Raw genomic sequence first — 59,160 nt, forward strand, 5'->3', positions numbered from 1 at the left:
GGCACGGGCACCCAGAACTCTAGGCTTTGCCCCCAGATTTGAAGTGTATTCAATGTAAACACGTCATCTTACCCCGCCTTCAACCTTTATACGCATAGTGTGAATGTCGCGGAGAAAACCAAATAAGCGAAATTGGGTGTATGGCGATTCTGTCGAAGGCACACCTACTCAGCAAGGCCTGGCCCGGGGCCCAGGCTCGCAGCTGCCCTGGACTCACACGCTCTCCCTGGGCGGCGGCAGCTTAGTGCCCCTGCTGTGTGGCTGGCATGCCGCGAACTCCTTTGCCAGGGACTCCTCCACTCTTCGTACCAACACACGTGAATCTCCGGCTTCCCAAACAAGCAGAGCCGCGCGGAGTCCCTCCGGCACTGGTGCACGGACTAGCGCCACGGCTCTCCACGATCTGCGTGAACAGCAGAAAGAGCCTGGCCTCTGCAAAACCAGCGCACATTCCACCACTCTGGACACAGCCCATCCTGGCACCACACGCCGAAACCTCCCAACATTTTCCGCGGCACTTATATTCCAGTCCGAATGTTTTCCGAGAGTCCCTAAGCCCCCATCCGTGTTGACCCTGTTGCTATGAACTGACTTGTGGCCCCCCAAATTCTCATCTTGTAGCCCTAACCACCCTCCCCCAGCCTCACTGTGGAGATGGAGCCTCTGGGGAAAGTGGAGTAATGAGGCAGGGCCACTGTGGGAGCTCACAGCAAGACGGCAGCCTCCTACAAGCCCAGAGAGAGGCCTGAGAATGAACCCTACCCTGTTGGCACCTTGATCTGGGGACCTGTAGCCCCCGGAACTGTGAGGAAAGAAGCTTCTGCTGTGTAAGCCACCCCTGTCTGGTATTTCGTAATGGCGGCCCAAGCAGACTACTACCCCTGCCTTTCTTTTTAATTTCATTGCCATGACTCTTGCTTCAGCCATACTGGTCTTTCAGGTACTCCAGAACCAGCCCCAGGACATTGTGATCTCTATTCTCTCTGTACACCTTGCCCCCTAACCCCTACTCTCACGCTTGGAGGGCTGGCACCTACTCATGTTAATGCTCGACTTACATATCACTTCCAGAGGTGGCTGTCACAATTTTTGGTGTTCACCCATCTTATTTCAAACTTTTCTTCGGAAAATTTGTTAAGGTTTATTTGCATTTTTTAAAAGATTATTTATTTGAGAGAGTGAGCAAGCACAAGCAGGGCGGAAGGGCGGAGGAGAAGGACAAGCAGAATCCCTGTTGAGTGGGGAACCCAACGCAGGACTCGATTCCAGGACCCTGGGATCATGACCTGAGCCGAAGGCAGACGCTTAACTGACTGAGCCACCCAGGTGCCCTGACAGTTTATCTAAAGTAATCTCTACACCCTACGTGGGCTTGAACTCAAGACAGCGGGATCAAGAGCCACACGCTCTACTGACTGAGCCAGCCAGACGCCCCCTCTTCTCCCGAATTCTTAGGCCCATTTTTTTTCCTTAAGTCTATCACTTCTCTTTGTTACATGTACTTTCTCTAAAGCACTTGTAGTGATCAGGCCCTTGGGTGGCAAACTTTTTCATAAGCTAGCTAAGTTATTACACAACTCTGCCAAACTTTTACTTGTTTGAGGCCACTGGATGGAAGGACAGCCACGAGGAACGGAGGTGTGTGCTCACGGCGGGTTGCTTCTGACAGCCACGGCTTCAGTGTCCACGTCCCACTCACTCACGAATCGGCATAAAAGTTTAATACATGTGATAGTCAGTTGAAAAGTGTTAGTGAAGTAGGACTGGGCTGGGGCACCTGGGTAGCTCAGTTGTTAAGCGTCTGCCTTCGGCTCAGGTCATGGTCCCAGCGTCCTGGGGTCGAGCCCCGCATCGGGCTCCCTGCTCCGCGGGGAACGTGCTTCTCCCTCTCCCACTCCCCCTGCTTGTGTTCCCTCTCTCGCTGTCTCTCTCTGTCAGATAAATAAAATCTTGAAAAAAAAAAAAGAAAGAAAGAAATAGGACTGGGCTTTGTTTTTCCAAACATGTTTCCAAAAGACCGTTTTATTTTAACACACACACAGTTGGACACGAAAGCCTTTGTAACTGTTGTGGTGGAGGGTTACCCTGACTACGTACACTGGTCACCTCCTCCTCTCTGCCGAGCCCACGACTCTCCTGTCGTACGAAGCACGAGCAGGTGGCTCTCTTCCTTCATGGCCCTGTTTGTTGGAGTAAGAGTTCTTGGATGACAGCAATTATGTGACCAAATTTCCTGTAACTGTTCAGCAATATTAAAGTTTTGCAGTCGCTGGCTTTCCTACTGGTGTCTTACAACCTAAGAAAAAAAAAGACAGCCCATGAAATGACCTTGAGTCATCTCCTCAAGCAGTTGTTTAAGCCTTGTGTGGTTTCACAGGCTGACAGAGCACTGATGGAGATACCTGCCCCTCTGCAGGGGAAGCAGCAGCGGCCCCCACCCCCTGCACCCCTTACAGCCCAGGGCAGAGCCAGGATCAGAACCCAGTCTGCTGTCGGGACTTCCGGTCCAGTATGTTCTAGTACGTTCACACCCATGTTATATTGGCCACCCGCAAACTGATTAAGAAAGCAATTCCACCATCCTCACAGAACGAGGGCTTTAGGGGTTGTTTCAACTATATGCCCCTCTTACCAAACTCAAAATCGAGTTTCAATGGTACATATTCTGAGATTTCAGACAGAAGACTGGGATTTCAACCCTCATATTTTCTTCAACAAGAAACTAGTATTCCACCTTCCCTACGGAAGGTCAACCATTCCTTTGCCTTCTACCCTTTCTCTTCAACCATTCTCCTTTACCGTATGGTTTCTCCTCATCCCACCAGATACCTACCTGAAGCTCTTCCATGCAGGTTTGACAAATGTGCTGAATTAGGGTTAGGTACGAGAATACTACTTATAAGAATATCCACTCAACAATGCAGTGCTTGTTCAATATCATCAGCAGATAACTTTTTTTTCCCCAAACACTGACCCCCTCCCCTTCTAAAACTACCCCATCATTCCTAAGAGAAATACTTGCTACTTCCTCTGCCCTCTTAGATCTCTTTCCCTATATCCACACTCTTGACTCTCTCTTCATACTGCAAACAAATGACCTGCCTTTCTGGGCTAGACTATCTGTTGATAAGCTGATGGCGTCTGGAGAAGAGTAAGGGTTGGATTATTCTCCCAAGGAATGCTATTACCCCCAATTCTGAGTTCAGAAAGTATATGCTGTGAACACTGATCCCAACCCTTTGCCAGGGATCCAACAGTAGAGAGGAAGAGAATAAATCCGAGGACTCAGATAAGAGGTATTTTCTCCATGTCCACCAAGACTGTATGTGAAGGGTCCAGATCTCAGACCCTAATTAGTTATGCTAGACGCTGGTAATTATCTTGTAGAAGACCATGTTCTGCTTGTTGTGTTTTCTCTGCACTTTCTCCTTACTTTCCTTGAGAAAAACCTAGATATATAAATAGTTCTGTTTATATTAAAACTCTGTTGTTCATTTTGATCAAGTATTTGGTGCCATAGTATACTTTCTTGTTTTACTGTATGGTGATAAATACAATGTAAAAACCCCATCACGTGTCACTAAACTGTACTTACCAAGCATTTCTTCTAATTTTGTCATGGCAGGTTCGTTCACATTAAATGCACTGTCACTATTTCTAGGAAAAAAAGCAAAAAGTTCTTATTACATAAACTTGGGTAGGGGAAGTCAATGTTCGTTATTTATACAGTAAGACAACTTTTCTTTTCTTTTTTTAAAAAGATTTAATTTATTTGACAGAAAGAGGGAGACAGAGAGAGAGAGAGCACAAGCAGGGGGAGTGGCAGAGGCAGAGGGAAAAGCACGCTCTCCACTGAGCAGGGAGCCTGATGCGGGACTTGATCCCAGGACTCTGGTATCATGACCTGAGCTGAAGGCAGACGCTTCACAGACGGAGCCACCCAGGCGTCCCAAGACTACTTTTCTTTTCACGTTTGTTTGTTTGTTTATTTATTTGCAATCTCGAGTTGCAGGTTCTACCAACTGAGCCAGCCAGGTGCTCCAAGACTACTTCTCAATAGTGTTCGTCAAGGCCAAGTCTTTAAGTAGTTGACAAGCCCATTGCTCCTGCCCTACTTGCTGGCTTCATGCTTCATCCTTCTGATGACATGAGACACATACTACAAGACTCTCCCCATGAAGCCTGGTCACTCTTACATTCATTCATTCAGAAGAGGAAACAGCGATCTGCACATACACAGATGTGTGTCTTTATGTATCGTACGCGTATGTTTGTGTGTATATATAAGTGTACACACACACACACTCTCTTACACTCCCCAAAAATCTTTCTTGTAAGTCACCTATACATTTCAATATTAGGTCAAGGCCAAAATGCTAGCCTAAAATTCTTTCTTTCTTTGCTTCAATACCATTTTCATTCGTAACTACATAAAATTTGCACAGTAACTCCTGCTGACATAACTCATCAGGAGGTGGATGAATGAAGCACGATATCCTGTTTCGGGGGCCTTGTCTGCATTCGGTGCTCAGCGACCCTTAGCGGTCACTGCCCTTCCAGCCCCGTGCACAGTACTTACACTTTCTTCTTCTCTACCACACCTAGCCTCACAAAAGCTGCTAAGGCATTTTTCTGTATGTCGCAAGACAAGACATCGTAACACTGCGAGGTACCTACGACACAGGGAGAAAGAGTCAGAGGACTCCTTTTTGTTCCCAACTACAAAAAGTCACCACACGCAGAGGTATGACTAACCTTGATCAAGAAGCTGACTGGTGAATTTTCGAACTCCAGCCAAGTACTGTTTCTCAGTGAAGTCGTCTTCTTCTTCATTCAAGAGGTATTTGCAAATTATCTGATTTTAACAGAAAGGGTGAGGGGAACAGAAAGAGAAAAAGGCAGCCAAATACACTGCAGCAGCGACTGATGTGACCTGGCCCCCCCTTGACAGAAAGCTACATGATGTCAGAGCAGAATAAAGACTCTCCAAGGTTTGTACAGAAAAGCTACAGAATTCTTAGGAGGTCCCTCTGGACCTTGTATCACTGCTTATAATCAGAAAAAAAACAGTCTGAAGTAGTATCGACATTTATTAAAATACATTTTCTCACTTGAACGGGTTGCAAGTTGAGTGAATTACCATCAGCTTAACAGATCTTACGCTGCTTAGGAAGAGAGGGGCCAGATTTTGTGTAACTGCTTTCTCCCTAAAAACACCTGAGAGTTTGTTAGGCCCCCAGATGCTTGATGACTTGTACCACAGAAAGGTGCTTATGGGCAGAAGGAGCATTTCTCAGATATCCACTCAGTGCTGGACTTGGCACAGGGGCTCTGTCATTGGTCAGAGCACCCCTGCCAGGACATCGGTCCCGGGGGGCCGCTAACCCACACTCAGAGCCAGAGCCAGAGTCCTCTTCTGGCAAATATGTACGGCCCCTCTGAGGGGTTCCACTGCAGACTCCCCTGTCCCTTTGAATCCTGGCACCATTCCTGCTGGGCATCTTTACTGTCCCCTCTGTTTAACCACTTCTTAGAGCTCTGACAAACTCGGATACTTGCACTTGAACCTTTTCTTCCCCTTCCATTAGCCTTTAGTGATACATATCACTGACATGACATATCATTCCAATCTTGCATTCACCGAGTGCCCGCAATGTATCAAACGCCGAGCTATGAGAAGAGCCGTAAGGTACAGCATGACGGCGCTCGGGTCTAAGTGTGGTTCTGGGCATCCTGAAGCTGTTACCCTCTCGGGTCTGTAAGGAACCCCTCTAGGGGAGCAAGGTCTCCACCTGAGAGGTGAATCTTTCATCCTATTGAGCAATCTCTCTAGTTGCACCATTCACCTGGGGAAGACACTTGCCCTTCGGACCAGAAGCAAGCACAGGGTGGGAGGTCTTAGTTATACTGGATACGGGAGGATGAAGGAGAACTTGCAAAAGAGTTACATACCTGATAACATTCCACAAAAGGTTTAAAGAGACCTATTAAAAATTCTACCACGGTATTTCCTTTCTCCGTAACTAGGATATCCCTTGTCGTCACTTGTATTGTCTCATTTTTACAAAGCAGGTAACAGCCTTCTTCAAAGTCCTGGGAAGGGAGGGGAGAAGACAGGGAGCATCCACTAATTTAGGTTAATGGGTACGCTGCTGGTCTCAGTAAACGCAACCATGTGCCCTCAGAACGAGAGAACACCAGCTAATTCCACAATCCTTCCAGAAGGTTCTGGTTGTTAGCAGCCAGAGAAGCACGTGTTCCAATCCTCAAAATGTTGAACCCCAAACACAGCAAACACACAAAAGACTCATGAGCCTTAGAAATCATGACCCGGGTGGCGGATTTTCTCACTTTGCACAGCCACATTCCTTAAATTTAAATAGGAAGTGCATATAGCAGGTCCTAAAAATATGTGGAATTATGCTTATGCTCAGAAAACTGCTGACCTCATTCTCAACGGAGTAAAACCTGGGCTCCTTGGCACAGCGTACAGAAACCTGACCACCTTCTGTCTATCCTGGTGCACCCCCCGCCCCAGCTAACCGGCGGTCCAGCTCTGGGGGCTCTATCCCTCACAAACTGTCTATGCCATCAGGCAAGACCATTGCTCTCTAATCTCAAAGCAAACGGTCTGACACATTCCAACAAGTTGTTAACAAGAAAATGTGTACCGGTTGCTAAATTTTTAACAAAACAGTGTTGATTTATTTACAAGGGCTGCACTCAAGGTTTAAAGAATGACTCTCTTCTTGCCAAGTAATCCCTACCTTATTGATTAAACTTGACCAAGAATCAAAATAGAGCTCATAGAACTGTGAGTGTTCAAGAGTCTCATTATTTCTGCTGCGTGTAGCCTTGGAGAAAGGGAAGTCACAGGCGTGAATCCAAGCCTACCACATCCAGAACTCACACTGTGAACACACTTGTGCTCTTTGGCTGTAAAGATTTACCTTTAGTGCGTTTCCCGGAAGGAAGATGAACTCATCTGAAAAAACACTGAGCAGGAAGTGAAAGCAACTGTAGACATCCTCTGGAAATAAATTAATTACATCCAATTACAATGCTGGTTTTTAAACTTTCAGGAAGTACCAAGAAGTCCACGACTCTCCAAAATGCACTTAACTCCAAAGGCATATTATTCAATGCCAGGACGAGAATTCAGGCCCCCAAAGGAAGCTATTTGGCATTCCAAATTTTATAGTTTAGCAGTGCCAACAGCTGAATCTGAATCACAAGCAGGCCTCTACCCAGTCAGTGTGCTGATGAGCGAGAGGCTACATTTCTTAAAAGCTAGGGTGCTTCATGTTCCCCTGCCCAGGGCTCCCTAGTAGAGAAGGAATGAATTACTTCAATCCCTTCTCTAGTCCTACTTCCTGTTGTCTTTACCGTATCTTTAGCACTACGATACACCAGCACACAACAGAAAATACTGTCTCATTCTCCAGACACATAGGTCTCCCTTGCCCATTAACTATAGAGGTTTCTTCATTTTTCTGTCACATGCTATGAACTTTCTCATTAGAAGATACACAGATGTGAGGACATGAAGTGTTGCCTCCAATTTCAGGGCGGTCCCAACACTCTAGAAGACCACGCACGTACCCCTTAGTTGTGAATGAACTCTGATGTAAGAAACCTCAGAACTAAGACCGAGATTTGAGTGTTCGGTGTCTTGAACTAAACTGACTTCTCCAGGCCCGTTTCCTCATTCACAAATGAGGACATGGACACAGACGTAAGGTTCCTTTCAAGGCTAAAGGTCTAAGTCTGACTTTTCCTTAGAATTGCCTATGGAGCTTTGAAAAACAAAAACAAGAGCATCAGTGTCCGGCCCACACTCCGGACCAGTTGAATCAGCACCTTTGGGGGTGGGGGTCACCCTCCAGTAACTCCAGCAGAGCCCGGGTAGAACACCCCTGACTTTGACGACAGGTTCCTGGGAACAAAATGGTGTTGTTCATTGTTCCGCTCCTCACTGCCACTAGAACACGACTGACTGTGGATCTAGAAGGCACTCCTGCACTGCTGGACTGTTTACCCACCCCGCCTGGTGCTGTCAGACGAGGGAGAAAGGGCCTCAGGCCAGGAGATGGAGAGCTGTGCTCTAGGCCCAGACCCCTGCTTAGGGAATTACGTAACTTGCCAGGCCTTACTTCCCTTATTTATAAAAGGAGAGGTTTAGGGTAATTTCTTAGGTCCCTTTCCATTCCCAAATTTGAAGCAGAAGGCCATGTATCGGGGGCACCAACCTAACTTCTTCAGAGTGTGCAGGCCCCCTTCTTGGCTGCTGTCTGGGGTGCACACATGTGGCTGAGCATTATACAGCTTCAAGTGTTGCTCCCTATACGGAACTGAATGTCCGGGTCTCTTCCAAAGTTCAAGACCACCTTCCCGAAAGTTACCTTTCCGGAACCCGGGGGTCATCTGTAGTGCCATAGCTACCAAGGAAGGGCGGACGAAAATGTTGAGCAACTGGTTCTTATAAGCCGAGCACATGAGGAGGGTGATATGCTGGAAAATAAGTCCATTGACCACTTCAGAGTCTCCGGAGTCCATATTTAGAACCACCTGGTCTTTGACGAGGCTGGCGATGTTGGAATGCAGGAGAATGTTGGACTGGATAACTTCTTCAGCGGGTTCATTATCTACACACAGAGACAACTCACTCAGCGGGCAGCACAGAAATGGTCCGGGTCTCCGCTGGGTGTCCTAGGCCTGGTGCCCAGCAATGCTAGTGACTGGGCAGACTCACTTTCAAGTGCCAGGTTCTAGCTCTGAAGGAATGATACCCTATGCGAAAGATACATCTTGTTCTGGGTTTTGTTTGTTTGTTTGTTTTTAGGTAATCTCCGTGCCCAATGTGGGGCTCAAACTGATGACCCTGAGATCTAGAGTCACAGGCTCTTCCAACTGAGCCTGCCAGGCACCCCTTGAAAGAGACTTTTATAAAATACTATAAACTCTCTCTTTAAAGACATTTAATACACTTTTTTATCTACCCCCAATTTGTCAGCCATTCTGAAATACATATCAGTTCCTGCTCTGGAAACCAACACTTCCTCAGGAACCAAGTGCATCCGAAGAATTGTCAGAGCAAGTTGCAGGACAAGAAAATCATATCCATGTGAATTTAACAATATAAGACAAGAAGGCTCACGGTTAACACATGCTTCATTCACTTACACACACACACTCTCCTTGCTTAGCACCATTAATTCCAAGACTGCAAGAATACTGCTTTGCAACTTTGCTGGTGAACCAAAGGGCAACTCAAGAGGCGCTCCCCTAGCACCAGGCTTCCCTGAGCACAGAGGGATGCTGAGGAGATTTTCTGGTTTTCCCACATCAGAGAACACTAAACGATTGGGCCCAGGATCCTGGAAACTCACTGCACTGACACTACACTGGCCTGGAGATAGCCAAGGAGTTACTACTACAGAAGCATAATGAAGAGATGGTGGTAGTTACCATTCTTGGGGAGGGAGATCGTTTTACTGTTTCCCTGGGCCAGAGAGCTGGCTGCCGGGCTACGTAACCAGGCGTGCTGCTCCAGGTGGGCAACAAGGTCAGCTGATGCTTCAGGGAGGGGGCGGCTGAGGGGTGTGGTCTTCCTTCCGGACTCCATCACATCCTCCCGGACTCACACGCCTTGTGTCAGCTTGCTCGAGGTAATGATGTAACCTACGATACCGCTATATACATAACGGATCATGCTATCGCATGATGACATAGGTCTCATAAAGAGCTCTAGCTGTGAGAATGCTTGGGAGTATGGGATGAGCCAAGTAAAGAAGAAAAAAGGAACTGAAATTAGGAAATGTACTGGATCATCTCCACGATTCTGTTACTTAGATACCAACATGATAACGAGTTATTTTAGTTGCTGCACAGGGACTCTTAGCCGTGGACTGGTCACCTATTTATCCCACCTCGAAAAAGTAAACCGCTTGGAAAGAGATGCCTGTGTTCTCACATGCTCTTGGGGGCCAACAGGAGTTAGCACTTTACCTATTCTTTTCTCAGGGTTTTCCACCTGAATCACCCTCAACATGTCCTTCGCCTCCCACGAGACCGTGAAAATACCGGGACACGTGTCTGAGTCATCTTCATTTCCCTCTTGATGACCACCGTCCTATTCGATGGCCCCTTCTGCTAGCAGTTCTGCCTAAACGCCTCGTAGCTCCTCCCTGGCTCTGTCACGGCCTCGGTGGAGGCTCCTGCCCTTCTCACTGAGGCCCAAGCAGCCTTCCGGCCCGTCTCCCTGCCTCTGGTCTTCCCCTCCACCCCCTGACAGTGGCCCACCTTTAAGACTGACATGGGCTGTTTTCTACAGCTGTTTTCAGTCATGCTCCCCTGCTTAAAATCTGCTCCTCCATTAGCAATCCCTCGCCCACTCATCTTCCTGAACGGCTCTTAGTTTTCCATCAAGATGGAACCTGACATCAAAAGTCCTTCCCAGAGCAGGGGCCCTTCTCTACACAGAACTCTCAGCAACCCTCTGCAGTCTGTCCATAGCTCTTTTTTTTTTTAACGATTGTATTTATTTATTTGAGAGAGAGTGGGGGTGGCGGTGCGCCTAGGTGGCTCAGTCGGTTAAGCGTCTGCCTTCGGCTCAGGTCATGATCTCAGGGTCCTGGGATTAAGCCCCATGTCGGGCTCCCTGCTCAGCGGGGAGTCTGATTCTCTCTCTCTCCCCCTCTACCCCTCCCCCCTGCTTATTCTCGCTCTCTCTCAAATAAATAAAATCTTAAAATAAAAAGAGAGAGAGAGAAAGCATGAGTAGGGGGAGCGGCAGAGGGAGAGGGACAAGCAGACTCCCCACTGATCATGACCTGCGCTGAAGGCAGACACTTAACCGACAACCGACTGAGCCACCCAGGCACCCCTGTCCATAGCTCTCTGTGTTTACTTCACTGGACATCCCCCCTCCCACAAGCCAGGAGAACCTCCAGCACAGGGGCTGCAGCCTGTTCATCTCTGCATCCCTGGCAGTTACCAGCATCGACTAGACTCAGGAGGTTTAATGAGTGAACAGCAGGTAGCTGGGTATAAATGGATTCCATTTCCAACGGTGGTCTCTGCAATTTTAACTCAAAGACATTGAAAACGACTAAAGCTAACACTTGTCATATAACATCCCAAACTCCCAGCATAGTATTTACAACTCTAATGAGGTTTTTCCAAAGTTGTTGTTTTTAGAGAATCGTATAAAATTCTATAAGACCAGCCCTTTAGTCCTTACGATGCAGTGAGGCAAATGGATTGCGAATATAAGGTCGTTTATTTATTTATTTTTTAAAGATTTTATTTATTTATTTGAGAGAGAGAGAGACACAGCGAGAGAGGGAACACAAGCAGGGGGAGTGGGAGAGGGAGGAGACTCCCCACTGAGCAGGGAGCCCAATGCGGGGCTTGATCCCAGGACCCTGGGATCATGACCTGAGCCAAAGGCAGACGATTAATGACTGAGTCACCCAGGTGCCCCTATAAGGTGTACTTATAAAAGTACACCCCTATAAAAGGAGGTGGGTGTACTACCCTGATCATGGTGAGCACTGAGGCATGTACGGAACTGTCGAATTAACGCTGCACACCAGAAACAAACAGAACATGCTATGCCAACTGTATTTCGATAAAAAAATTTTGAAAAAATGAAAATAAAGAGGTGGTATGGAGGAAGGAATACGTGGAGGACAAGAATATTCATTTACTCTCCACTCCGCTGGATGCCAAGGAGACCGTGTTCTCATTCTCCAGATACTCAGAGTCTCACAAGAAGAAGTGACGCGTAAACAACTATTCTCGAGTAATCACCATGCTGTACAATGTCCCAGAGTGACCGAAACAAATAAAGTTTTCTTTCTCTCTGAGCAAAGCTTTGCTCCATGTCCTGCATAGGGTTTTTCATTTTTAGGCTAGAATTCTTCCAGAGTAAGAAATAAAAAGCAAGCACTCTCATCATGTACGTCCCACATACATACCGGGCCAAGTGAGAAAGCCCCCGAAGGCCTGGGTTAAGCCTTTGAGCCATAAAGTCTTCTCCACCAGAGCATCGAAGTCCATGGATGGCCGGTTCTGAAGCAGAACAGCAACCGTTAGGGCCCAGGGGCTCAGAACCAGGTTTTGAATCTGCAGAAGCTGCATTTTGTAGGCAACTTCAGTGACAAAGGCATGCATGTCCTCTGACTGTTTCTGAGGAATATACCTACAAGGAAGAACAGAGAAGAACAAATTACAGCTCTGCTACCTACACTAATGTGAATGGAGGGGTGGGGGGTGGGAGAAGACAGACCCTTGAGAAAGCTTCTCGTACTTTCTGCCAACCGAATTCTCTCAGGTCACAGTGCAAGAATATACCTTTACTTGACTATAGCATAGCCTGTCCAAGGGGACAGAGTCCTATTCTTCCTGGTTCCAGGCAAAAAAAAACTTCTGCTGCTTTATAAATAGATCTATCACTTCCTCTGTGAAAACAGAGGCCTCCCCCAGTAGACAGAACTGCTCGGTCCTCTCAGAATCCACTGTGCTTTGAACACCTGTCTCCCAGAACATGCGTACCAGGTCACATGGTAACCACTCATGTCTGCGCTGGATAGGCTATCCAGTTTGCCTGGCGGCTACACTGCCCTTCTGAGCAGCTCAAGGTCACCTGCCAAGTACTGCCACGATCCTCACCTGACAGACTCTTCAGGCATGGATCAGCAAACTGGGAGTCAGATGGTGTCAGGAGGCTGTATGGAGCAGGATGACGCAGGGACATGCACAGGACCCAAAGCAGCCACAAGGTAAGGTGGCTTCACGTGAAAGCTAGGGCCGATGAGAGAACAACTGGCCAACCCAATATGAGATCTAGAGAGGGAAAGCCTGTGGCAGCAAAAAGCTAACGTCTGCTTGAGAGCTAATGAAGCTGCTAGTGATGCACACCGGCAGCCATGGGCCCGCTGGCGCAATAAATTATGAATGATGTTGTAATCACGGGAAGCCTGGCTGAGCAGACGGTTTGTCTCCCTTACTTCCCCAGGTGTATTTCTCCAAATCAAGAAAACCCAAGTGTGTATCTATACCTGCGCATCCTGAAAGAACCTAATACATTTCTGTGCCCATAAAACTACAACCTTCTGGGGGCGCCTGGGTGGCCCAGCGGGTTAAGCATCTGACTCTTGGTTTCGGCTCAGGTCATGATCTCAGGGCCGTGGGATGGAGCCCCGGAGTCGGGCTCTGTGCTCAGCACAGAGTCTGCTTGTCCCTCTTCCTTTCCTGCCCTCCCCCACCCTCCCACTTTCTCTCTTTCTCAAATAAATAAATAAATAAATAAATAAACTCTTAAAAAGCAAAACAAAACAAAACTGTAACCCTGAGGATAGGGACCCACTCCCATTCACTGTTATCATATAATCCCTTCTAGGATCAAAATAATACTGAGCACACACTGGCTACCCTACCAATAGTGCTCAGCAACTCTCCCCCACACAGAGTGGGTAGGGTACTAGGCAGTGGAGTATAGTACGGGTAGGAGAGTACTGGTTCCCCCGAGCAGAATGAGCAGCACTGTCTGACTTTGGGTATTTGACATATATACCCTGCAGCTAACCGTTTTCTTTGGCAAACATAATTCTTCTCTTAAAAAAAAATTTTTTTTTTTTAAACTTTTAAGCAATCTCCACACCCAGCATGGGGCTCAAACTCATCATCCTGAGATCAAGAGTCGAATGCTACATCGACTGAGCGAGCCACGTGCCCTGCAAACGTCATTCTTTAACTGAAGCTTTCTGCTTCCCCTGATACGTGGTCTCAGATAACCAAATTTCAGTCCTAGAAGGGGTCAACTCAAGAATCACAACCACACCTCCAGATTTTCATCCTTATTTCTATGTCAGTTATGAAAACACAGGCCTTGCACCTTGGAACCAAGTTATACGGGCTCCGACTCATCCTCCCAGCCGCCAGGGATCGAAGTGACACAGGGTCTCCAAAGTATACATGGATAGTTCCAAAATTTTCAGAGAGAACCTTCCTGGCTTTCAACAATCCCTAATAACGGAGGAAATGAAACAAAGAAGAGTAAGTTCAGAAAGGAGTTGGTGTATAAACCAGCATTTTCTCTAAATTCAAGTAAAATCAAGTTGGCTATCCTTTACGTACAGTTGTAGACTCTTTCGGCTTAGGAACCCCTAGAAGCTCATACACGTAAAGCGTTTCTTCCAATATCTTATCGTAACTGATGCTAATTGGAACAAGGTAGGTATCAAAAACTTCTCTTTTAAAAAATGGTTCCATCACAATATTCAGAAGACCTGTCAACAGAGAGAAATGGTTTTCTGCATGAAGTGACACGTGGAGCTAACAAGGATACATAAACAGGAAGATACCGAAGTGTTAAATCCTAAGCCCGTAAATATAAACAGTTACAACTTAAAGAAACAGTTACACTTATAAAGAAAAAATATCTTGCAAAAAAAAAAAAAGTGTCAAGCTGTATTTAGCAGCTACAATGACACCACACCTTCTGGGTTTGTATTCTTCTTTCAATCTCTAAAGGACCTACCAAATTTCGGAGTCAATGTCTTGGCAGAGCGACTTCTTGTCCCTTCGAGGAAAAATTCAACAGGAGCATAACCATTCTTTAAAGAGAAAACACAAACAAACAAAACAAAACACAAAACCCATTGCCTACTCTCAAAGTGAGAAATGCTTCTTTTGATTCCTTTCCCCAAGCTGCCCCCGCACCCTGCCCCGGCCTCCTGAGCAAACGCCGCACACAGCGCACCCAGGCGAGAGGGCCGCATGGGGCCAACAGACCGAGGAGGTCATGCGCATTCCTTCACGGGGACAAGAAGCCGAGCGGGCCATTCAGGAGCGAAGAATTTAAGTCCGATCCTACGGCAAGCTCAAGCCCAAGCAAAAAGGAATGCAGCCTGAAAGTACTCGGAAATTCTCTGCCTTTACCCGCAACATGGTTTTCACGTATTCAGAGAACACCGCCCAGTAGAGTTTGTTGCCACCGAAGGTACGCCGCATGAAGAAGGCGCCCGACATCCGCAGCAGCTCCCCGACCATCTTCATTCCCAGGAAGTCTAAACAATAAACAGAGAAGGGGTTCATCTTTATTTGCAGATCTTGAAACTTTCTATAAATACCTAAACTCACATTCTGTGATGAAAGAGTTCACGTATGGAAGCCGCCGCTATGATATCACTAATCGTACTTCCCGAGCTGAAAATCCGTAAGAAGAAACATCAGACAGAATTATGGGAGAGAAGAGACAGTGTGGGCAGGCCCACCGGGGGGCTACCACGTGTGTCCCCCACACCGCCGCGTTTATAACCACGGCCGGCAAGGTGACAAGCTCAGTAACGTGATCATGCCGAGTTCTTTAGCTAGCACTGCTGCTTGACGACAGACCGGCACGTGGCCTCCATGCTGGCCACCTGGCCAGACCAGCTCTCACCTTTCTTTTTGACCCATGAGGTAAAAATATCAGCCTTCTTTTACTAGCACAGATGAAATAAAGCAAGTCTGGGATGCTCTAGTCTGCCATCGGTTTTAAAACCCTCCTTTTTTCCATTTTCCTTAATTTTCAACGCTCACATGTCTGGACAGATGAAAATGCTTTTGAAGTACTTAAGTCCCTGGCAATTTTTACCTCACTCTTTACTGCATTTATTAACCAAGGTGTATGCCTGAATCCCAACTTTCCTGGCTCCCTCCAAAGGGAGAAGATGAACAATGATTTGTGTTAGCAATCCTGCTTCTAGGAATCAGTCCTCCAGAAATAAAAGCACCAATATGAGAATATATTGTAAAACTGCAACCACAAAACTACCAAATTACGGTGGACCTACCCTGCTGAATATTATAATGTCAGACATGAAGTTGGGCCTTCATCTTACACTGTATCCAAATTAACCTGAAATGGATCAAAGGCCTAAATGTAAGATGTAAAACTATAAAATTCTTAGAAGAAAACATAGAGGTAAAACTTCATGATATTAAATGTGGCAATGATTTCTTGGATAGGACACCGAAAGCAGAGAGAACAAAAGAAACTGACAAAGAAATCGGGCTACATCACAATGACAAGCTTCTGTGCATCAAAGGATCCATTGATAGAGTGCAAAGTCAACTTTGGGAGAAATCTGATGGGAGAAGGGAAAAAATATTTGCAGATCATGTATCTGATAAGGGGTTATTATCCAGAATATATAAAGAACTCCTACAACTCAAGAACAGCAACAAAAAACAACCCAATTCAAAAACAGGCAAAAGACTGGAATAGATACTCTTCCAAAAAAGATACAGAAATGGCCAACAAGTCCATGAAAAGATGATCAACAATGTTAGTCACCAGGAAAATGCAAATCAAAATCATACTGAGATACCACGTTCTACCCATTAGGATGGCTATTATTAAAAAACAAAAAAGTAAAACAAGAAAACCCCAGGATGCCTGGGTGACTCAGTTGGTTAGGTGTCTGCCTTCGGCTCAGGTCATGATCCCAGGGTCCTGGGATCGAGTCCTGTGTTGGGCTCCTTGCTCAGTGGGGAGCCTGCTTCGCCCTCTGCCTGCCACTCCCCCTGCTTGTGCTCTCTCTCTCTCTCCCTCTCTGACAAATAAAATCTTAAAAAAAACAAAAACTACAAGAAAATAAATGTTGGATGCAGAGAAACTGGACCCTTGTGTACTGTGCTGATGGGATGTAAAATGGTGCTGCCACTATGGAAGACAATATGGTCTTCAAAAAAATTTTTAAAGGGGCGCCTGGGTGGCTCAGTTGGTTAAACGACTGCCTTCGGCTCAGGTCATGATCCTGGAGTCCCGGGATCAAGTCCCGCATCGGGCTCCCTGCTCGGCAGGGAGTCTGCTTCTCCCTCTGACCCTCCCCCATCTCATGTGCTCTCTCTCTCTCTCTCTGTCATTCTCTCTCTCAAATAAATAAATAAATAAAATCTAAAAAAAATTTTTTTTTTTTAAAAATTAGCATATAATCCAGCAATTCTACTTCTGGATATATACCCGGAAGGCTCAAATATCTGCAGAGACTCAAGCAGATGTTTGTACACCTATGTTCATAGCAGCATTATTCATAATAGCCAAAAGGTGGAAGCAACCCAAGCGTCCATGGACAGAACAATGGATAAACAACATGTGCTCTATACATCTAATCAAATAGGATTCGGCCTTTAGGAAGAAAATTCTGAAACATGGTGCAACATGAATGGACCCTGAGGACATGATGCTGAGTGAAAGAAACCAGTCATGAAAGGACAAATCCTGTAGGATTCCACGCATATGAGGTATCTAGAGGAGCCAAATTCCTAGAGACAGAAAGTAGAATGGTGGTGGCCACCAGCCGGCGGGAGACCAGAATGAGGAGTTAGTTAAGTGTTGAATGGGGACAGAATTTCAGGTCTGCCGAGATGAAAAGTGGGTGGAGTTCTGTGGGTGGAAGGTGGTGAGGGATGCACAACAATGTGAATGTACTTAATACCACTGAACTATGGCCTTAGAGATGGTTACGGTGGTAAATTTTATGTTTTGTGTCTTTTACCATAATTAAAAAAGATGTAAAAAAAAAATTTACTGACCTTAGAGATAACCACTGATAAATTATCAGATAAAAAAAGCAGAGGCCAGTCATACATATGGTGGTATCTCATTTTTCAAACCTAAACCAAAACCCCTATGTGCACACATCCTTGTTTCCATCTGTAGTGAGGCACAGCACAGAGAGACTTAATCCCGACTACCGAACACCGGGGTCGGGTGGCACAAGGGAGAGGGAGTCTGCATCCTCATCTTCAAGTACCTCAGTCACTGTTAAAATCATTTCAGTGACTATTTTCATTTTTATAATTAAAACAAAAGAAAAATACGTACCCATTCCTGCAGCTATGACTGGTACCGGTAAATCATAGTTGTATAAAAGAAAAGACAACATCAGAAAGTCAATGTAACTTCGATGACTGGGCAGCAGGACAACTGGGTGCTCCTGGATGGCTCGTTGTAGCTTTAAAAGAAATGTTACAGTTTGAATACTTTCTGTTTTCCTATTATTAAAATCACATGTCACATCAGAAAATGGAAGAATGGGTATATGTACAGAGGGAATACTAAGGATAATAATGTCTTCCTGCCTCCCCTACTACACACAGAAAACTTATCTCAGAGTTTTAGTTAAATAACCTCACATAATGCAAGAACATTAAAAATGTAAATTTTATAGATCATAATAATAATAGGGATGATCACCAACATATTAGTTGGGCACCATATTAAGCATTTTACATACTAAGCATTTTACATGCATTGTTTAATACGACATATTTGTAAATAAGGCCTAAGCATTAGCTTCCTCATTTGTGACATGGGTCATGCATCTGATCAACGGCCAAGCTGCAGATGGAACTGAAGTGAGTCTGAATTAAAAAGTCAGCTGTTATCCAATGCGCTAGATGGGCTGTGTGCAGTAAGAGAACAAAGTGTCTCTCAGGTAGATTGATACAAACAAATTGGACAAATGAGAGGTATGGTATTTCTCTATTTATACACTGGACTTGCCACCAGGAAGAATGGGTGCCCTTAGTTAGAAGGAATTTGAGCTTCCAGATATATTCCGTAGGCTATCAGCCTCAAAAATACTCACCCGGATCAATGTGTTATCTGTTTTTTAAAAATATAAATATAATTCACCAAGGCAAGGTAATGTGTGATCAGTTAAGAAGACATGGCCAGTCAACGTTCTCTGGATGGCTGTATCAAACTTTTTTTTTTTTTTTTAAGATTTATTTATTTCTTTGAGAGAGTGAGAGAGCGCACGAGCACGTATGGGGGCATGGGCAGAGGGAGAGAATCTCAAGCAGACTCCCTAATGAGCGCGGAGCCTGACGCAGGGCTTAATCTCATGACCCATGAGTTCATGACCCCAGTCGAAACCAAGAGTCGGATGCTCAACTGACTGAGCCACCCAGGCGCCCCCCAAACATTCTTTGAGAGAGAGCCAGAGAGTAACTCAGCAAACTAGAGAATTGTCATTGGAGGAAAACAGAAGAAATACATGAAAGTAAAGTAAATGACTGAATAAAACATTAAAAAACATGTAGAAGGCCAATGGAGGTAAGAGCTTCTTAGTAAGAGGAAAAACAATATTAAAAATCCAAAATGAATAAAAATAGGAAAAGCTCTTCCTTCCAGAAGAAAGCAGACTATAACACGCCTGTTAAATCACTCCTGAGTGATGGAATTAGAAAAATCACCATTTGACAATCATTTGAGTAATAACTGGTTCAGGCAAAAATCATCAGTCAATGTGAAAACTTGTGGAGGAGACTATGCTGGCAACCAGGACCCTGAAACATCCTTAGAGTATCTCTCCACACGATACTTATTCTTTACCAAGGGAAACAGGGTGACTTTACAGGGGAGAAAGCCGGCTGATACCAGATGATGAAAGTGAACACCACCAGTAAGGGGACAGACAGCCACCATGAGCTCCTTGCTCTGTTGCACTGAGAAGAATACAATGTTGCCTCCTGCCCAAGCCCTACAACTGTGAGTCTAATCCTGAGAAAACATCACTCAAATCCAAATCAAGACATGCTATAAAATGACTGGTCTGTTGTTTTTTTTTTCAAAATTAGTATGAAACACAAAGACTAAGGAATTGTTCCAAATTAAAAGAGTCTAAAGAGATATGGAAGCTGAATGTAACACATGATGTAGGATTTCTTTTGCTACACAAGATATAATTGGGGTGATCGATGAGATACGAATGAGGTATTACTGTGTATTAGTGTTGTATCAATGTCAATTTGCTTATTTTGATAATTGCACCATAAGGTAATGTCCTTGTTTATGGGAAAAACACAGCAGAGTATTGAGGAGAGGATAAAGGAAATGTTGTAAGGGGACCCAGGTGGATCATATACAGAAATTCTTGGTATTACTTCTGTAGCTTTGCGGACATCTGGCATGAGGTTTGTCTGTAAGTCTTACCTGACTAAGTGAATTAGTCTGAAGTCTGTAGGTCTGAAAGTAAAAAACATCACCCTCCAGAGAAGCAAAGCAGCCTGGACGCCTGCTGACGAGGGCCTGCTCATTTAGTGCAGAGTGAGAGGTCTTGGAGTTGATTAAATCGTGAGGGGCAGAAGAGGTTTTTAAACAAGCAATACTCACTTTCTGAATACCTTCTTCATTTACACACACTTTGGAGAAAATTTGTTTAAATATTTTGCTCAGGGCAAAGGCAAAAAACCGGATGGCTCCCAGACGCAGTTTGTGGCTCATTTCATCCAAAATCTCACAAACTTCCTCTTGGAGGACATCGACGGATTGAAGGGATTCCTTGGAAAGCTAGAAAGAAAGGGGAAACAGGGGTACGACTCTGAAGAAAAGCCAGAACTCTTATTCACTCAAACTGCTATGACTAGTTCCTAATGGACCAATATTATATAGCTCAAAAATGCTACATTTCCTTTCTCATTTAAATTGACATAATTTATTTTCCAACATAAATAGATAAATGACCCTACTTAGACAACTTCAATGACTGGAAATTCAAAGAGAAAGAGAATAGGCTCTCTAGGATGGCATCTCACCTTTCCATTTGATTTGTTAATAAGCTTACAGCCAAATTCTCTAAAATAAGTTGTTGCCCAGGAACTAGTGTGCTAGCATAGATATTTGGCAGTTTCTTTCAGCAGATTGCTGCAGCACTTCATCTGCTTCCTCCATGCTACTACAAGGTAATATACAAAGTAAAAATACAAGATTATGTTGAAGTAACCATTCAGACTATATCAGAGATACAGGTTACTGGGACAAAACTCTCCAAAGTATCAAAGTTTAACTAGTGCAGTCAATGACCTCACACCGGAACTCTCTTTATTCCGAAGGCGTACCACATCTCTTTGTAAAGAGAACAAAATGTCAGCTGTGTGCTAGGCCTGGGATGGGGATGAGTAAGTCAGTGTCTGTCCTCAGGGAATTCTAATTTGACCCCTTAAGCAAGCACGTTGAAAAAGAATGGTGTCTATGTGATAAATAATATTTATCCTCCGCAGAGGAGAATGTTTTGCTTTAGGATGAGGCCCAGAAGATGAGAGGGTAGGATGCTGGAGTCCCAACTTCCTAAATTACATGCAGCAGAGAAACAGCTTCTCTTTTTTAAAAATAATTGAGGTGAGGGTGCCTGGGTGGCTCAGATGGTTAAGCGTCTGCCTTCGGCTCAGGTCATGATCCCAGGGTCCTGGGATGGAGTCCCGCATCGGGCTCTCTGCTCCTTGGGAGCCTGCTTCTCCCTCTGCCTCTCTCTCTCTGTCTCTCATGAATAAATAAATAAAAATCTTAAAAAAAAAAAACAAAACATTTTAATAAAAAAAAAATAATTGAGGTGAAATTAACATAGCATAAAATTAGCCATTTCAAACTAAACAATTCAGTGGCACTTGGTACCTTCACAAATGGATAATCCTCCTCTCCCTAGCTCCATATTTTATCTTTTGCAGGGAAATAGAGGAATTAGTGGATTGGTGGTAAGGATGGGTTTCAGAACACAAGCCTAGGAAAAGGGAGTACACTTGGAAAACCATCAAAATAGTTCCGGCCGGAACAGAAAAGGTCCCCAGAAAGGCAATAACAGGTGCTGAAGGGAAGGGGACGGGGAGTGAGTGCTCAGTTGTTTCGGGCAACAGAATGGATGGTGGGACCATCCTGGAATTGGGGATAGAAAGCAGGGGTAGAAGGCAGTGTGGTGCAGGGGTTGAGAAGGCAAGTATACTGATTTTGAGGTGTTTGAAGACATATAAAGTAGAGGACCTGCAGGGAGTAGGACAGCTGGAGATAAGAGTCTGAACCCCGATAACCTAGCCAAGGCAAGAGGTCCTGTTTGGGCATCACCAGACTACAGATGAAAATGGAAATGACAGGAGTGGATAAAATGGACCAGGGAGACTGCAAGGATGAAGATAAGAAGGCTGAGGGTTCAACCTTAAGAAACACCAGCGGCGGAGGGAAGAACTCGTAAAGAGATTAACATGGAAGACGATAAGAGAACCCTACTGTGTGATGCCATAAATGTCAAGGTAAGAGAGGTCCTGCAGGAGAGAGTGTCCAACAAAAACTGACACAGTCAAGACACAGTGAAGACTAAAAGGACCCCTTGGGTTGGGTCACTTGGAGATCCACAGTAACCTTTACTGGATCAAGTGCAGCCACGTGCTGAAAGTAGGAGGTGCACGGGGAAGGACCCACTACACCCTTGAGGAGCTGGGATGAGAAGGGAAAGAGAAATGGAGCATTAAAAAGAACGAATCCATGACTGAGAGGGCCCCCGCCAGGAAGTGCTGATGCCCAGCTGGGCCCGTGCAGAAGGCTGAAGAGGACAGACAAGCCCCCTGGGAATCTGAAGGAATTGGGCAGATGAAGAACACAGGTGAGCAGGCTGGTCTGTTCAGAAGGAAAGCACAGAAGCAGAGAATGACCTATCTCTTAGTTTGTGCAATCGGACTTCTTGGCAGCCTGAGGTGACAGCAGAGCTAGAAGAGACAGGAGCTACCGAGGAGGGCAGCGTAGGAAGAGCAAGCGAGAAGCCCAAGACGGCATCCGGATTTCTGGTCTGAGCAGCGGGCATATGGAGGGGCCGTTCTTGGAGATATGCAGAACTGGGTGTGGGGGTGTGTGCATGGTACAGTCCTGGGGGTGGGGGGGCCAAAGAGCTTGATTCAGACATCCTGAATGTAAGATGCTTTTGGGTTTTCCAAGTAGGTATTCCAGTAGACAAAAATATATGTATGAAACTCAAAAGACATCTGGGCTGAAGCAATAGATACCAATTTACTACATATTGTTATTTATAACATTATTTAATAATATAATATAATATAATAGGGAGACATCAGCATAAGGAATCTGGTGATAAATAAAACTGCCCATGAGTAGGTAGAATAAGAAGGGATTAGAACAAAATCCTGAGGAACAGCAGCATTTAAAGAGACAGGCAAAGGAAAAGAAGCCCATAAAGACAACTGAGGAATGATCAAAAAGATTTGGTGGTGGTGGTGGAGGGGGGCACCTGGCTGGTTCAGTTGAAGCATGCGACTCTTGATCTCGGGATTGTGGGTTCGAGCCCCACACTGGGTGTAGAGATTACTTAAAAATAAAATCTTAAAAAAAAAAAAAATTTGGTGGGTAAGGGGGAAAAAATATGGTATCACAGAAAAAAAGGAGGGAGAGTGTGCCAAAGGCTACGAAGGATGTCAACAAGGTTGATTTTAGCCATCACGAAGGAATCATTCAGTCTTGGAAAGAGCAATTACAGCAGGTTAGAAACCAGATCCCAGTGAGCTGTGTATACACGGAGGGTGAGAAAGTACAGCCCCAAGTATGGCAAACACAGCGGCCTTCTTCCAGGAGTAGAGTACAATTAGGAAAGGAAGTGCTGAGTCATAAGGAGAGAAGGAATATGCCCAAACAAGGTTGATTTCAGCTGGAAGAGGACTGAACGAGTTCAGTGATGATGGTAAAGAGCTAATGAAGAGGAAGAATTTGAAGACATTTGAGGGGACAGACAATAAAGCAAAGTCCCTGAGGAGGATGGAGCAGGTGAAGTTCAGAGCAAAGGAGTAGGGGAGGGATTGCACTCCAACAGGAGAAAGAGCTCCCTGTCCCTTTTTAACAGGAGGGAAGAAGAGAATGAGGGTATCAGATGCAGGCAAATTAGTAGCTGGATCATAGGAAGTTGGGAGTTGTCACATAATGGTTTACATTGTCTTTGTGAAGTAGGAAGAAATGTCACCTGTTGAGGGTAAGGGACGAAGGTTGGAGGCTCAGAAAGAATAGGGCTGACACTGATACTTCCATTTTGGAGACCGGGAGAGAGTTCCCCAGGGAAATAAGGAATTCTTGGGTAACACAGAGGGCCCAGCTGTGTTGCATAATCCTGAGTTTAGAACAATTCCAATTTACTTACATTAAGGTGATTTTTTTTTTTCTCAGCAGCACAGCCAAGTTTGAGAAACACTGGTTTATATCAGTCATACTTAACCTGGCTGTGTATTAGAATTACTTGGGAAGCTTTTAAAAAAGAAAAAGAAGAAGAAAGAGATGCCTGGGTCCTATTCCAGACCAATTACATCGGAATCTCTGTGGACAGGACAAAAGCATTTCTTTTTCATTCATTCATTCGAGAAATATTTATTGAATGTGTACTATGTGTTAGGCACTAGGAATACAGCAAAAAAAAGAGATAAAAATATAGAATACAGGAAAAAAAAAGAGAGTCATAAGGGAGATAAAAATTTTTGCCTTCATGGAGTTTACATAGTAGCGGAAAATAAGAGTTAACTTTCTGTAAAGTTCTGCAGGTGATTCTAACAAAGAGCCAGTATTGAGAAACACTGTCTTTAGCTTCTAATTGATGAGGAAACTTTACTTCACTTATGAAATAGGCCCACTCAGAGAGGACTAATAGTTTCCCCAAGACAAATCATGACAGACGATTAAACCAAAAGGATGAGCATAGGTCTTATGTTCATTCAAATCAGAAGAAAATAGACAGGGGCGCCCGGGTGGCTCAGTCGGTGAAGCGTCTGCCCTAGGATCAGGTCATGATCCCAGGCTCCTGGGATGGAGCCCCGCATCGGGCTCCCTGCTCAGCGAGGAGCCTGCTTCTCCCTCTCCCTCTGCCCCTGCTCGTGTGTGCTCTCTCTCTTGCTCACTCTCTATCTCAAATAAATAAATCTTAAAAAAAAGTCAACGAAGCACGGTCTCTACAGATAAATCTCAAAGCCTGGGAGCACCTGGACAATGTGACAGGGAGGGCCGGCCATAAGGAAGCTGTAATCGTGCCCACTGAATACCTCTACCTGATGTCTTCAAATGACATGTCCAAAACAGACCTTAGCTTTTCTCTCAGGCCCATTCCCTCTCCTAAGTTCCCCATCTCAGTGAATGCTTCTGTCATCCTGTCTCTCTTTTCCTTCCTGTCATTCACCCAACTGATCATAAATAAGGTCTACTCCACCTCTGAAATTTTTCTTTCTTTTTTGAGAGGGAGTGAGAGAGGAGGAGGGAGGGGCAGAGGGAGAATCTTAAGCTCAGCACGGAGCTCCATGCTCAGCACGGAGCCTGACTCAGGGCTCAATCTCACGATCCTGAGATCATGACCTGAGCCGAAATCTAGACTTGGACACAACCGACTGAGCCACCCAGACACCCCTACCTCTTAAATTTCTTAAATCTGTCCATCTCTGTTTCTACAGTCTAGGCAACTGTGATCCCACAAAAGGATTACTGGAAGAGCATCATTACCAGAATTCCTGTCTCCATTTGTGGCAGAATGGTATTTCTAAAATATTAACTGATCAGGCCACACTCCAACCTAAAACCTTTCAATGGCTTTACACTGTATGTAGGCTAAAATCTAATTCCTCTGGATGGTTTATAAGATTTATTTATTATTTATTTTTAGAGAGAGAGAGCAAGCACGAGTAGGGGGAAGGCAGAGGGAGAGAGAGAGCGGGGAAGAGAGAATCTCCAGCAGACTCCCCACTGAGTGGGGAGCCCAACTTGGGGCTTGATCTCAAAACCCTGAGATCATGACCCAAGCTGAAGTCAGATGCTTAACTGACTGAGCCACCCAGGTGCCCCCTCTGACTGGGTTTATAACACCCTTTGTGATGTGGCCCCTGTCTCTAAATTCTTACCATTTTACCCCTCCTTTGCTCTCTTCGGTCTGGTCATACCGAACTGCTTCTAGTACTGTGACTACGCATGTTCTCTAGTTGTTAAAATATACTGGTGGTTCCCACACTTTGCTATACTTTGGAACCAACTGGGCTGCTGCTGCTTCTTTTTTTTCTTTTTGAGAGAGAGAGAGAATGTGAGCGGGGGTGGGGTAGAGGGAGAAAGAATCTCAAGCGGGTGCCACACCCAGCACGGAGCCCAACAACGGGCTCGATCTCACGACGCTGAGATCCTGACCTGAGCCAAAACCAAGAGTTGGATGCTTAACCAAATGAGCCACCCAGGCGCCGCCCCTCGTCTGGGCTTCCTTAAAAACTACTCCTAGGATGCCTGGCTCCTTCCCTGACGTTCTGATTTAATTCATATGGGGGTGAGATCTATGCACAGGGATTCTTGAAAGTTTCTCCAGCAATTTTAATGTGCAGTGAGATTTAACCATGGGGAAAAAGTTATTTGCTCTGCTAGGAATACTTCTTCACCCACTTCACCTGGAAAACCCCTAACCATCTTTTAGGCATCATTAAAAAAAAAAAAAAAAGTCACCTTTCTAATTCCCTACCCAAAATTATTTGCCCTATAATTAGTGCCCCTGTACATTGGGCTCCCACTAGCATGTCTTGTATCTTATTTCATTGTAATTGACTGTACAACTGTCATTGTTCCCTGTCAGACTACAGTTGACCCTTGAACAATGTGGGGGCTGGGTGCCGACCCCTAGGTGGTTAAAAATCCACGTGTGACTTTTGGCTCCCCAAAACTTGACTAATAGCCTACCGCTGACTGATAGCCTTACGGATAACATAAACAGTTGATTTACAGGTATTTTTGATGTTACATGCATTATAGACTGTATTCTCACAATAAAATAAGCTAGAGAAAGCCTTTTTAAGAAAACTATAAGGAGGGGATTAACATAAGAATAAAAAATAAATAAATTTTTAAAAAATGAAAAAAAAAAGAAAACTATAAGGAAAACATATTTACAGTACTGTACTGTATTTACTGAAAAAATATCTATGTATAAGTGGACCTGTGTTGTTTCTTTTTGACAATGAACAAATCTGGTTTTGGTTGAAGAGGGAATCACTTACCTGTTTAATGACATAATGAACTTCTTCAGAATTGAGAACACTAGATTTAATATCACTTGGCTTGCAAGGAGTAATTCCCTTATAGACAAGAGGTGTGTAGCATTTCATTGCAAATTTCAAGTCACTGACATGCTTCCTCTCCTCTAAAATATCTTCAAATTCATCCCATTTTTTGAGCTCCTTCTGTGGGTAAGGCAAACGAAAGAAAGTAATGAACATACTGTAAAGTACATTAGGACAGATGAGAGACTACACTGGTTAAGGTTTCATCTTTGCCAACATTTTTATGCTAGGACATATGAACAAGAGCACAGTGAACTGATAATAGGTCTTCCTATACTAAGAAAAGGAAATGTAATGATAGTTGGCATCAAAAAATGGAGATTGAAGTATAATATTTTATTATTTCTGCTTGCTATCTTTGTAAAGCCAGTACCCCTCTGGGAAAGTTAACAAAGATAGCAAAGATTGAGACATTAAGCTCTAGAATCATCTGATCAACTTTACAATCAATTGTATCTGACCAATTTTATCAAGCACATTGATAAATTTGTTTTGTCTGCCTCTTCTACGTAGCTTTAAAAGTTAAAGCATACAATAGAAATTCAAAATTATGTCAAATCAAATAAAAATACATGGGTGCAAATAAAAGGAAAATTCAGTTAAGAAAAAAGTGCTCCCATAGAAGCTATTGGTGAGCAGTCTGTCTTGCTCTGACTACTTTCTTACCCCCTTTTGACTCCCTGCAGTTCAGCTTCCATCCAACCAGTCCCTGAAACCGCTGTTTATCAGGCTACCAATGACTACTGAATTGTTAATTCTTAAAATTTTGTTTTTCTGATTATAAAAGTAATAATAGTAAAAATGATAATTACAGCTAACATGTACAGTTGTTTCCCAAAGGTCAGGCACTATTCCAAGGCACGCTTCCTTAATATGGGAATGATCCTCCACAATGGGAAAACCAAGGCATGGAGAACCAAAATAACTCACTCAGCGTTCCACTCTGCAAAGGACAGAGGCATGATTCAAACGCGAGCCTTATGGCTTCACAGAACTTGCTCCTAACCTCTATCCTACACTACTCACCATGTTAACTATGGAAAGTTTGGAAACATGGAAACATACAAGTAAACATAAATTGCCCACAATTTTATACTCCAGGAATAACTACTCTTTACCACCTCCTAGTTTCCTTATTTTTTTTTTTCATTCACAGCTACACAAATACATGGCTTTTATTCAAAATGTGGACCATACCAAATACAGTTTATCTTGCCTTTTCAAGTATGTTACAAGCATTTTCCTGTATTAAATATTGTTTTAAAACATTTTGGTGGAGGCCACTTCCTCAAATACTTTTTTCCCCTGGTGACTGAAGGGCTGCGGTTTGGCCTTTACCCTCCTGGAGAAGTGCTGCTGAGATGGCAGGGGTGCCTGGTAATGCATGGCGCCCTTCCATCTACGGGCTGTGATGAGAAGCCAAGAGCCACATCCCTTCTCCCTGGCTACCACGGGTTCTGCCAACACAAGGCTGTCTTCTACCCGCGGTTGGCAGACCCTAGGCACTTCCATCTTTCTTGAATAGACCTGTGTGGGCAGTGGTCAACTTACTGGGGAAAAAAATGCTTAGAGAGTCTGGGGCACTTAAATAGCAATTAGGTCACTTTTACTTCTTTACTGTATCTTAAACGGGTATAGGGTTTTATCAAAAGGATTCTAATAAAATGTTCTAAAGCCAAAAAAAAATATTTTTTTTTCTAATTACCAAAGTGCTGTATGTTCATTATAAAAATCTGGAAAATACAGTAAAGCACACAGAAGAAAATTAAAATCATCTGTTGTCCAATGACTCGGGGCGGGGGGGGGGGGTCCATTTTAGGGAACGCTTTTTTTTCTGGGCAGGTAGACACATTCCCTCCCCTGACACACATACATTTTGATTTGCCACCTGATTTTTCCACTTCATGTTATAAACGCTTCCCTTTCATTTAAGTTTCTTCCACTGTATTATTTTTAATAATGGACATATGAATTATTTTTCATGCACTGCTATTATAAGAAAATGCAACACACATTATGATTTCTTTCGAACTTAATCACTAAACCCTGGTCTCTTTCGAGTCTTCATCTTCCTAGACCTCCCTCCAGCCTGACACCATTCTCAAGGGCTCCCTCCTTTCCCCACCTCCAACCATCCTGAAATTTTCCTACTTTGGTTTTTGATTCATGACTCTTGTCACAGCAGATGATCCATCTCATTGCTCTAAACCCGCGATTTTCAACCTGAGGGGAAAACTTCCTCCCAAAACTAAAATATGCCTTCTTTCCTCCCACTTCCCTTAATGTTAACATCTCCAACCCTCTTATCTTCATACACTGTGCTGAGTCCTCATACCTACTCAAGGTTAGAGTAGCTTTAGATACTAATTATACACACTGTTGAATCTCCTGCTCTGTTCTCTTTGCCCATGTGAGCTCCTGATGGACACATTTATCTGCAAACACTTCACCTATGGCCTTTCCCAAACTGAACTCATTTCTCCTCTGCACAATCCTACAACCTGATTATTTCCCAGAAATCTCAACAACTGCCATGCCACATATATCCCTTTGCCTTATCCTAGACCCCTCCTCCCTCACCCTTACCCACGATCCATCTAATCCTGTCCAGGTGGCCTTTAAGGATGTAGCAGGACTACTCCTCAGTCACAGGTCCAGCCTGTGCACTTTATCACTATAGCCCCCTCACTGGTGTCCTTGCCCCTTTGAATCAACCCTCCATGCTGCCATGTGCTCTTTTCAAAACACAATTCTGACCAAATTGTTCCCTGCCTAAAATACTTCCATGATTCCCACCTCCTTCAGAATTAAGACCTAAGCCACTTGTGGTATCATACAAGGAACTCTATGACCTGGCCTGTCCTTCCCTCTCCAGACTCACTGGCCACCATGCTCAAGGTCTACTCAATAGCAAGTGATTTGCATTTCCCCCAATACAATTCACTGTGGACATGCTCCTGGGCCTTAGCACATGCTCATCTCTGGGCCCCGAAGGTCTTTTTGTTCCTCTCTCATTCCTGCTCAGGCATTACTGCAGTGAAAACCCTCCTTGAGCTACCCACAGGGATTTACTCTTTCTCATTAGAATGTCTTTAACAACTACCTACATCTATTAGGGTATGTAGCCATAACCCTGCAATCGTTCGCATGTCTATCTCCCTAAGATGCAATTATCTTGAAGGTGGGAAACACATGTCCTCTTTGTATTTCCCAACACATGTCCTCTTTGTATTTCCCAACACATGTCCTCTTTGTATTTCCCAACATCCAAACATTGTGTTTGGAATATAGCATAATTGAATGACTAAATGTTGAAGTAATGGAAAAAGATACAGAATGTTAAACGGAGAACATGACTAGGCATAATGAGAATATAAACAGAAGAGTATTATGAGTCTCAACATAAAAAGGGCAGCATGTAAAACATGTGAAGTATGCAAACATGAACATTTTTATGCCCACATATATAGAGAATATATGTGGGGAAAAATCTAACTGCTAGAATTCTGGTGTAAAACTGCAGTCCTTGTAACATACTATACCCCTACTTCTAAGTTTCAAGAACCTTCTCAAATTCCACATTTCTCATTAGTAAAACAATAGACAGTTTATATATAGACTCAGACTTGGTACAATGTAACAAACTATCATAAATTATATAATTTTAGGGATAAAAGTTGACTCAGAGACTTTCCACTTAGTTGTCCTGGGGGTGGAAAGAGAAAAGGATCAGAATCAGCTGGGAAGAGAAATACTATATATACCAATATACGGGCATTTATAAACAGGTTACATTTATATATGAATATATAAAATACTTACAAATAAGTATACATACATGTATACACAGAGAGAGAGAGAGAGAGAGAGAGAGAGATGGAGAAAGAGGGAGAGACCCTTCCGCACTGTTCACCTGGAAATACTTAGCCATCAACCACAGCTCCTGTTTACCTCTGTGTACCATTTCCCAACTCTCCCCTCAACCGAGACTGAATTGATCATCTTCTCCTTTGAGACTTGACTGAGCCTTTCCCAACAGCATCTAAAATACTTCATTAACCTGGATTGTTATCTCCCCTACAAGATTATAAACTTCTTATCTGTGGAGGTAAATGGGGAGATTGGTATCTCCCCTACAAGATTATAAACTTCTTGTCTGTGTCTTATATGTTTTTGTATTCCCTAGTAAGAATTCAATCATTGTAGAATGAAAAAATAAATTACAGCCACTTCCTGAACTCTGCTGCTGATGGCTCCCCAATATTCACAGGCTAAAGCTCAAACTGCTCCCAATCTGGTCCTAACCTGACGTCTAATCCAGTAGTTTTTAACCCAGGCTGCACATGAGAATAACCTGGGCACTTTAAAAATATGCCCAGGTCCCCCTAGAGATTTTTTTTTTTTTTTAAAGTAGGCTCTACACCCTGAGACCAAGACCTGAGATAAAGAGTCAGACGCTTAACAGACTGAGCCATCCAGATGCCCCTAGAGATTCTTGATTAATTTGGTCTGTGAATGGTACCTGGGCATCAGAATGATTTTTAAAAGTACTCCCAGTGATTCCTACATGCAGCTAGGGTTGAGTGTTAACTACTCATTCGTTGGCCTTCCCTAAACCATGATGGAGAAGTATTTACCATCATAAAATATATTTACATGGCCACTTATCTAGGAGCACAATACAAAGAGGAGCCCAAAAAAGAAGGTTTAGGTTATATCCCCCCTTTGTTTCTCTCTCTTACTTTTTATAGCAGCCCCTCCTTATTTGTAGCTAAATAGGCTTCTCCTTGTACCTCCCTTTTGACTGCTCTGGAGGATTCATTCATTCAACAGATAGTTATGGAGAGCCCACAATGTACCAGGCGCTGTTCCACAGGCTGCGAATAAAGCATGAACAAGGCAGACAAAGAATGTGTACTGAAAGAGCCTACACTCCCTTAAGGAAAGACAGACAACAAATAAACAAGTGTACTTAGGCATACTAGCAGTAGCATGCTGATGAGTGTTTATGTGAAAGCCCTAATTTATAGCATTCGCCAACTTCTGTGGCATTTACACTCCCACCGTGGCAGCAGATTTCAAGCTCCCGACATGACCTCACTGAACACAGAGCTGGGGAGAGATGTGTAGTAGCCATGATTACATAGGATTTCCATCTTACAGTATCATAGACAGAAATAACCTCAAAAGCATAGATAATAGTAAAATCTAGTAAAATAATTAGGAAGTGCTGAGTTTTGAGTGTTACTTTTGTTAACAAAATTTATTTAAATGTAAATTTATAAAACTTAATCTTTAATTTTTAATAATGTCTGTGTTCCAACAATGGGCTCACAAACGTCATGGAAAATTAACAATCAGCTTTGACAGTCAGTACAAGACTACTGTAAGCATAACACTGGAAAGGGAATATAAAGGAAATAGAGTAACGAGGAGTGACTGGAGAGCTACTTTAGATTGAATGGTTGGGTAAGGCCTCTCTGAGAGGGGATATTTGAGCAGCGACCTCAAAAAAAACAGGGGGGGGGGGCGGGCTGGAGGGGAAAACAGCATGCCACTGAGAGGGAATGGTGAACACTCTTGAGAGACCATGCTTACTGTCTGAGAAAGAGAAGGCCGGTGTGGTTGAAGCCCAGAGCGCAAGATTAGTAAATTCAGGGAGGTAGCAATTATGTAGTCTTGTAAGATGTTGTAAGGAGTCCAGATTTTTCATTCAGACTTTAACAGGAAGCCATAGCTTGGGTTCTGGGTATACCAGTAATTCTCCAACCCCAGTCTTCTTTTCATTCTGTGGTCTCACTGAAAGACTGCAGGCAGACCTATGGCCTCACATACAATTTACTTGCTGATATCTGACGAATCCATATATTTAGGCCAGACCTTCCTCTTTTTGCTCTGGTACCATATTTCTAACTCTATCTGGATGTCTCTCCCACACCTTGTGATGTTATCAGGTCCATAACATAGTAATCCATAAGTTCAAAATCATTAATTTTACCACTGGCATCTCACACTGAACACATCCCAAACTGAAATTATTATATTACCCTGACTAAACCTGTTCCTCTCCCCAGATTTCCTATCAGCAAAAGGCATGAACATCCGCCCACGTGCCAAATCACAGACACCTCCATTTCTTTAGCCACGGCATTTCCACTGTCCTAAATATTACACAGGCTCACTGACATTGCCTCAGACTTTCATCACTTCTCTGAATTACTACGATGGTGTTCTCTCCACGCTCTGGCATCAGATTCCTTCTCCAATCAGATTCTCCTTCTACAGTCTCTACTCAAGTAAAGGTTATCCACACAAATAACCATTCCAGAAACCTAGTCTTCTTAGACTTTCAAAAATACAAATCTGATCATCCTGAAATGTTCCCTTAGAAAGTTACGATTTTATCCTTAAGGGTGTGTAAACCTGATACATAAAACCCCCTTAGGAAGTACCTTCTGCCTACATCCCTAGTTTTGTTTCTCACGTCTCCTTTATTCCCCCCTTACTACTTGGTTCTCCCAAACATGCAAAGGAGTGGCTTTCTTACATGGATGCCTAGGCCAGTCTTCCTCTCCTCTCTCATCTTCGAGTCACAACTCAAAAACTCAGCTCAGGTGTCACCTTCTCTTAAAAGCCTTTTCTGAAGGTCAGGTGCTCCTTATTCCTCCCACAACATACTGTGCATGATTCAGTCATTGGCCTTATCTCAACTGTAATTGTTCATTGCCATGACTTTCTTTCAAGTCCACAGACACAAGGGGTGGAGCTTTCACTTTCACATCTTGGAAATTGAGACTGAGTAGGATGCTGTAGGTACGAGTGCTACAATGTTTGCTGCAATCAAGAGTATCTTAAATATCTCTGAGCACCACTCTCACATTAGATGGAGTATTGCACAATGTGCAGTGTGGCTGAAATAAGGACAGCCTGAAATAGGAAGAAAAAGTTCAGGTCATCATGAAAAGTAGACTATGCACACAAGAGTAGTGAGGGTTCTGTCCAGCTTCAGAAGCAGAAAAAGCTCACATACAATTGCTTTAATTTTTCATGTGAACAAGTTGGCAAAAGTGTTATCATGAAAGAACCAGTGGTAAACGGGGACGTAAAAAAACCAACTCTTCCCTTTAACACACAGGTGCAAAGCTGTAGTCAACTCACAAACCGGTTTAGGGCTGAAAAAGCTACCTATGGCGAGTCAGACGTACTAAGCAACCTGCTTCCCCACATGTCGGCTCTGGAATAGCAGAATCAGAAAATGAGGTCAAAGACAGTTCTACCACAGAGTTGTGGGGTGAGAAGGTCAATGAGGAGAGAGGTTAAAGTAATAACCCTCACAGAAGTGGACAGTTGACAGCAATTATAAGCCCAGAGCTCTCCCCATCAAGGAAACAAGCTGACACACCAGTATTCTTTGGAACATAGAGAAACTTCTGTTTCCTCGATATATAGCCCTATATATATATCGCTTCTCTTTTGAAACTGAGTTTTTTGTTTATCTTGTTTTGTCTTTTCCCTGTAACGACCTTCCGACACACATTAACATTAAAGTCAGAAACTGGCGCTAGCCTGCAGGACACAGTAACATGCTCTTAAAATGCATCCTTTTATTTCCTTGTAAAGTAGATAAAAATTAATTTAGTGGTTAAAAAAATATATATCCGTTGCCCCAGAATTGTGCAATCCTGAGAACTACAAAGGGTTCACCTCATAATTTCTTCACATAAATTGCGAGTGACCAACACTGTGGTGGCAAAAAAGATCAGTTAAAATCAGGAGAGGGAGGAGGGGCCTGGGGGTTGGAAGGCAAGTTGGGAGAGGCTGGGTGGCATTAGTTGTCTTCCAAAATGACTTCTGCGAAAAAAAGTAAGCATGGAAGACAAAACGCAATAAAAATTTCCCGAAGTTCCAAATCTTCCTAGATTAAAAACTTTACGTCTTACAAACTATGCCCACATACAAGCCAAGTACTTTTCTTCCAGGAACATCACGGCAGCAAAAGGGCAGGGTGGGGAGCCGCACGCGGGATGTATCTCAGGCCGGGTCAGACCCGCGGGTTTCTCCGGTTTAGTAAAAATTTCAGGTAGCCCTGGCTGGAGACCGAGATCCAATTCTCACGCCTCATTCCTGTATCAGGGGCTTTCTGAAGGCCCCGTGCCTGGTGGAGGGAACGAGAAGGAACGAGTGGGAAGGAACCAAAGGAACCATCAGCCATAGAAACTTCTAAAAGCACACACACATTTACACACGCAGCGATACACCGTTGCCTTGGAAACCAAGTCAACCACCTACCCCCTCCTCGGCGGCCCCGGGACCCACTCTCTTGGGCCAGGGGTCGTGGCCGGTGGGAGGCCGGGACCGAGCGGGTGGGGTCCTCTCTCGCGGCCCCGCCCCGGGCCTCGTTCCCCCGGGCGCCTACCGAGTAGAGGAGCACGACAGCGCCGGGACTGGCGGAGCCGACGGAGAAGGAGTTAGATGAACTGGAAGAATCCATGGTGCGGCTGCCGTCCCGGGCGGGGCCTGAAATTCTTTGCTAAGCGGTGGTGATGCTGCTGCTGGAGGCGGTTCTTCCGCGCTGGGCGGCCCGACCTCGCCTAGGGCGGCGGCACCCTCTGCTGCCGCCCCACAGGACCCCGGGCGCCGCCATCTTAACCGGGACGGAAGCCGCGCCGGGACCTGCGACGCGCGCGCGCTCACCGCGTCGGAACTCGGAAGTGTGGGTGCCGCGAGGCCGAAGTTCCCGCGGGCTCTCGGCGGTACCGCGGTGGCACTCGCACACACCTCCCCGCCGATGGCCCGGGAGCAGGGGTTGGGGTCCCGCGCGCCTCCCGGCTCTCAGACGCTCCTGGACGCCCTGCTCCGGAACCTCTACGATTTTGGTGAGTGCGGGGCCTCGGAGCCCACGTGGAGAGCGGGCTGGCAGCTGAGGTCAGCTGTGCCTTCGGAACTAGGCCGCCCTCGGCTCTCGGTTCTTGCACGTGGAGCACCGTCAGCTCGTCCGACCTGGTTCTCACCGTGGGTCCAGCACACACCTCCGGCAGAGTTCCCCTCCCCCTCGCCCCACGATCGGGCTCTGTTGTTGTTCTTCAGGGATCAAGCCTCCCAAGTCGTCCCTGAGTGCGGGCACCAACCTAGTTGGCTTGTAAGCAGCGAGGCTTTCAGGCTTACAGGGTGTGATGCACACAGGACCTTGGGCTCTCGAAAATAGCCCACCCTTTCGCGTTTCGCTTCCCCTCTGGGAAGCCCGCTTCCCCCCCCACCCTCCCAGCCCCGCGTGACCCTGGCGCGCTGGTACCACCTTGTCACCGTAGAGCCCCGCGGACTTCAGAGAACGTTTTCACGTGAAGCTTTTCTCAGCCTTTTCTTCCACTAAGTTGGCCACCCTCTCCTTCTACCTTCCTTGGGGAAAAGGAAATAAAAACGGTTATTCAAGATTGGGAACCGTCTGGCACCTTAGTAGGAAGACAGTTCCACACACTCCGAAGAATTTGCTCCAGGTGAGGTGACATCCCTTGTTCAGGCAAGAGATAGCCTAGGCGTAAGGAGCAAACATTTCTTAAATTTGTAAGGTGCTGTTGCAAAAGCTGTTGTAGTTTGGAGCCATTGCTCAAAATTCTAAGCTCACTTACACAGTAAAAATAACAGCTAAAAAGTATAAGAGAATTTGCCATATAGTCCATGTCTTTCATGTATTTACTCATTTAATCTTCGCTTCCTGGTGAAATACATACTGTCATTAATCCCATTTATTACAAATGTAGAAACAAGTATTAGGGGTTAAAAAAGGTACTGAAGTTCACCTAGCAATTAATTTGCAGAGCCTGGGTTCCCATCCCCAGACTGTCTAGCCCCTGTCCCTCCCCTTGTATTGACTTGTCCTATGGACACAACATCTCTGTGCCCTTGGGAATATTGGAGGACAGAGAAGACTTAGTCTCAGGCCTTGAGAAGTTTAAAAACTAGAGGAAAAGACAATTCTGCCAAATCCTAAATATAGTTTATGTTAGCACAGGCTTGAAATTATGCGAGGCGCTCTGAAGGCTTGGGCTGTAACTACCCATTTTTAGGTGCCCCATGCCAAAGTTTAGTTGACCCTTAATATTAAGTGAACATAAATGATCAGCCAATGTTTAGAGAGTGCTGTGGTACTTGCACTGTAGCTGAGTAATGAGGTCAGAACCTTCAGGTGACTGGTCAGAATTGAACAGGTAAAACAAAGAGGAGATACGGGGATTTCGTAGAAAATAAATGTGTTCAAATTGAGTCAGTTGTTGTAGGTTCTTAATTCGTAACTAAAAAAAATAGGCAGACTATGATACCCACCTGTAACCCTAGAGAGTGTTTTCTTTTTTTTTTTTTTAAAGATTTTATTTATTTATTTGAGACAGAGAGAATGAGAGACAGTGAGCATGAGAGGGAGGAGGGTCAGAGGGAGAAACAGACTCCCCGCCGAGCAGGGAGCCCGATGCGGGACTCCATCCCGGGACTCCAGGATCATGACCTGAGCCGAAGGCAGTCGCTTTACCAACTGAGCCACCCAGGCGCCCAACCCTAGAGAGTGTTAAAAAAAACAAAACATGGGGCTCCTGGCTGGCTCAGTCGGTAAGCGTCTGCCTTCGGCTCAGGTCATGGTCCCAGGATCCTGGGATCAAGCCCCGCATCGGGCTCCCTGCTCGGCGGGAGGCCTGTTTCTCCCTCTCCCACTCCCCCTGCTTGTGTTCCTGCTCTCGCTATCTCTCTCTGTCAAATAAATAAATAAAATCTTTAAAACAAAAAAAAACCAAAACACCAGCTGCAGCTGCAGACATTTTTAGCACAAAGTGAGAACCAACTGGGATTACCAGGGGACTATTGCCTTGAGGTCGCTGTTAGTATGGACTGAGGTGAGGGCTGAAGTAATCGTGCCATGAGTCAAAGACATGAATACAGTTAGTATTCTAGCAAAAGATGTTGCATCTTGGATTCTACAAATTGTGCAAATACAACAAACCATAAGAGACTCAATCATAGGAAACAAACTGAGGGTTGCTGGAGGGGAGGGAGGTGAAGGGATGGGGTAACTGGGTGATGGGCATTAAGGAGGGCATGTGATGGAATGAGCACTGGGTATTATATGAGACTGATGAATCACAGGCCTGTACCTCTGAAACCAATAATACATTATATGTTAATTAATTCAATTAAAATTAAATAAATAAAAATACCCCCCCAAAATTGTGCAAATACAACCCCATTTGAAGAAAAAGAAATCTTTTGTTTCTTTGTTATTTCTGGGTGTTGATAGCCATGGCGTACGTACAAGCGCATTCACATGATTTGATGATTTGATAAAACCAAAGATATTTTTCTGCTGTGTGTTTGAACAAACAGGAGAGACAGAAGATGAAGCAGAACAGAAAAGGATCAGAAAGAGAGGAGAAAACAAGAAGAGAGGTGCCGGGGCTCCGGTGGCTGTGGCAACAGAGCCAGCTCCCCTACCAGGTTCTCTTGTAAGAGGCCAAAGGAAGAGTGCCTCCAGCTTCTTCAGGGAACTCCGCGAAGAGCTGCAGTGTGCACCTGCCGTGTCCCCCACTGGTTCCCCTTCGGGACCAGGAGTCCCTAGTGCTGCAGTATCTCCCTCAGCCCTGAAGAACAGCAGGGAGCCAGTAGAAGTGATAGAATTTCACAGCGGAAATAAGAAAAGAAAAGAGAAGCTGGATCAAGATGAGGACACACAGGTAATGAGTTGGTTAATTTATATGTATATGGTGAAAACCCTGATATTACAGTTTTAGAGAAGTATCTTTTCTTTCTTTCTTTTTTTTTTTTTTTTTAAATTTGGGCACCTGGGTGGCTCAGTCAGATCATGGCTCAAGTCATGATCTCAGGGTCCTGAGATTGAGCCCCGTGTCGGGCTTCCTGCTCAGTGGCGAGTCTGCTTCTCCCTCTCCCTTTGCCCCTCCCCCTGCTTGTACTTTCTCTCTCTCTCTCTCTCAAATAAATAAATAAACAAATAAATAAATAAATAAAATTGTTTAAAAAAAGACTTTATAAAAAAATATATATGTATATGTAAAAGTTTTTATTCATTTAAGTAATCTTACACCCGGGCGCCTGGGTGGCTCAGTCGTTAAGCGTCTGCCTTCGGCTCAGGTCATGGTCCCAGGGTCCTGGGATCGAGTCCCACATCGGGCTCCCTGGTCTGCGGGAAGCCTGCTTCTCCCTCTCCCACTCCCCCTACTTGTGTTCCTGCTCTCGCTATGTCTCTCTCTGTCAAATAAATAAATAAAATCTTTAAAAAAAAAAAAAAAAGTAATCTTACACCCAACGTGGGGCTTGAACTCATGACCCCAAGATCAAGAGTTGCAGGCTGTACTGACTAAGCCAGCCAGGCTCCCCTAGATGAGTATCTTTATAGACCGTGTCAGGGATCCCCAAGACCACCCTCTGGCTTGAGGATTTGCTAAGAGCACTCACAGGACTCAACACTCAGCATGTAGTCACCATCGTGGTTACAAATTACTACAGCAAAAGGATACAGAGTAAAACCAGTGAAGGGAAAGGGTGCATGGGGTGAGGTCTGGAGGAAACCAGGTGTAAGTGTCTAGATGTCCCCTCCCAGTGGAGTTGCATGGGTTGCGTTGCGTTTCCCCAGCAGTGACGTGTGACAGCATGTGGGAAGTGTTGCCAACCAGGGAATTTCACCCCAGCCTGGGTGTCCAGGGTTTTTATTGGAGATCACTTACGTAGACATGCAGACTGACCTTAGTTACTGAAGCTCGAGGCCCCCAGAAAAAAAGTAGGTATTCACCATAAATCACATTTTTAGTATAAATAATCTGGGCAAACTTGGTGTGGCTTGGCTCAAGGCCTTGGGTATACAAAAGCACTCTTATCAGTCAGCTCCCAGGAACCAGCCAAGGGCCAATTTTGAAACAAGACTTCCTTAGGAATGTGCAGAGTTTGAGAAAGAAACACAAGCCTGCTGAGTGGGCCCTTTCATGCTGATAAGCCTTCTGCTTGATGGTGCTCAGAAAAGTCAGTCATTCAACAACTATTTCTGGCTGCAAGGCACTGGGGTACAGCATTGAACAAAAGAGATAAAACTCCTTTTTCTCAAGGAACTTAACGTTCTGAGGGAAAGCAGTTGGATTTCACTGAGCAGTAATCTCTCCCAGACTGAATTTGTAAGGCTCACTCAAAATTCAGTCGAGGAGAGAGGTGTAGTTGCTTATCCAACTTCCCACAAGGATATTATGGTTTTGTCAAATTCATTGCAAAAATCCAGATACTCTATTTCTGTTGCATTCCTCGTGTCCTGTAAACCTTCATCTATCATCAAAGGAAAGGAGGATTTATTAGTTTCCTAGGGGGCTGCTGGGCAGAAATTTGTTCTCTGGCCAGAAAGGCAAAAATCAAGGTGTTAGCTGGGTACATTCGCCTCCAAAAGGGAATCCTTCCTTTCTTCTTCCAGCTTCTGGTGACTCTAAGCAATCCTTGACTCGTGGCTGCATCACCCTCCACTTTGCCTCCATCTGCACATGGCCCTCTCTGTCCGAGTCTCAAATCTCCCTCTGCCTTTCTCGTAGCCAGTGACAGTTGTTATTGGGTTTAGGGCCCACCTGAAATCTAGGATGGGTCTCGTCATGAGGTCCTTAACTTAATTACACTAAAAAGCCCCTTTTTCCAAATAAGATCCATTTGTTGATTCTGGGTATTAGAACATGGACATGTCTTTTTTTGGAGACCACAATTCAACCCACTTCAAAGACAGTCGGGCTTGTATCGTTCTTGGTGAACGTGTGTGAGCATGTCCTGGCATCCAGTGCTTACCACGTCTTTTTTATGGTTTAAAAAAACCAGCTGCGTCATCTTTCCTAGCATTGAGGTAGCTCTTCATGTCATGCTCACCAGCGTGTCTTCCTCAAAGACTAATAGCACTTTTTGTAATCATCTACCTTTATTTTAGGATTCTAGGTCAGTTTCCAACTCATACTCCAAATATTAGGGCACCAGGAGCTGTTATAGGCAGGCCAGGAAGTGGATTTCCTTGGCCCTTCAGCCGGCCAGAGTCCCCACGCTGGCTAGCCAGGGAAGCTTACGGTGGTCAGTATTACCACAGCGAACCCTCGTGCACCTTACAAATACTAGTATCTTCTGTGTGTGCCCTGCAATGAAAAGGGTTGGACACTGCTTTGCATTATATATAATTCTGCGTTTGGAGAAGCTGACAAACAAAGCATGTGAGTACCCTCATTTCCTCAGGTGTCTGGGTCTTCTGTTTCCTCTTACATTCATTGGGTTCTTTCTAGAATGGGAAGTTTTCTAATAGAAAGGACAAAAACGTTGGCATTGAATGAGTGCATTTCTCTGTCTCTTACTAATAGAGCATCTGCTGCCGGCTGTTGGATTCTTTTTCTTCCCATTCCGTTTGATCCCTTTTTCATTGTAGTTGGCTTTTCTTGGGAACCTCAGCTCATCTGACATTTTGGATTTTCTGACCTTAATGTAATTTTTCAGTTGTCTTTGGCATTCTGCCCTTTCCTCCTTTTTAAAATGTATCCTTTGAACACGTGAATGTGTCTGGCTGAGACAGAAAATGAACACAAAACACAAACGCCTGTAAACCCAGAGGGCTTGGAAAGCTGGGTTGGTGACCATGTAGAGGTGCTTGAAGAGTGATGTGTTCAGAGAGAACATGAAAGTGCCTCGTCCTGTCCCACATACCTTACCCTATGCATCCCCCCATCTGCCTCTTCCTGAGTTATATCCTTTGATAATCAGCCAGTGATCTGGTAAGTGAGATGGCTTTCTTGAGTTCTGTGAGCCACTCCAGCAAACTAATCGAAGCCAAAGAGGGGGTTCGGGGAACTGCTAATCTGTAGGTGGTTAGAAGCACGCACAGGTGACAACGTGGGCTTGCAGCTGGTGAATGAAGTGGGTGGCAGTCTTGTAGGACTGAGCCCTTAACCTGTGCAATCTGATGCCATCTCCAGGTAGAGAGTGTCACAATTGAATTGTAGCAGGTGTGGGAGCATTGCTTGTTGGCTATGTGGGAAAACCCTCCCCTGACATCACCCCATTTAGTGGATTAATCAGGGAACTTGGCCACCATTTATATAACATTTTACCCATTCCAGCTGTCTAACCTACCAATGGACTTCCTAATCCTATCCCTTTTATAAAGCAGTGACTATAGAAGTAGTTTGACAGGAAATAGTAGGTAACAGATCATTTATGCACTTACTCATTTATTCCACAAATAACTGGGTGCCTACTATTCGCCAGACCCTGGAGATCCAACAGCGAACGAGACATAGTCCTCTGCCCTCATAGAGTATACAGTCTACTGCTGGAGTCAGACAAATCCCAAGTAAATTAATAATGTAATTAAAAAGAGATTTAAAGGGTGCCTGGGTGGTTCAATTGGTTTAGCATCTGCCTTCGGCTCAGGTCATGATCTCAGGGTTCTGGGATCGAGCCCCGCATCAGGCTCCCTGCTCAGCTGGGAGCCTCCATGCTGGCACTCTCTCTCTCTCTTCCTCTCTCTCTCAAACAAATAAATAAAATCTTTAAAAAAAGTTTTAAACCCTCTGAGGGAAAGAAGTAGAGTCTTGAGAGTAAGAGGCAGAACGTCCTTTTGGTAGAGTGGGCAGGCAGTCTCAGGAGGCGGTGACATGAGGCTCTGCCAAAGCTGGCCAGTGAAGGGAGCTGGAAGGGTAATGTCCTGGGTGTGAGAAGGCTGGAGGGGCTCTGGAAGCTGGAAGCCTCGTGTGGAATTGGACAGACGCGAGAAGAAGATGAGCTGTGGTGCAGGGACAGGCCAAGGCTGGCCCTTGCAGGTCTTGCAGGCAATGGTCAGGCCTTTGAAATTTAAAGTACATGGAGAGCCCCCAGAGAGTTTTAAGGGCATGAGGTGATGTGACTTACTCAGACCCCTGCATAGTAAATAGATTATAGGTAAGCAATGGCAAGAGGGCTGTGGGGGCTGAGTTAGGAGTTTATTGCAGTGGTCCTGGGTCAGGATGGAGTGACCTGGACTTGGGATTGGAGGAATGAGTGGGTGAACTGCTCTTTAATGAGTGCAAGGCTGCCTATGAGGAAGAATGAAAGCACCAGGTGTGGCTGAACATGATCCAAGTGTTTCTTGGCTGGTATGTCTTACCAGTATTTTCTCTACCTTTAGCATCATCTGTGTCCTGAACCTTAGCCTCCTTTGTGGCCTCCATAGAAAAGAGATTCTTAAGAAAGACATAATAGTAATAATAGAACAGTGGACTCTAGATCCGAAGGGGCTCTTGGCTTCTGCGGCCTGGGCACAGGTACGTGCAGCCTAGCAAATCACTATAATACCTAAGATTTACGGGTGCTTGCTACATACCACAAGCGATTACTTCTGTTCACTAATTCATTAATTATCTCACTGAATCCTCACAATTCATGTGCCCTGTCTTCATTTGACAGAAGAAATTGCTGCCTAGAGAGGTTAAGATAACTTGCCCGTGTTTAAACAGTCAGCCGCCCCCTATCTGCGGTTCCAGAAGCCCAGAGCTTTGGGAATCACAGTTTTGTTTTGTTTTGAAGCTTGGTGCAGGTTTATTTGGCAGCAAAACCTGATCTGAACTCATATGAGGCTTAGGAATTATTTTTGTCTGTTCCATTTGGCATGAAGATTCATAGATATTGTGGCAGAAATATGAATGTATTTAATTACGGGTTACTGTCTTGGCCCCCACTGGAAGTGGTATATTATATTTAGCATATTCACAGTATTACCTTTCTAAAATGTCAAAGCCTCTGAATTTTCTAAGGATTCCACAGAAAGGATTGTGGATGTGAAGTAAGAACCAGAGTTCAGGTTCATACCCCAGGCTTTCTGGCTTGAAAGCTGCTCCACCAGAGAGAGAAAGAGAGAGAGAGCAGATTAGGTTAGGCTTGTCATCCTTTGATTAACACAAGTGTGCGGACCCAGCGTCTTCACTAGGTAGAAAGACCTGTCCCCGTGTTACCGCCGCAGGTTCTTACTGCCCTCATAATCTCTGCAATATCTAGTAACTCCCTAGGGCACAACCCTGAAGTCCTCCACACTCCAGGGCACTCTTTACCCTTGTTCCACACCCCTGTTCTTTAGCAAATCCAGTGCTGGTTAAAAAGAGAGTATTTATTTACCCAACGACTCTCTCATTGGACAGAGGTTGGGAGGTAACTAGTAGAATAAAAGAATCTAACCAGTGCAGCAGAAAATAGCCGTGGTCAGCAAGTAAGCCCATGGATGCATTCACTGAGCCTGGGGGACTGCCGGCCTTTATTAACCGCACCCCCAAACTCTTCCTTCCTTCGTTTTATAGCTTTCTTCTTTCTTCGGAGCCTAACATGCAGGTTCTCAAAATCCGCAAACATTTCTCTTTCCTGTGTGTGGGACAGTAAAGCTTTACTGGTCAGGATAAGATTAGGCTGTGGTTTGGTAACATAGTCCCTACATTTCAGTGGTTTGAAGGCAAAAGTTAATTATTTTTCCATATCCATCAGGCTTGGCAAGGACAGTGTGTGCCACTCCACAGCGTCCTCATTCTAGGGACCCAGGATAATAGGGGCTCCACCATCTGGAAGGCTCTTCATTGCTTTGGTGAAGGAGGGGAATCGATGAATGGCTCTTAGAGGTTCCTTGTGGAAGGGGCATACTTCCCCTCTGCTCACATTGCTTTGACCAAAGAAAGTCACGTAGCCCCTATCTAACTTCAGGTAGGCAGCGAAGCCTAGAAGCAGGGGAGCACCCAGTGTTGCCTGCAGGTAGTAAGCCTCCTGTTGCAGTGAGCACCAGGGGAGAGCAGACAGGGAGAACCACTGATGGTTTCTAAATCAGGCAATATATGATGGATACTGGACTGAAAAGTCTTTTTTTTTTTTAATTTTTTTTTTTAAGATTTTATTTACTTCTTTGTCAGAGAGAGAGCACAAGCAGAGGGAGAAGCAGACCCCCCGCTGAGCAGGGAGCCCGATGCGGGACTCGATCCCGGGACTCCAGGATCATGACCTGAGCTGAAGGCAGTCGCTTAACGAACTGAGCCACCCAGGCGCCCCTGGACTGAAAAGTCTTTAAAGCTGTGAATAGAAGTTAGATATTGGTGGGGTCATGGGTATGGACTCAGCATCACAAAATAGTGAGCTAAGAATTATTTGCTTTTATTGTAAACAAGGATCTAGAATCCAGAGCTGCAAAGCTGAGCTATTTCTGGCGAAACGTTAACGGAGGGCTTGGGAACGGCAAGATGTATACATCCCACCGGACCTGCCACCCAGGCCCGCCCAGCCCCTGGCCCAGGTGTCCCCACAGCCAGGATGAGCTGAGGCCTGCATGCAGGGTCTGGGGTATTCTGTGGGGCTGGCGTTGGGGAAAGCAGGGACATCAGAGGCCATGCCCCTCTCCTCTGTGGGTTACTTTCGCCCCATGGTAGCATGGATATACTGCTCCCGTTGGGAGGCGAGACCAGGAGACCTGTAGAGTGCTGTGATTACGGCGCCTCTCAGCATGGTGTAGGGCAGGGCACTGCGCTGTCCCCACACAGCGCCCCCTGCTGAGCAGGATGGGCGGGAGGTCCTACCCTGGCGAGCAGCCGGCTGGCTGGCCATCTCTCCACCGTTGTCCTGTGGGGGAGAAGGGTGCCTTCTCTAGAGGTTTCACAGCTTGTAGGGCCCGCTTCCTGTTGGTTCAGATTTGGTGGCTGGGGTTGAGTAGTGACCGCTGCTGTTAGCCAGATGTGACAGTACATTTCTTTAAAATCTCAAGCTTCTGGTCAGTTCTGTGGGCTGGTAACCATCGCTAGTGGCTATATCCATGTAAAGAGTCTCATGCTTTGAGGGCATTTGCAGCATCATTATTTTCTATTGGGAATTATAAACCAAATCTCATCTAGAAATGTGATGCTCCTGAAAGAAATATTTAGTTAAGAGAGTTTTGTTAGCCATTATTTTAATGGCTGGATGGGAAGAAAAAGGGAGAGAAAGAGTTATTTAAATATAATGCTTAGGGGCGCCTGGGTGGCTCAGTCAGTTAAGTGTCTGACTCTTGATATCTGCTCAGGTCATGATCTCAGGGTCATGAGATTGAGCCCCACTCCAGGCTCCACGCTAGGCGTGGAGCCTGCTTAAGATTCTCTCTCTCTTTCTCCCTCTCTCCCTCTGCCCCACCCCCCTGCTCATGCACACACTTTCTCTCTTCGAAAAATAAAAATAAAAAATATATAATGTTTACCCTCCAGAATTCCTGCTCCCTCACCCTCTTCTAAACCCCCTACTGAACAGAATCTTCTGCATGCGGTTTATGAGAGACAGACGTTGGTCTCTCTTATCATCTTTTTTATTTTTGTATTTTTTAAAAAAATTCTCATCCTTAAGCTTTGAGGCCTTAACATTTTTTTTCTCCATTTTTCTTCCATTAAGACTTTCGTGCAACTTGCTTGTGTTATCATTTGATATTTAGGCATCTGGGCCAGTTTCAAGGCTTTTTAAAACAGGACTACTCTGGGGGCGCCTGGGTGGCTCAGTCTGCCTTCAGCTTGGGTCATGGTCCCAGGGTCCTGGGATCGAGCCCCACATCAGGCTCTCTGCTCAGCGGGAAGCCTGCTTCTCCCTCCCCCTCTGCCTAACACTCCCCCTGCTTGTGCTCTCTCTCTCTCTGTCAAATAAATAAAATCTTAAAAAATAATAATAAAAAAATGTCTTCATTTGTATAAAAAAAAATGATTACTCTGTTGGTGACAAATACTGCAATGATACAGTAACAGATGATCTTAATAAGAATTCTTTTCTTTTCAGACCAAAACTAGTATCCCTGAGAAAGATGTGGATAGACAAGAATTTAACCTAGAGAAGGTATGTGTTTTGAAACTGTTCAATTTTTTCAGCTTTCTAATACCGGAAAAAAAAAAAAAAGCTTCTATGTCCAGTGGTTGAAATAATGGTTAAGCAAATCCCACTGCATTCAGGTGATAAATATCAGGCTATCATTTAAAACACGCTGGTTTGTGGCCACAGTGCCCACGATGCAGAGGTAAGTAGAAAAGCAGGGAGGGATGTGTGTATTCTGCGGTTGTAACTAGGTTTTTAAAGTGCATGAGAAAAAAGACAGGAGGAGATAATTCAACTGCTAAGGATGGGCATTGGTGACTTTTTCTCTTCCTCTGCAGCATCTTTTAAAAAAACACATACGGATTTATGTTTGAAGCTGCTATGAGAAATGGTTTCTCAGTGTGAGTAAGAGTGTTCAGAGAGGTACTTTTAAGTGGAAATTCTTGCCCGGAAGGGCTTGTTTCAGAGACAATCCAAGTATGCAGAGCCCTGCATTTAATCCTAATTCTCAGGCGCCTGGGTGGCTCAGTTGGTTAAGCGACTGCCTTCGGCTCAGGTCATGATCCTGGAGTCCCGGGATCGAGTCCCGCATCGGGCTCCCTGCTCGGCGGGGGGTCTGCTTCTCCCTCTGACCCTCTTCCCTCTCGTGCTCTCTGTCTCTCATTCTCTCTCTCAAATAAATAAATAAAATCTTTAAAAAAAAAAATCCTAATTCTGTTGCTCATTTGTGTGCTGGTAAGTCTTTGCTTCAACTGTCAAAAATTCAACATGGGAGAATGAGTGTTGTAAGGTTATGGTAAGAAATTACGTAAGACCTCCACAAAGCTCTGTAAACCACAGCACGACAGACTTCTCACTACAGCCCATCATGTCAGGTGTGGGCTACTCCTAGGGATAGATCTCTTCTCTGGAGTCTCTGGAATGCACGTGGGCTCATTCCACTCTGCGTCTACAGGCTCGCTTGGAAGTGCACCGGTTTGGGATCAGGGGTTATGGAAAAGGGAAGGAACGAATCCTGGAACGGGAACGTGCCATCATGCTGGGTGCTAAGGTGAGGGGCTGCTTCTGTCTTCCATCAACAGGATACATACAGGAAAGGGGAGAGCCCAGGGCAAGGCAGGGCAGGGGGCACTAGGAGATCCTTGCAAAATAAAAAATGATATCTCTTGGGTTTTTTTTCCCCCTTGCATTTCAGCCTCCCAAAAACAGTTACGTGAATTACAAGGTGTTGCAGGAACAAATCAAAGAAAAGAAGACAGCAAAAGAAGAAGAAAAGAGAACGGTATGAGTAATAGCCCTTTTGTTACTAAGCTAGAAGGGAAGGTGGCTGCGATTGGCCACAGTGGAATGCTGGACCTGCTACTTGGGAGGCAGTGTAGACCGCAGTAAGATGGAGAGTGACATGATCGTTCTCTCCACCTGTTCAGGTTAGCTTCATTTGCAGCACCAGCCAGGGAAGCTGGCATATTCACGTGAGAGGTTTGCTTTGAAATAGCAAGTTCCTGCTCAGGTCACGTCAGCTACTGTGATCTTTTTCCCATGTTGCGTTTTACGTTGTACAGAACACAAGGGCCTCTGACAAACCACAGAAGGGTACATGCTGTGCTCCCTCCCTTTCCCCTAAAATGGAAGATGGAACGTTTCTCCTGTCAGTCTTTTCTGGAACGACCTTTCATGCTCTTGAAAGAGTTTCAGGATGAAACCGAGTGTATGTTTAATATTGCCTGCTTGAGAAAAAGTTGAAAAGTAAATGGTATCTCACTGGCTTTTGAACACAAACCTCTAGTCTGTTTTTGAATCTCCATTATCCATTACTGACTCATATAATATCTTAAATTCTGAAATCAGGCCCAGGACACAGATATTTTTAAGAAAAAGAAGAGGAGAGGGCAGGAAGACAGGTGAGTGACATCCTCAGGTACTGGGGTGGAGTGATCTGGATAAACCTATTGATTAGTTCTGAAGATGACATCCTGAGTATACGGGGTGTTTCTAGCCTGTTAGAGTGCTTCGCTGTCCCTCCTGCATTCTGAGCAAGTCCCAAGAGGGGAAGACAGGGGAAGACGTTGTCCCAGATAGAACAGCTCCCTCAGAACTGAATCAGGAATCTTCTCTAGGCTCCCATTTCCAAAGATCAGACAGCTCAAGTGACTCGTGGAGAAACGGAGATTCCCATTCCCAACCCCGCTAAGAACCTGCCCACGTGGCAGCACAGTCCTGTTCACTGACTCACCACAGGAAGCAGAGCACCATGGTCCGAGGAACGGAGCATTGATTCTGTTGCTTCGTGCTAGTTTCTTAGCTTTTGTTCAAAAATGCCTTTTCTCGCTCCTTGAATTACTGTTTCAAAATTGACTTCTTTTGTCTTAAGCTTTTGCTTGGACTCCTAGTGAGCTTGCACACAGGTGGTCATTTGTCCTGGCCACATATGTCTGTCTGTCTGAGGGTCCCCTGCCTGCCAGGCATGTAGGTGTCTTAGGTGTCAGGTGTCGAGGATTCAGCCATGATTGCACGGGGTGCCGTGGGTGGGGTGGGGGGTGGTTAGTACCTGCCTTTGAGGAGCTTACATTGTAGTGAGGGAAACACCCCGAAACATACAAACACCTAAGCAAGGGATGTCAGGTGCTGGCAGGTTCTGTGAAGAGGTTGCAATAAAGCATTAAAAAAGAAAATCCCTGGGGGTGGGGGGGCCAGGATGTCATTCTAGGGAGGTGACCTCCAAGTTGAGAACTGAGTGAAGAGGAGGGAACAGATGTTCTGTAGCAGAACATTCCGCATAGAAGAAGCCAGTGCAAAGGCCCTGAGACAGGAAGGCAGCTGGCCTGTTTTAGGGACCACAGGAAGGCGGGTGGTCATTGCGGTAGGGCGGTGGAGGATGGTGTGCACAGAGGACCCCAGGGGTTTGCAGGAGCAGACCACGGTCACCTGGTTGATGGTGCTGCCGTCCCTCTTCGTAAGCTTAACTCTGGTACCTTTCTTTCCCTTTCACTGCAGGAAATCCAAAAAGAAGAAATCAGCTCCCAGTATTTTGTCCAGTGGACGGATCGGGCAGGTTGGAAGATTCAAAAATGGGACACTGATTCTGAGCCAGGTTGATATCAAGAAAATAAATTCCACCCGAGTGGCTAAGTGAAGTCCTTCGTAAAATAGAGGAACAGGAAAGTGCCGCTGCATTGCAACTGGACCCCTACATGACTTCCAGATTATTCTTATTTATTTTATAATTCATAGACTGCTTTTCTATTTTTAGAGAAAAAAAACATCATATAGAAATAAAAAAATTTGTAGTTTCTGAAGCGTCTGTTTTACGGTGATGAGCATATGGTGGGAAGGGCCAGCTGCACTGGGAGTATAAAGCAGACCTATTGAAAAGGATGCTTAATCTTGTCCAGTGAGAGTTACACTAGAATCGCTTTCCCTGGTGTTTTGTGCATTTGCTTGTGATGGGGTTTTTCATAAACTTAATAATTTATTGATTTGTAAATGCTAATAATTAGCTTTAAATTGCCTTTCCTTTTTTTTAAAGATTTATTTTAGAGAGCGAGCAAGCGAGCACATGAGCAGGGGGAGGGGCAGGGAAAGGGAGCAAGCGAATCCCAAGCAGACTCTCCATGGGGCTCAGTCGCACAACCCTGAGATCGTGACCTGAGCCAAAATCAAGAGTCAGACGCTTCACCGACTGAGCCACTCAGGTGCCCCCAAATTGACTTTTATTTTCTAAAAATGGTGTAATGTTACTATATCATGAAAGAACCAACAGTGTGATAATTTGGCAGCTGTCTTGTGGGAAAAGCAGTTGTAATTTTTAGCCTCCCAAGTGTGTAAGATGTCCTTCATAAGAAGTTACGTAAATAAAACACAACTTTGTGGTATATGTAGCTGTGACTATTAACACAGTCGAGGATTTTAATTTATGTCCTAATACCTACACATAAGCTAATGTTACCTCCTTCCAAATAATCACCTTGGGTGGCTGAACGTTTATTTTTTAATGATACTGCACTTGCTGAAAGTGTCTGGAACTTCTCAAAGCTTGTGACACATGAAAAAAGTCTTCAATGGTGGTGATCAATTTTGACTTTTTTTTTATGACCAAAGAATTCTGATCCAAACCTAGTAAATAATAAGGGTTTGGCCGAAACAAAGGGGCTTAAACGGCTGATGTTCTTGTGTGGCTCAGAACTTGACCCCAAAGGCATGGCCGAACGAGGAGCTCCACGAAAGCTCTGAGCTGAAGCAAGAGTGCAGTCGGTGTTCTGTTTTCCAAATTCATTTTGGAAGGCTGTACTCGGCTGGATATATATTTTGGCAGTTTTTAAGGGTGATTTTTTCTAAAGGTGTGGAAGATCCCAAGCGTGACAAAGCACCAGGAAACATGTCAGGCGCTAGAAGTGACCTGCCAGTTCTTTACAGAGAGCCAGATCGAGGCAGCCGCACCTCCCCCCCGCCTCCACGAGCCGCGTGTCGGAGACAGCTGAGCGCTTAGCCAGACTCCAGAGCCACAGGCTAGTCAATTCTGGAACAGTTCCAAGTATAAATTACCTTGTTTGGGTTTCACTTTTTAATTTACTGAAATAATACTTAAAGAGTGGTTTTGTTACCACCAGGTGCTCTAGAAATACTCAGATGCTTAGAGGCTAAAAGAAACCTGTATTTTAAGGGCTGGAGATCAGGCCGAAGACCATGCTTTTTATTTCCCCATTGAGAAAGTTTCTTCCAGCAAGATTAGCAACAGAGAGAAGCCTCCATGAAAAACAGGCAACCGAAGGAAGATGGTTATAATGGAGATTCTGACAACAGCCCCAAAGGAAAGGGACCTGGGCTTCAGTGCAGTGGATCAACGTTCCCTTCCTGTCTACATACTGCTGTCTCCCCTTTGTGGGGTTTTCTTCCAGTCCTGGACACAGTCTGGTGGATCAGCGTTGCTCCACACGACACCCCGCCTACAGTTATTCCCAGTGACCCTCTCAGGGACCTTGAGATTCCTGTCCGCACGACTCTTGGCCCCATGGACCTGGAGACCCTGCTTCCCCAAGGAAGAAACAGCACAGCACATGCCCCACTGAACAAGGTTCTTGTCCAGGCAAAAAGAGCCACACCTGGCAGGGGTGACCCTGACCATCAAGGGGAGCTAGGGCTACTGTCACCCAGTGGGGCCGGGAGGAAGCTGCACCCAGGCCGCCTCCCCTCAGGCATCTCTTCATATTCTTTTTGCCTGATTTTGATGGTAAATAGACCAATGCAGCAACCCTGGGGGAGAAGGGCCTGGTGACCTGAGGCTCGGACCCCCAGGGATGAGGGTCTGGATCACGATTAGCAGAGGGCGAATGGAGTCTAGACTGACTAGGGGAGGAGGCAGACCATGAGCGTCCCTTGCAGCTCCAAGACCAGCTACAGACCCGTGGAATGTAGTTTGAGTCCCTGGCCTTACCTAAGCTTCCCCCACTGGAATTCCGGAAGAGCTTCTCCCCAGACTTGGGGGAAGTGTGGGTCTGTGGCACGGGGGTGCTGGTGGTGGGCGCTGTGATGCCTCTCTCAGGGCCCCTTTCAGGAACCAGTACTTATCGCTTCATCGTTCTGAGCGGGGATCGCGTCACCTCCCTCCCAGGGTGGCCCCGTGCTCCCTTCCCAGCCCAGACTGGCTGAGGCCCTTGCTGGGTCTGTGTCACAGCTCGACTCCCGCCCGCACCCGACCCCCATGGCCAGTCCTGCTTCCTTTGCTTCCATGGGGGGCGATCGGCAGAGCACCCGCTAGTAAATGCCCTGCTGCCTCATCTCAGTCGGCAGCCGCCCCTACCCAGGTAAGCCGTTCGGGGATCCAGCAGGTAACTGAACCGTGAGGCCAGGCCCAAGGGGCCATTGGGATGCATGTGAGACAGGTGCTCCTGAGGATCATAGTTTGAGGCAGTCCACAAGGACAGAGTTTTCAGGTCAGACACACCTGGGCTCAGTCTGTGTGGTTGAAGGGGCTGGTCGAGGTCCTTGGGGCTCATAGGTTATTAGGATGTCTTCTCCAAATCTCAATTTCTTGTAACCCCTGATCAGTGTTTTATTCATGGATGTATCTTTTTTTTTTTAAGATTTTATTTATTTATTTCAGAGAGAGAGAATGAGAGAGAACACATGAGAGGGGATAGGGTCAGAGGGCAAAGCAGACTCCCCGCCAAGTCGGGAGCCCGATGCGGGACTCAATCCAGGGACTCCAGGATCAATTCATGGATGTATCTTAACCAGAATGTTACCTGTTACCAGTTTCCAGCCCTGTCACTTCTTGCAAGAATGAATGCATGAACTCCCCCTTGTTTGAGATGGACCCTATCATCGAGAGTCATGGAATCACCTCAAGATCTCATGGGCATGCGCAGCGTGGCCATATTGACCCTGGCGCCTCCCAAGGCCCAGGGCCTCCGGGTGAGAAACAGGGTGGCCTCCCCTCCTGCAGCCTCCGCCCCGGCCGCCCGCCCACCGGCACTCAGGGTCTGCAGGGGCCTGAGCAGTAATCACAGACTGTACCTTGTCTTTCAGTTGTTGGCAGTGTTAAAAGAATTTATTTCAAATCTGCTTAAGACTGATAAAACTCAGGTTTTCCAAAAGGCAATACACAAAGTTCAACCAACCCCCAAAGACCAGAAAACACAGTGTTTGCAATTCAAAAAATACAAACGCTTGTGGGTACCAATACAAAAATTAGAAAAAAGTTGCTTTCCTCCCCAGCCCCCCAGCCCCCCGCCTCCCCCCACCCCGTGTTTCCAGTGGGACATGAACACCAACGGGACCAAGAGCTGTCACCATATACCAACAACTCTCACAGGAAGTGGATGCCATGGCTGGGGTGGAGGGGGTCAGAGGGAGAAACCCAGGGACATGGAAGTTCTGTGGACAGTCAAAACAAGGACACAAAGCTTGTTACTCTTTAAATTCCTTTGCCAACGTTAAACAAATCTCTCATGCTTAATACACAGTTAGTGGGAAAGCAGCAATTCTACATCATGCATTTAACATCTTCTGCTTTGCTCACTCGGCGCTTCCTCTTGTTGCTGAGGAAGCCCCGGGGCTTGGGGCGCCCAGTCACCAGGTGTGGGAGGAGCCAGAAAGGCCCGGCCCGGACCATGTTCCTGCTTCCACAGCCACGGGCAGTCACTTTTCCAAACCTGAAGTCTGTTTTTTGGACTCTCCTCAGAGCCTGCCTGAGGGCCTGGCTGGGGTCTTCCCCAGGACTAGGGTGGGCAGCCTGCACCCTCCATGAGCTGCACTCTGAGAGAATAGTGACGCCTCCAGACGAGACTCCCCTGTAAGGTCTCAACTCCCAACCGCTGACTGAAGTCAACGTCGTTCACTGAGAAAGCCAGGAACACCCCCTTAGCAGGTACTGCAAGTGGGGTCCCTGGGCTGTGATGACTGCCCAGTGGGTGCCTCCCACCTTACTCTTGGACATTGGTTCTCAGAGCTGCTCCCCTGCTGACATCTTGGGAGATAATGGAGTTACACAATGGGTTGGGGGACACCTTAGATACTAGAACTTAAGGTGACCAAGGAGGCAGAAAGGCAGGTTAACCTCTTTCCTGGTTTTATGGGGGCTTCTGCATTTGGATGCCTTTGGGACTAACAATGAGAATGCTGATACGTAGCCTGTTTATAGCACTTTGTACAGAAAGTACCATTAAAACAGGCCTCACTGGCAATGGGAACATTTGGGATGTTGTGTTGCTTTGTATGGTCATGTGAAGCCTATTTTGAATGTCAAAATTTTCCCTCCTAAAGGCCAGGCAGCAGTGTAATAAATACATGCTCCTGGTCCTAAGAGGCTTGCATGGAAGACACTGTCTGTGGTCAGAGAACATTCTGGAAAGTCACCACACGGCTTGATTCACTGAATGGGAACCATTAGCCTAGATGCAATAGATGAAGGACTATATTTTTTTCCTTTAAAAAGTGTTATTCTATAATCCTCACAGTACATCAGAGGAGGTAGGTTAGTAGGACTCGTTCCATTTTTGGGTGGGGATACGGAGGCACAGAAAGATTTAAGACGTTTGCCCACACCCATGCCATGAATCAATATCAAAGCCAGGTTAAAAAGAGATGAGTTTCTGAGGGCTGAACTGGGGGTCTGATCAACACATCCTACCCCAAACTTCGTCTTACTTATTCTTACAGTCCATTGAAAGTTAAAGCCACCAGGATCCTGTTCTCGCCAAGGAGGAACTGCCAAGGAATGTGATCAGAGAACACAGTTACTGGCTTACTTGCAAAACAGAAGTGGAGATTTCCCGGAATCAGTATAGACCTTAAATGCCTTCTGAGGAGATTTGATTCCATTTTTAGAAACCAGATAAAGGCCACAAATCCATTAAGAAGTTCCTGTTGCTTCCAGTCAAAAGTGGCCAAGGAAAAAGAAGGTAACAAGTTTTGCCTTCTAGGAATGGGGGTGTGGTGTGGGGGGCATCTGCAGGAGATACCAAGTGAGACCTGACAGCTTGGCTTCTTCTGGTTCACCCCATCTTCCCCTATCTTCCCCAGCCGGCAGAAGGCTGCAGACCTATGGAAAACCCTGGACTGGGTGTGAAGATGAAGGCCCGCAGCCTATGATGCAGGCTTTCCATCTAACACTGAGATGGACGCCCCACATAGCACACTGCGTATGGACCCATGACAAACCACCAGCATAATCTAGTGGTTCTCAGCCCGGGGTGTCCCCCAGGGGGACACTTGGCAATGTCTGTAGACACTGAGTCGTTGCAGCTAACTTGGGGGTTGCTACCGGCGTCTTGCGTGTGCAGGCCGAGGATGCTGCTAACCATCCTCCAGAGCACAGGACAGCCCACAACAGTAAGAGAGTTACCCACCCCAAAATGTCAATAAAGCTGAAGTTGAGGAACCTGGCATCATCTGTGGGCCTTGTGATGGTGTTTTCCAGCATTCACATGCCGAGTCCCCCCGCCCCCCCAGGTCTCTTCCCTACCCTCACTATCTCACCATGAGCAGGTGGCCACGGGACGGACCAGCAACAGCTTTGTGTAAGAGCTGCCCACCCCTCTGCTGAAACATGCCTTCACGGGGGACCAAGCCTTTCACTTGCAATCAGAATTAAGGCTAAAATGCAAATATCCCCGGAAGGAGGACACACAGAACCTGCGTTCTCATCCTTTCCTGAGAGTGCTCTGGTGGGCAGAGAAGGGTAGGGCATTCCCCGGGCGCCAAGAGCAAAGGAGGATGGGCCTGTTCCCATCCCCGGGCCCACTCCCCATCCTCCTCCCTCTCAGCGGGCCACGGGGCGCCTGAGGGTGCTGTCACAACTACGGAGTTCACATAGGGCTGAAGATTCAGCCTAGAACTATGTACAGTGCTATAGTTTTTAGGTCAGTTACTTTGTGGGTCAGGATTACTGATGTCCACTTTAATTAGAATCATTATTTTCCCAAACAGGACAGAGAGGGGGAAGCAGGGCTGTGTGCGATATCTTACCTTGCTTTGAATTAGGAGCTAGGATGCTATGCAGTGAGTTGCTATTGGACATTTTTAAAAAGGATTCATTCTAAAAGGAAAGGCATACACGTTGACCAAACTTGCTCACTAGCAAAGAACAAACCGCAGAACGACATTAAGGAGGCATTATTTACAATGCAATGGAACGTGACATTTTCAGTTACTTTGAATTCCTTTCTCACTGAAACTGCTCGATAGACAAACAGTTATTCCTCGGCCAGCCCAACAAAAGCATCGTCTTGATATAATTTTATGTACAAATATGCCACCACGTTCGCTGTAAAGGGACAGGGAATTCGATGGCAGATGAGAAACCCATGGCCCGTTGCCTCTACTCCAAATCCCAGGGGCTTCCTGGGAGGGTGACATAAAGCCATGAGCTGTTGATGATTCCTCCTTCGTTTTGCTGATCTCTCAAAAACACAGGTGTGCGGCACGGACCTGCCTTCTCTCTTTGGTCCATTCTTGTCCCTGAAAGGCATTTTGTGCTGAGGACAGGAGAGGTGGCCACAGGACAGCCTGACACGGGGCCCGGCATCAGCCGTATTGCTGCTGGGCTCCTAGAGGAGTTGGCAAAGGTACCAAGGTGCCTGCTCCCGGCCCTCACGGGGCCTCCTGGGGCTGCGGACCGCTGCAGAAGTGCGGGGAGTTCTGGAAGCTTCCCTCTGGAAAATTACCTTTCATTTCCTAAAGAGACCGCCCCGCCATTGTGGGACCTTCGCTGGTCCCTGTTCCAATCTCCCTCTGACCTAGGTGCTGGCTGTCCTGAGGGTAGCACCAAGTCCAGCTGATCTATAGCAGCTCCTCTCCAACAAGGCAGAGCCAGGGCCAGCTTCGGGGATTCTGGATGCTCCCTGGCCTCTCATCCGGACCCCAATGCAGAAAGTCACCGCTGCCTTCCCAGCCACACTCACTCCTGGTGTCACTCCCAGCGCGCTGGTCCTTCTCCCACAGCCGATACGTCTGGACCCGCCGGCCACGTTTCATCAGCCCCAGGAAGGCCGTGGCTTGTCTGTGTCCTCCAGTCTTCAGGAATCCTCCCCACCTTCCAAGCTGAGTCCACCCGGAGCTGGCTGAGGAGTGACACCAAAGGCAAATGGAAGCAAAGAGGAGAGAGGCAGCTGCTGGGAGGACAGGTGGCAGCCTGGGGTCCGGGAGGGACGTCCCCGGCGGGGGGATCTGGCGGAGCTCCGGGACAGGACGAGGAGCGCCTCCGTGCACCCAAGGAACCACGAGGCAGGCGGAGAATGAAGAGGCAAGACCTCAGCTCCCCTGGCAGGTGGCTGCCGGGACCGGGACACGGAGGCTTAGACAGCACCAAGCAGCTCCTGAAGACGCCTAGCCGGTCACACCTGCCCACAAGGCGGGGACAAGGCAGCCTTGCAGTCCAAGGGCGCGGGCTCTGAGGTAGGATTGTCGGATCTGCTGCTAGGGGGCATGGTCTACATAGCATTGGCCTGGGCGACTCAGAAAGCAAGGGCAGCGCCTGAACAAGCAGGTAGAACAAGCAGTTGCTGCCGGTTTACGGGCTAAGTTATATAAAACTCCGATCCAGCAAGTGGACAAAATAAAATGTTTGATAAAATATATTCTTTTAAAAAGGAGAGAGAACGGTTCACTACCAGATGGAAAGTGGAGGTGGCAGGTGACAAGGAGGAAAAGAAGGAGAGGACGGCAAGGTGCTCTGGGGACAGGAGCAAGGCAGGCTCCGGGCTCAGAGCCCTGAAAGTGAGCTCTCTTTCTGAGAGATGCAAATGACTCGTGAGCATCTCCAGGGAGGAGATCCTCCAAGGAGGAGGTCTGCGTTCCCAGCAAGGAGGCCCCACCTCTGGGCCTCTCGGACTCCGCACACCCAAGCTCCCCCCGGGAGACTGGGGGGCTAGGAACACGCTGATATTGCTGTTTCCTGCCTTCTTCAGAGGACCTGCCCTCCTCCGCCCCCAGGGCAGAACCACCCCTGCCCTTGGGGCCGCCTCCTGCTTTCAGGATGACAGTAGGGTGGGTCTCCAAGCAAGGGCCTAAGCGGCTTCCCCAGGGCCTCCCACCTTGGGTGCTATGAGTCTGGGAGAGGCCCAGCCTGGAAGAGAGCAACTCAGACAGGCTTGCAGTTCCAGAAAGAGCCACCAGGTGAAGACTCCTCACACTGTCATTCCAATGTCAACGTTTTCTTTGTGTTGAACTAAGAACTGAGTGAATGAATTTTAGCAGACTATCGTGTGTGTGTGTGTGTGTGTGTGCATGCAAGAGAGAGACAGAGACAGAGAGAGAGAGAGAAAGACACAGAGAGACTGGTTGATTAATGAAGGACCAAAGGAAACCATTTTAAAAGGTTCTCAACAGTTCGGTGGGAGTGGTGAAGGTCAAAATTAATGCCCCTTTCTATCAACCTTGGATTAGGTTTGCAAGGGCATAACATAGTGGAGACTCGAGGACCAAGAATCAAAAGGATAACATTTCCTGGAGAAGATGGGAACCTGCAGCCTCGGAACTGAGTGATGTCCCGGCGAAGGGTCAACCCCTGGGGCATGGGGTTCCAAAGTGTCTTCCTGCCTCCTTCTCTCAGGATGCCAATCTGCCTTCCTTGTGCTCCCCCAGCCCCCCAAAAGACAAGGTTTGAAAACAGGTGGCAGGAAGCATCATCAGAAACCCCGGGTGCGGGCGCCTGGGTGGCTCAGTTGGTTAAGCGACTGCCTTTGGCTCGGGTCATGATCCTGGAGTCCCGGGATTGAGTCCCGCATTGGGCTCCCTGCTCAGCAGGGAGTCTGCTTCTCCCTCTCCCGCTCCCCCCTCTTGTGCTCTTTCTCTCTCTCACTCTCTCTCTCAAATAAATAAATAAAATTAAAAAAAAAAAAAGAAAGAAAGAAACCCCAGGTGCTTTCTCACTCCCTTGAGAAAGGTCCTTCTTTGGGAGTATTTGCAATGTCCAGGAGGAATGAAAGGGACACACACACCCAC

General features: G+C 46.0%; 2 protein-coding genes across 6 annotated transcripts; one reads left to right on the forward strand and one right to left on the reverse strand.

Annotated features, from left to right (window-relative positions):
- Positions 1–2,002: 2,002 nt before the first annotated feature.
- GNPAT (glyceronephosphate O-acyltransferase) lies at positions 2,003–35,452 on the reverse strand. 4 transcript variants are annotated; one of them, XM_045877833.3, is made up of 16 exons: positions 35,312–35,452; positions 26,833–27,015; positions 20,174–20,350; positions 17,879–18,008; positions 14,947–15,074; positions 14,546–14,621; positions 14,143–14,294; positions 13,901–14,031; positions 11,982–12,205; positions 8,403–8,645; positions 6,951–7,030; positions 5,953–6,093; positions 4,756–4,855; positions 4,580–4,673; positions 3,596–3,657; positions 2,003–2,296 (listed from the first exon to the last, which is right to left on the reverse strand). In XM_045877833.3, exons 1-16 carry the CDS (start codon positions 35,384–35,386, stop codon positions 2,253–2,255), a joined length of 2,040 nt encoding a protein of 679 aa, XP_045733789.1. In that variant the 5' UTR covers positions 35,387–35,452; the 3' UTR covers positions 2,003–2,252. The 4 variants fall into 4 exon arrangements, with proteins under 4 accessions (XP_045733789.1, XP_064450706.1, XP_045733790.1 ...); XM_064594636.1 differs by lacking the exon at positions 35,312–35,452 and adding an exon at positions 35,185–35,202; XM_045877834.3 differs by lacking the exon at positions 35,312–35,452 and adding an exon at positions 27,708–27,731.
- A 186-nt stretch (positions 35,453–35,638) lies between these two features.
- Positions 35,639–50,011, forward strand: CUNH1orf131 (chromosome unknown C1orf131 homolog). Of its 2 annotated transcripts, XM_045877835.2 has the most exons (7): positions 35,639–35,771; positions 38,263–38,609; positions 46,687–46,743; positions 47,675–47,770; positions 47,915–48,001; positions 48,568–48,620; positions 49,714–50,011. In XM_045877835.2, exons 1-7 carry the CDS (start codon positions 35,684–35,686, stop codon positions 49,850–49,852), a joined length of 867 nt encoding a protein of 288 aa, XP_045733791.1. In that variant the 5' UTR covers positions 35,639–35,683; the 3' UTR covers positions 49,853–50,011. The 2 variants fall into 2 exon arrangements, with proteins under 2 accessions (XP_045733791.1, XP_045733792.1); XM_045877836.2 differs by lacking the exon at positions 47,675–47,770.
- Positions 50,012–59,160: the final 9,149 nt, after the last annotated feature.

Source organism: Mirounga angustirostris, unplaced genomic scaffold (assembly GCF_029215605.1).
Source record: "Mirounga angustirostris isolate CCGP_5_RB_7025 unplaced genomic scaffold, mMirAng1.0.hap1 SCAF_6, whole genome shotgun sequence".
Taxonomy (NCBI): Eukaryota; Metazoa; Chordata; class Mammalia; order Carnivora; family Phocidae; genus Mirounga; species Mirounga angustirostris.

Coding starts and splice junctions, on each gene's coding strand:
- GNPAT (XM_045877833.3), bottom strand. CDS start 35,386: ATGGATTCTTCCAGTTCATCTAACTCCTTCTCCGTCGGCTCCGCCAGT. Junction 20,351..26,832: donor TTCATTATGTCATTAAACAG/GTAAGTGATTCC, acceptor CTTTCTTTCTAG/CTTTCCAAGGAATCCCTTCA. Junction 2,297..3,595: donor AAAATTAGAAGAAATGCTTG/GTAAGTACAGTT, acceptor TTTTTTTCTTAG/GTTGTAAGACACCAGTAGGA.
- CUNH1orf131 (XM_045877835.2), top strand. CDS start 35,684: ATGGCCCGGGAGCAGGGGTTGGGGTCCCGCGCGCCTCCCGGCTCTCAG. Junction 38,610..46,686: donor ATCAAGATGAGGACACACAG/GTAATGAGTTGG, acceptor TTTTCTTTTCAG/ACCAAAACTAGTATCCCTGA. Junction 46,744..47,674: donor AAGAATTTAACCTAGAGAAG/GTATGTGTTTTG, acceptor CTGCGTCTACAG/GCTCGCTTGGAAGTGCACCG.